At 53.5% G+C, this 60,948-nt stretch overlaps 2 protein-coding genes across 5 annotated transcripts; one reads left to right on the top strand and one right to left on the bottom strand.

Annotated features, from left to right (window-relative positions):
* The first annotated feature begins 4,791 nt into the window (after window positions 1-4,791).
* IL11RA (interleukin 11 receptor subunit alpha) lies at window positions 4,792-31,566 on the top strand. Of its 4 annotated transcripts, none has more exons than XM_053931692.1 (13): window positions 4,792-4,830; window positions 26,306-26,402; window positions 26,749-26,809; window positions 26,918-27,084; window positions 27,253-27,367; window positions 28,209-28,241; window positions 28,640-28,803; window positions 28,943-29,106; window positions 29,210-29,351; window positions 29,764-29,859; window positions 30,041-30,140; window positions 30,768-30,847; window positions 30,961-31,566. In XM_053931692.1, exons 2-13 carry the CDS (start codon window positions 26,306-26,308, stop codon window positions 30,975-30,977), a joined length of 1,236 nt encoding a protein of 411 aa, XP_053787667.1. In that variant the 5' UTR covers window positions 4,792-4,830; the 3' UTR covers window positions 30,978-31,566. The 4 variants fall into 4 exon arrangements, with proteins under 4 accessions (XP_053787667.1, XP_053787666.1, XP_053787668.1 ...); XM_053931691.1 differs by lacking the exon at window positions 4,792-4,830 and adding an exon at window positions 8,492-8,581; XM_053931690.1 differs by lacking the exon at window positions 4,792-4,830 and adding an exon at window positions 23,896-23,915.
* Window positions 31,567-49,599: 18,033 nt separating this feature from the next.
* On the bottom strand, window positions 49,600-59,642 carry CCL19 (C-C motif chemokine ligand 19). The gene is made up of 5 exons (XM_053932521.1): window positions 59,540-59,642; window positions 56,101-56,262; window positions 54,889-55,012; window positions 54,439-54,535; window positions 49,600-49,668 (listed from the first exon to the last, which is right to left on the bottom strand). Exons 1-5 carry the CDS (start codon window positions 59,640-59,642, stop codon window positions 49,600-49,602), a joined length of 555 nt encoding a protein of 184 aa, XP_053788496.1.
* Between the last annotated feature and the right edge of the window lie 1,306 nt (window positions 59,643-60,948).

The raw sequence follows: 60,948 nt of genomic DNA, 5'->3' as shown, positions 1-60,948 counted from the left end.
AGTTCTGGTGTCCACCAGGGATATTTTCCTGGAAGAAAAGTAACCCAGACACCATCTGGAGCTTGGAAACACTGAAACCCCCCCTGTGCTTTCCTGTCTCTAATGAATGGTGTCTGCAACAAGGAATACCTGATGGATTATCAGCCATACCCTGCACAAACTTTTACCTTCTCAGCCTCCTGACTGCTGCTGGTCCCAAAAGCTTGCTGCTCCCTCTGCAGCTCACAGCCCACACGTCTTCTGCCCTGTCACCCTCCCCAGCCCCAGCCTCTTTCCCCATCCCCTGTAGGAGCAAAGATGGTCTTTGTCACACTGGAGCATTGTGGGCATCCTCTCCTCCCTCCACAGGGCTCTGAGGAAGCATGAAATTGGCAAAAACTTTCAGTCCCTGTCCCCAGTGTCATGCAGAGACATGGCCTCTTGGTGTACAGGGCAAATTCTGAGTGATCAGGGCTCTCCATGAAGATCCCAAAAAGCTGACTTTGTTTTCTCGTGTCTTTTCCCATTTTCAAGCCGATTTCCCCAGTGGATGAGCAGGATTCACATAGCCTGAGGCAGATGACATACACCTGGAGCAATGTGCACCCAGCCAGGATGGTCGCTGCACCTCACCCACCACGGAGAAATGAGATAAAATGTTTCCTCACCCAGCAGCAGCTTGCAGCAGCTCCACTCAATCTGAGCAAGCCCTGGCCTGCTGCGGGGAGGGAGCACGGGGCACGGGGCAAGGGGCAAGGTCCTAGAGGACCTGTGCAGAGAATTGCTGGCAAGCAGGAGTGCAGGCTCTGGTCTGCTCTTGCTGCTGCTGCTGCTGCTGCTGCTGCTCCTCCTCCTCCTTCTCCTACTGCTGCTCCTGCTCCTGCTCTCGGCGGTCTGTGCTGCCCTCGCACGGCTGTTCTGGGAGCGCTGCAAGGATCCTCCAAATCGAGCAAATGCACCCAACAGACCCAGGCTGCGCTCTTGGCTACCACCGGGCCTCTAGGACATCCCGAGCAGACATGGATTTACTAACAATGCCACCCTGCTGTGAGGTGTTTGCAGGGACCCTCGCCTCGGTGACACTCCCTGGCAGCTGCAGCAGGTGCTCTGCCCTGGAGCAGCTCATGCAGCCCCTCCATGAGGGACAGACACATCCCAAAAGGAGAGATGTTTCCCCCTCTCTCACATCACCCTCTCATCCTGATTCCAAGAAAGAGGCCCAGACCAGCTTCCAGCAATGACCTATATTCCAGGGACTTACTTGAGACAGTGGCTTTTGACATACTGCATAAATCCCTCTTTTCTGGTCACAGACTTCTTCATCTGCCCTACTGCTCCCCCTCCTCCCTGTGTACAGCCCTGCCTTGCTGCTCTTGCCACTCAAGTGGCACCCTCTGCTCCACAGGTGTCATTTCTCATGGGCAGCAGGTGTGAACCCATTGACACACAGGGAAACACCAGATTTTCCTAGTGTCTCACATGAATCCCCAGCCCACAGTATCTCCCCCCGGTGCAGGGGTGGCTGTTGCTCCCTTTCTTGTATGGGTGGTCTGTTCTTCATTTAGGCCATTTAGCTCAAGGGATGCTTGCTGTTAAATATTAAATTCCACTTTTTTCCTGGTGCCTCTAACCTCAAGACCCTCATCTTCTCATGACTCTGTGCCACAGAGGCAGAGGTTATGCTGTTATCTTCAGCTGTTATGTTCCTTCTCTCCCAGGTGTCCCACTCTGCTTGGAGCCACATGGAGCAGCAACAGCAGCTTGAAACAAAATGGTCAAATTGGATGCTTTTCTCTTTTTCAAGGTTCGAAAGCTGTTGCCTGAAGGAACTTCTTGGAGGATATACCAGCAAAATTAAAAATCCTGAATGAGGATGAGGTGTGACTCGGCCCTTCTCAGGAAATCTGTCTCACACACATCCTCTGTGCTGCCTACCTGTCCCTGAACCTCAGCATGTTCCTGTTCTGTCTGGGACAAGAATTACACCTGACACAGTCCACACAGCACCACTGCCCTTCCCACCGTGCTTTTCCTGATTTTTCACTTCCAAAAATTTGGCTTTTCAGAGGTTTTTTTTGGGGGTTTTTTTTTTGGTTTTTTTTTTGGGGGGGGTTGTGGTTTTTTTTGGTTTTATTTTTTTTTTTTTGGTGGGTTTTTTTTTTTTTTTTTTTTTTTTTTGGTGTGTGGTTTGGTTTTGTTTTGTTTTCTCAGAATAAAAACTCCTAACAGATGTCCCCAAAGCTCTGACTGTTTCAAGGTTCCACTGCACCCCTGAGCAGTATTGGGCCCCTGAGCACCATGGAACCAGGAGACCTGGAGCATGGCGGAGACATGTACCTGTTACCTTCTGCAGAACAAGCCATCGTGACATCACTGCCTAAAGGGAGCTTGGCTTATAAAAAGAGGGAATTTTCACAAAGGCAGATAGGGTAAGGGAGAATGATTCTAAAACTAAAATAGAGATCTATATTAGATGTCAGAAAGAAATCTTTTTTACTGTGACGGTGGTGAGGCACTGGAACAGGTTACCCAGTGAAGTTGTGCAAGTCCCACCCTTGGAAGTGTTCAAGCCCAGGTGGGATGAGCTTTGAACCCCTGGCCTAGTGAAAGGTGACCTTGCCAGGGCAGGGGGCTGCTGCAATAAAGTAATCTTTAAACTCTCTTTCACCCCAAACCATTCTGTGATTCTATGAGATCCCTGGCATTAGGTATCCCAGCGCTTTTTGTCATCAAGTATAAGGAAGAGCATTTGGCCCCTTGAAGCCTGATGCTGTCCTCTCCCCTGCCATGACTTTCTCAGCAGTAAAAGTGGGGTCACACAACGCCCAGGAAAGATCCAGTTTGATAGGTCTGAGTTGCTGGGTACTAACGGTCCTGTGGGGCAGGTAAAGGGGACAGAAGGATGCGAGCCGCCGGTCTGCAGCACTCTGGGAGCCCAGAGGAGGCGGATGCTGCCCGGGAAGTGAAGCTCAGCCCTGCTCGGCAGCCAGGAGAGGGCAGCCGCAGCCCGAGCAGTGCGGCCGGGAAGAATGCCTGCATCCGGGCCTCGCTGGGGACTGTTCTCTCTCCCCCCGCAGCCGCCCAGCCCTAGCTGAGCACACCGTGGTCCAGCTTGGGGGCGGCTGATCCCGTCGGGATGTGCACACATCAGCCCCGCGCCCGTCCCCGAGGTAAGCCGCCTCCTTCAGTGTTGATGGAGCAGGGGATCCTACATGGCAGAGGGTTTTCACCACCGAGTTCTCAGTCTCCCCCCATCTTATCCCTATTTCCCAACTCTGTTCCATGCCATAGCATCACCCCCATTCCAAAGGCGTGGATCTGGGCTTGTGGAGGGAAAAATGGGACTTTTCCTATAAAACATAAAGACCTTTCCCATCCCTTGCAAGCCACAAACCAGGAACAGCCTCCAGGGGCAGGTGCTGAAGGAGAGGCCCCATCCTGCACAGATTCACAAATGTCAGCAGGTACCAGGAACGGCTGCATCAGCAAGATCAGCAGCATCTCAGCTCTGCTGAGATTTGCTGGAGAGATGAATAGTTATTCTACCATGAGACTGAGGAGCAGGAATGTGACTGGTATACCCCTGGCTCTGAACAACCAAAAGACAGCCTGCACACAGCCACTAAGGGCTTTGGGAAGTAGCCAAGCTTCCCATGGGCAACACCCAGATGCTGAGGGCTGGCACCAGGGAGATGCTGCACAGAGCCAGGAGAGAAATCCACCCTCCAGAACATTCCCATTTTTCATTTGCAAATAAATTCTCATGTTCCACATCTCTGGCTTGGTTAGCTGGTTTTTGCTTGCTATCTCACCCTGTAAATTTAATGCCTTCAAAAAGTCATACTCAAATTTTGCCATGGTGCTTCAGTGAATATCTGCCTTGACTCTATTTTACTAATAGAGTCAAGAAATTAATATCAAGCTCTTAAAATCTTCCTTAAAAGGCAAATGTCTCTCTCCCCTTCATAGATTTAACTCTCTGTGGCTCAAAACACTGTGTCAATGATTTCAGACCAAGTGTTGAGTCTTGTTTAGCAGGCTCCAGCACCCAGCTGTCTGTTTTGGGAGAAGGGCTGCCAAGTTGTCTATGGTTTCAGGTGCTGGCTCGCTTTCCCCTGTTTATCAGCTTTCTAGCACTTTCTCCCTTTAATAGCAATGCAATCCAGCAAGCCATGTGACCCTGTGGGGACCAGGAGCCCTCTGAGGGCCGGGAGGTTTTGTTTCATGTTCCCAGGTTGCTGGCTGGTGGTTTTGGACTGCACTCTTGCCCTGCCAGCCCAGCCCTTGTTGCTGCCAGTCAGGCCCTGGCAGGAGGGCAGTCCCTGTAAACAGCCATGTGCGTAAGTCTCCTCTCTCTGCTTCACTCCTGAGCTGCAAGTTCACCCGTGTCTCTCAATATGCAGTTCTTCACATAGTGCCTCCCAGCTGCTTGCACTGCACAGTGGTGGGAGCAGCTGGGATGGCTCAAGTCCCCAGACAGGCATCTGTTCCCAACCCCACATGGAGGGATTCCCAGTCCTCAGCGGCCTCCACCCTTAAAGCAGCTAGAGTCACCACCGTGCTGTCCTCTCTAGAGTGAGGACCTGTCATGGCAGCAGGGATGGAACAGGCTGTGTGAAGCTGATGGCCACAGGCAACAAAAACCTGGGGTCCAAAGAGTGAGCCCAGGCTCTGCACACTGCAGTGGCAGCTGGGCAGTGTTCCTCACACCTCCTTTCAGGGTGAGATGGATGAAAATCCCTGGAGCAGCAGCAGTGCAGATCTAGGGCAATGTTCACTGTTGTTTTGCAGAGCAGAAGTGAAGAGCCAGAGAAGATGTAACCAGACTGGGACAACCAGGTGTTAGCACAGGTAATGACTGTGATGTGACATTGGTCTGGGTATCCATCAGCAATTTTTCCTGGTACAGTGTGGCTGGACACATCTGGGAAAAGTCACCCTACTCTTGGACGGGATGATCTTTGCACAGCACCAAGCATCCTGCCATCTCGCTCCAGGACAGGATTACTCCCAGCTCCAGAATAGCAGTGTGAATCAGAGCAGAGCAGGGCTGGTAGGGCAGGAACTGTGCTGCAGCACTTGGGGTTTTTGCTACCTTAATTTCACGGTGTGGGCAGCCCAAACTGTGACCATAATAAATAAAGTGATAGCCAGGCAGCAGAGCTCTCTGGTTTCCTGTACACCTCAGGCTGGCCAGGATAAACACACAACAAGCCTGCACTTCAGACGGGGCCATGCCCACAGCACGTCAGCCAGAGCCTGGACACGTGCCAAGCCAGCCAGAGCAAAGCCACTGAGCAGGAGGCTTCATAGGGCAAGTTCCACACAAGGCAAATAGGGTGGTGCTGAAGGGCACAGCCCCATTGCCCCAAGATGCCCTGCATCCAGCAGGCACCTGCACCTCTGGAATGATCACCTGTGTTTCTAGGATGTCAGGAACAGTCACTGGGGTTGGCTTCCAGGGCATGTGTGTGCCCCATCCTTGCCCAGGCTGCAGGGTTTTAGATCATCCTCAGACAGGCAGCTCTGAAATGGGTACTGGGAGAGGCTTCACACCATCAGCCAGGCCTGCTCATGAGGAGACACATCCTGTGGCAGTCCCCTCTGCACAGAAACCGTGAGAGGACACCACAGATTTCAGATGTACCCATCTCCAGTCCCCATAGTCCTCTTCCATCCATCTGCTCCCCTCACATCATACAGGCAGAAATCCAGCAAGTGCTAACTCAGCCAGCACGGCTGAGGACCAGCGTCCCCATCCCTCAGCATATCATCATGACAGGGCACTTGCACATCAGCATGACACAACTCACTTCAAATCTGGCCCAGCTCCAGGTCTCAAACTCATGATCCCAAACCTCTTAATCTCTTCACCTAGCCTAGCACATGGGAGCCCAGTTCAGGGATGTGACTGCTTCCTTCTGGGAAGGAAGCATCTTTGAGCACATAGCAGCAGCGAGTAAGGCAAAGCTGCGGACAGGGAGGGAGGGCAGCACACAGCTCTTATGGCCCAGTTCAGCTTGTCCTGCATGGATTTGTGGTAGTGTAATTTAACCCCCAGACATCTGCTCACATGCCCAAGCCTTGATCTGCCTGGACAAGAGCTGTCAGCTTCCTCTCTGCTCAAGAGTAAAGGGAAAGGGACCCTCTGGTCCCTAAATTTAGTCCTTTTGGGCCGCTGAGAGGGAGACCAGCTGTTGGACAGGATGCTGCAAACAGCCTGAACATGTCCTTTTGCCATAGCAGAAAGGAGAAGCTAGGAGGTGTGTGAAGCCCATGATCCTCATCTAAGCCTGAGGATGGAGCAGAGGAAGAGCTGCAATGTCAGAGCTGCCCTGTGCCAGGGATGTCCTGCCCCAAGGACCCCCCAGTGCATGCAGCCCCATTAAGTGCCCTGCTCATCCAGCAGACCCTACATCACTGTCAAACCTCTTCCTTCTTCATGCAACATTGCAAGTCTCTAGCTCTGCTCAGAGCTGGTGGCCCAACACAGTCCAGATCCCACTACATCCCTCCTCCCAGCACGCCACTGACAGTGCCAGCTCCAACCTCCTGCACAGACACCCCTCCAAATCAGGTTCTGTTCTCAGATTCCCACCCCCAAGGGTTGCCCCAGCCCTGCAGAGCTGGGGGTTTCCCCAGGTGCTGGGCTCGGTTCAGCTTTCCAGCACTGCAGCAGCGGAGAAAGCAGCGTGTGGCTCCCGGCCAGCAGTGGCGCCAAGCAGCCCAGCTCTCGGTGCACTGCGAGCACCACGAGGCATTGAGGAAAGCTCAGGGTCTGCTCCCAGGGCCAAATGCGTGCTGCAGCCTGTCCAACTCTGCTCCTTCCAGAGGAGCTGGCCAATCCTAGAAGATGCTCAGTGTCCCTAAGCTCACGTAGGCTGCAGAGAGCAGAGCAGCATCAGGAGGTGGGAAAGGGAGCTGGATGGAGGAAATTTCTCTCTGCCCAGGACCAGCCTCTCCTACATCACCAGGCTCCCAAATCCACCTGAGTCACTAACTGAGGGAAGATGTGAGCAGGCTGGTGGAACCAGACCCCATCTGCAAAGCACCTGAAAGGCCATGTGAGCTGACTCAAGCAGGAACATCCCGAGCCTTGGCACATCCCCAGCTCTTATAGTGCAGGTGAGATGGATCTGGCCACGTGTGGCTGGTGAGGCAGCAGCCTCAGCCACAAGCAGATGTGCCACATTGGGCTGTTCCTTGGGCGATGTGAGCACCAAGCCTCAACCGTGGCTGATCTCAACACTCACAGTGCAGCCAGGAGCCAGTATAGGAACTGCTCACCCCACACACAGCCTCCACCTCTCCCAAAGTCTGATATGGTGGGGTTGCATGGGAGAGCTGGGATGAAGGAAAACACTAGTTTAGTATCATATGAATACACAGGAGCTGAGATAGCTCATGGGCATGTTTTTGTGATGTTGAAGAGATAGGTTTGGACAAGAGCAGGTAATCTTTCGTTACTCTGGGTTCAGGGGTTCAGGCGTTCAGGGGTTCAAGGATATGCCTGGATATGGCAAGGATCAGTTTGTCACTGTAGGGTTGCAGAAGGCATCTATGACCCTGTTCACTCCTGCCAGCCTAGAGAGCCTTCTATTTTTGCAGGGAAAGTGCTATATGCGTGCTGCACACACCTGGAATATGTGGCCATTATCTCTGCACAGGTAGAGACAATGTGGGGAGGGAAATACTGGGTCCATCCCAGGGCTCTAGCAGTGCCAGCCTTGATGGCATCACATGGGGAAACCCCAAACCAGACCTGGCCTCAGGTGCCACCGGAGAGGAAAGTTCCCAGTGGGTCTTCACCAGCTGGTTTCCTGTTGCACACTTCCAACAAATCTTTTTCCTCTTGAGAATTTTTACTGCAATAAATGGCAAATCAAACCCATTTCCAAGGGAAAGCAGCTTGGGTGTTGGATGCGTCCTGCAAAAGAGGGATGAAAACACACATCACAAGCTGCAAGGAAGAACGAGCCTTTTCTTCAACTCAGGGACGCAAACCCCGCGGCCAGATTTCACCAGGCATGCTCCCCATCACATAAACCACCACAATAATAAACCCCAAAGAAATGGCCCGCCTAGGGGCAAGGGAAACTGAGTCACAGGCAGGACCTGCCTGCCTCCACTCCTGCAGGATGCAGGGATGCGGGCAGGCATGATTGGTGAATGCCGACCTCCGAGAGCACCGGGGAGGGTTGTGCACTCTCGGGGGGTTCCTGAGCCTCAGGGGGACACCCGCGCTGCGCAGGGCACCGCACATCCGTGCGCCACGGTGGGATCCCCATCCCAGCGCTCCAGACTGTGACGGGGAGCCCCAGGGGGACCGCGAATCCCGGGCAAGCGGTGGGCCGCGGGTTTGGATCCCTCCCGGTCCGGGGGGCGGCTCAAAGGCAGGAAGCGTCCCGGGCTGGTGGCGGCAGATTGGCAGAGCCCTGCTCCAATGGAGCGGCGGCGGCAGCCCCGGCGGCTTCGCACCGCCTGCGCTACTGGCCCCAGCCAGCCCGGTGTGGGTGCCCCGCTCCCGGCCCCGCTCCCGCTCCCGGCCCGGCTCCCGCTCCGCTAGCGCCATGGACACATAGCCGCGGCGCCACACAGGAAGGTAGGGAACAGTTCCCCGGTCCCCAGCCCGCGAGGGGAGCGAGTCGCCGCCGCCCCGACTTCGCGGTGAGGGACGCGCGGCTGCGATTAGGCAGCTCCCGGAGCTGTTTGCTGCCCGGGTGGAGAAAGTTGTGCGGGTGTGTGTGGATGTCTGTGTGTCTGTGTCCCCTCACAAAGCAGCTGCCAGGGATTTGCCCTCCCGGTCCGTCCCGGCTGCCTGTGAGCTCCCAGTGCTGCTCCCCCTTCTCCGCCCTCCGCGCCTCCGCCTTGCCCGGGGATGCTCGGGGGATTGATGTTCCTGGGCTGGTATGTTTCAGCCTCTTCCCCAGCCTCCACAGACCACCCCGTACCATTCCCGATTTGGACACCTCTACTGTCTCTGAGGGAGCTTTCTGAAGAAAGACTGGAATGTCAGGCAAAGCGCCCCCCTGGCAGGGCTCCCTCTTCTCCTGGGGGGTCCAGGGAAAAGCTGTTCCCAATTAGGAGAGGCGCTGAGAGAGGCGCTTTCCCATGTGCGGGTGCTGGCAGGGCTCTGCTTGCCTTGTCCCTCCTTGCCCCAGGATTCTGTGTCTGTCAATCCCAGCTTCTCTGTCCCGTGCCAGTCCCGATGAGTGGCCAGCCCTGGGCTGTGCTCACCACCACCCTCACAGGCTGGCTGTGTCATCCACAAGGTCCCCTCCGAGCTCTGCCTCTGGGCTGGTGAAGGCTGTCAGAGGTGTCCACAGGGCTTGAGCACAGGGCTTGGACATCGCTGTCAGCAACTGTGACCCCACTGTGATGGGGCCTGAGGGTACCTTGTGCTTGGTCCCCATGGATGGGAAGAAACCCAGCGCTGCAGCAGCTCACAGATGTGTTACCTTGCACATAAAATGGTTTTCGACTGGCTGGCATTGGTGGCATAGCCAGAGCTGAGACTTCTGGAGCTGCCTAAGTGCCTTGTGTGCCAGGAGGTGACTGCCCCATGTCTGGCTGTTGTGTTTGCAGGAGGAGGTGGCATGTTTCCACTCTACCTGTTTACAGGTGGGAGGTCTCAGCGAGGTTAATTACAGCATGTGCAGTGACAATGGTATGTTTCAGCCTCTTGCCCCAGTTGCACTGGGCAACTGGGCACAGGGAAAGGATCTTCACAGGGAGCTGGTGGAGGCCCTCCTGTGTTAGGGACAAGGATGAGATATGGCCACAATGCTCCCTCATCACCCTCTGCCCTACCAATGTGGTACTTTTTGGGCAGAAATGAAATGGGCAATATGTGCTCTCCAGAGAGCTGCAAACCGACCTTGGCAGCCAAAGTGGGACTGGAGGTGGGGCACAGAGTCAAACTGGTGACACCAGGGTTGTGCTCAGGGCTGGATGTCACCAGTAGTGGGTGAACAGGGTATGTGGGGTTCAGTAGGGTGGTGGGGAGGGCTCCCTGGAGGATGCTGCTAATGGCAGAGCCTGCAGGAAAGTGGAAGAAAAGGAGCTCTGGTCTTGTGCTTCCTATTCCAGGAAGAGGAACCTCATAGGGAGGGGAAAACTTGACTTGATTATATCTAATAAGCCATTTTTTCCCTGTCCCAGCAGCGGGGGGAGGAGGATGCTTGGCCAAGTGCAGGCCCTGTTTGTGAAGGATGAATGAATGACTCATGGCGCAGTGAGTCTCCCTGCCATTTTGATCGTGGCAGCAGCAGCAGTTCCCCTTTGCAGCTGCTGGGCTTATCAGAAGCTGTCATGCTGGGTGGGCATCAAGGTGGCCCACAGCTGCAGCCCACACATGAAGGTGTCCTGCCTCTCCTGCCCTTCTCACACAGCTCACCTGGACCTTCCTGAATGGGGAAACCCTCATGGATGGCAACAGTACATGGCATCCTCACCTGCCATGAACTAGCTGAGCACTCAGTTTAAACCATTTATTTCCACTCTGTTCTTGTTCAAAGGCAACTCCAGGCTCTTCCTGCTCACACAGGCCTCAACCTCCCTCTGGTTTCCTGTCGAATGCGTTCCTGGAGAGCTTATTCCCCTGTGGGTTTTTGCCAACATTGTGCTTTTAGTTCAAGACCTCTTCTCCCTCTCCAGTGTTTACCCTACTATATTTATAGCTTCCTTGTTAGGTTAAGGAAGCCAAAGGATTCTTGCCTCCTCTTCTCCCGCGGGTTTGGCTCTGGAGGAAAACCCCCTGCGACATGTTTCCCATGGGAGGGGCAGGTGCAGGCTTGTGTCTCTGCTTTTCTCCCTTTGGATAATTTTGGCATCTCTCACAGCTTCTTTCCCCTCCTCTTGTTTAGGCATAAAAGAGGGTGGCTCTGCCCCTGCCCAAGATGTAGTCAAGGGCAGAGCTTGGATGGTATGAGAGCTCTTCCCTATAGGCAACACACAGGATCTTCAACAGCATTTGGGATGCTGATACAATGCCAGCATAAGGGATTAGCTCTGGGATGTCTGAGTTGGCTTGCTGGGATGTTTAGAGAGTTTTTGGTTTTTCAAAGTGTTCCTGTGGTTACAACAGCATTGCATGTGTGAAAATCACCAAATCTCTCTGGCGGGGGATGCCACGACCTTATGACCTGAGTTTCTACCAGCAAATCTCTCTGCACCTCCCAGTGATGGTTTTCTTCTCCCATCCACGTTATGAAAATAGGGAAGGGCACAGATAACCTTGCAGTTGTGGTTGAGTCTTCTCCAATAGCCAGACTTTCATGGACTATTTCTGTGGAAAAAGGAAAATTCCTCTGGAGATTAGTAGCACATTTCCAGGGATCAGTGTGTAAATAGGAATTATCTCTCAAGTTTGACTGCTTCCCAGGTCTCTGAGTCACCCTGGCATGGCAGTGGGATGGGGTGAGCTTTGGGCTCTTTTGAAAGGTCACAGCACCTGCAGCCCCTGGAGCATCTGTCAAGCTCTCCAGTACAGGTGGATGGCTGGGCTGGAATGTGCAATTCCTTCTCTCTAGTGGTATTAGTCTGAGACATGGCAAAAAAAATGCTCCTTCTACTCTGGTGTTTGAGTTGGGGGCATCCAGGAAAAGAGGGACAAGAAATCTGTCAAGAACTGATTTGCCTCTGTCTTACCAGGACTGCTCACTGAGGTCACATTGGTCACATCTGATCAGCACAGCTTGGGCTTGCTGCAGCAGGCTTTGGTCATTGCTGAAAAGTCTTTTGAGGAATTTTGGAAGAGTCTGGGCAGGGGAAGATCACATCTACCTGCTCATACATGTTGTCTAAAGATGCTTTTGGAGAGGACAAAGAGGCTGGAGGGACTTCAGGAGATCTGACATAGTTCGACATGGGGCTGTCCCATGCAGGTGGCGATGGCCTGCATGCAGACAAGACTGCATTGGCCAGAAGGGAGGATGCTGAAAGCACTTTGAAAATCAGCCTGGGGCTGCTCCCCAGAGACTGCTCAGCTCTGGTCCATTCCTCTCAGTATGGAGACAGCCAAAATAGAAACTGCATAATGAAAATTGTTATGGACCTGCAGAGATTGCCATATAGGGAGAGGTGGGAAAGTTCAGGGCTCCACCATCTAATGAAATCCTTATGGTGGAAGGAAAATCATTTGGGCATCTTCTGGTTTATTTCACCTCCCAAAGTGAAAACAAGGCATTCCAACCCTTGTTGAGAAGCCAGTGCTGATGACACACTGAGGGGAAGAAGGGAAGGAAGAAGCTTACAGTTTTGGTGGACCATCATCTTTGTGGCTGTTTTGGGAGGGTCTTCTGATCCGTTGACTTTGAGGAGTGTTGTGCTCAGCTGTAGCTAAGTGTTGTCCCACCTTGGGGAGCTCCAGACAGGGCTTGGGGCTGCTGCCTGCCATCCTGCTGGCAGCCTAAGGGGTGTGGATGTCCTCACAGAAGAGCACGTGGGAGGCAGTAGGGCTGGCACAGCATCCCTGGAGCCCCCAGGCTGGTGTGGCTGTGCCTGTCCAGCTGTTTCCTTCGCCTTCCTATGCTTTCACCATCCCCTTCCTTTGGGACAGAAGGCTTTCATCCTAGCCAGACCAATAGTCCCAAAGGCACATCACCAGCCTCTTTTTGATGAAGGCTCGCATGGGTATCAGTGCCTTTTGTATTCAGTAACATCCTGAAAGGCACAGTTCAGCCCTTACCTTCCTGCAATAATAGATAGGGAAAACCAGAAAGGGCTGTCATGAAGAGTCTTCATTGTGGTCCAGCCCAGTGCCATGCCAGTGTTGCGACAGAGCTCACAACAGCTGTGCTGCAACGGCCCTGCAAAGGTCTCCAGGGATGGCCTGGCCCAGTGGCCTGGTGTGGTTTTGCAAAAGCTGCTGTCACTCAGGGTGCCCAGGCCAGCTGGCACCTCTCCAGACTTCCTTACAGGGCCAGGGCCAGCCTCCGGCTGCTGGGAGGTCTGCAGGAGTCTTTGCTTTCCATGAGTTTTGCCTGAGGCCTCAAGGCTTAGGAGGAGCTGGTGGACCCAACCAGCTATTGCTCCATCCTTGTCTTGCAAGGGCCAACACATGACCCCAGGGGTTCCTCAGTGCTTTGGCTGCTTTTGAATTTTTTTAGCTCCTGCAAGGCTCCCGCTGGGCTGTTTTATGGCCCCCTTGAGGCTGCTCCACCCCATCCTGGCTTTGAGTTTTGCAGCTTCATGACTGGAGCATGGCTGTGCCAGGGGAGGCATCCGTTTTCTCTGGCCTCCCTGATCCTGTGCCTAGCTCCATTTCCCCTCTCCAGCTGGGACTGTGCCCACAGTCCTTGCACCCCAGCATCCAAAAAACAGTGTACATAGCAAGGAAGATGAGTGCCTCCATTTCCTGTGCTGGCACAGGGAGCAGTCAGTGTGAGGGACTGGTCTCTCAGAGTATCTTGTTGACACAGCTCTTGATCTGCTGCACATCCACATTCCTCTTTCCCAACTGGAGTTTGCAGATATGCACTCGGTTCTTTGTCAGCTCCTGAAGCTGGGTGGTTTGGCCTGGAGATGCCTTGGAGAGCTCAGTTCAGCAGGGCACAGAGGCTTGGGCTTGGAGTAGTCCGGGAGGATGGTTAGGTGGAGCAGGTGGAGCAGCTGTGGTACTTACGCTGAGCCTGAGATGGATGATGGATAGATGAAGGACTTGAGCAAGGCAAGGTCTGTGGGGAAGCACCCCTGTGGTGCTGCTCTAAGAATGGGATGGTGATGGGGCAGCATGTCCTGCTGCATCCCCAAACTATGTGCCCATCGGACATGTCCCCCTCAGTAAGGTGCTTGATGGTGAGCCGTGCATGGAGAACTTTCTTCCTCCAGTGCCTAGAAAGGTCTCTGAGAGCTTTTTTCACCTATTTTCCTCACTTGTCAAGGTCAGAGGGACTGTGCAGCTGCATTTAACCCTGCAAGGATATGTGGGGGACCTCACATTGCTGCTGGCGACGAGACTGCTGCATCTCCACCAGCAGCAGCATTTCAGGGATGGCAGCAAATGCCTTTCTACCATCCCTCACCACAACCAGAGGAGGGTGGAGCAGAGCCAGAGGCAGCATTTGCTGCCAGCTCTATGAATTTCCAACTACCAGCTCGCCTTGCCACTGTGTGAGAGGATCCTGCACCTAATTTTTGGTGAAACGATCCATTTTTCTCAGTAATTTAATAGCGTGGGCAGGCTGCTCACTGTCGGACAGCCAGCAGCAAGCACCGAGGAGCCTGTGTGCTGGGCTGCTGGCCGTAACCACCTTCCCTGGGCAACGCAGGAATGCTGACCTAATAGAAAAGACATTTAAAGAGAAGTTTTGGAGAGCAGCTCAGCTCAGATTCAGCTCATGCGCATGGCTGCTGATTGTAACAGGGCCTCTCCATGCTGCAGCAGGTCCTGGGGACTGGCATGGGCAGTGGGGGCATCCCTGATGGGACCCAGGCACCAGGGCACAAGCCATGCCAGCCATCAACTGGCACAGCAGTTGCTTTATTTTTCAGGAAAAAAAGTTGCTTCGGGGGGGCCCATCACAAGTTGTGAACTGAGGCTGGGTTCAGCGCCCGGCTGCGGTTCTCCCAGGCTGGAAAAGCCGTCGCATTTTGCTCTTGACATTTTCCAAATGAAATGTTTTGATTTATTCTTTTTTTTCTTTCTTTCTTTCCAATTTATTTTATTCCCTGCCCCAAGGTAATGTTTGGAAGATAAATTTAGCTTGATTCAACTCAAACCTTTTTTAAAAAGTAAAACCACTGAAAACTAAACAAGGCCTATCATTTAGAACAAAATGTTTTGGTTTTCATTTTCCTTTTGGCATGAAAAACACAAACTTCTTTTTTTTTTTTCATTTTCCTCTTGACTTACAAACAATTTTACTATTTTCTTTTCTCCTCCTTGTTCATTCCCAAGACCACATTGTGCATTGTGGCCAGGGAGCAGGCGAGCCCTGGTGCTGTTCCCAGTGGGATGGGGGTCCCAGGGTGCATGCTTCCCTGTGGAGACCAGAGGAATCTTGCAGAATCAAGCAGAAGCTGCTCTCCCTGCTGTCAACACTGACTCAGCTGGGAGCTCCTTGTGGAAAAGGGAGGCCCCTGGTTGTGGGTCTGTTCCAGCTCTCTTAGGGGAATGTGAACCCCTGGGCAGGGCAGAGCTGTGCTGCAGGTGCTTGTACTCTGCTTTTGGGCATCCCTACTGAGAAGGGCGAGCTCTGGCATTGCCTTCTTTCCTTGTTTATTCAGGTTTAAAATTAATCTGACCTTCCCCTGCTCAGACTTGTGCAAACATGGCATGTCCGTGGGCAAGGGACATGCCCTGTTGGCCTGAGGGGAGCCCTCTCTGCACCCAGCTTGTGGTGTTACTGTCCCCTCTGGATGAGGTCCCACGAGGATCTGGGTGCTGGGGGATGGTGGGGTTTCCTCCTGGCAAAAGCAGCTCTGGCCATCCATCAGCACATGGTTAATCCTCCGGTGCGAGCTGCCAGAAGTCTGAGTGCCTGGATCAGGCGTCTCTGAGCTGGACAAGGGGTGGCTGCAATGCTTCCATCCTGGGTAGGAGCCCATGTACAAGAGCCAGCGATTGTTTCCCCAGCCTTGACCCCCCTCCACTCCCCACCAAAACAACCCTGCGTCTTCCACCTTTTGCCAAATCCCAGCTCTCCACTCTGCCCCAGCCTCACCGGGAGTCAGCCAGGCAGGGAGCAGGGAAGGGGTGATGGGGAGCAGCACCATCGCCAGACCTGGTGCAGAAGCAAGCACCCGACTCATCCACCACCTGATTTTATTTTATTCCCCTCTCAGTGCCTCGCTGCATACCACAGCCGTGTTTTTTATAGCCCCCAGCTGCAGCCTCGGCATGCTCCCAGCCAGCTCCCCGCCGCAACCCTGCTCATTCCATGCCAGCAGCCCCGGCCAGCGGGGGATGGACGACATTCCAGGGGTCCCTGTGGCGGTTTAGGGAGCGGAGAGCATGGGCTGCGGAGGAAGGCAGATAATTAAACCCTAACCCGGAGCCACGCTCCCGTGCCGGCGGAGGCACTCCCAGAGCCGCGTTAGTCACGCCCCGTCGTAGCCGACACGTGCCGTGTGACAGGTCGAGGCCGAGTGCCGGTGGCCCGTCCCTCGCTGTCCCCTTCTGGTGCTGCCCAGGGCTGGTTCCAGGCACCCCGATCCACCAGCTCCTTCCATGAGCCAGCTTGCTCTGCCGTGGCCGGGGGGCAGGGGGGGGTGTTTGTCAGCGAGAGGGGTACCTCCTCCAACCCATCCACCTCCCGATTGCCCCCCCAGCCTCTGGCGGGTTTACAGAAGTTACAGGGAGATTAGAGGTTCCTGCCCACTCCCCGGGAGCACTTTTACGAGCATCTGGGGCTCGCTGCTGCGTTTCCATATCTCACAGCCACTTCCACAGCTGGGATGCCGCTATGGGATCCGGAGTGAGGAGGAGGAGATGAGGTATGAGGCTCTGCTGCAGGCTGCATGCCTGGAGCACCCCTCTGCTGGAATGTGGGGTTTGCAGAGCGGGGGCCGCCGGCCAGCAGGCAGGGAGCAAGCATCCTCGCTGGGAAGCAGCGGGGGGGCCCCGGCGCCTCACTCCCCGGGCTTTCTCCAGACGTGATTTCACCACTGCGGGGAGGGAGCGTGGCCAAGAGACAGGCCCTGCTCACCCCGACGGCACCCGGTTCGCTTGCCGGGGTGTTAGTCATTTGGGCCGTGGCTGGGGATATGATGTGCCTCGGATCCCCGTGGGGCAGGGGGACGGGGGCTTGGAGAGCCTGTACAGGGCAAAGGGAGAGGGATGGGGGCGGGGATGGATGGGGGTGGGGGGCCTTCCAGGCTCACAGCCCAAAGTCCCCTCCTTACTAAGCTGGGAAGGGGGACAGAAGGCAGTGGTGAAGCCAGATGTGTGCTGGGCATCTCCAGCTGAGCAGGTGGGCCGGGATGGAGGCACCCTTGCTGAGTTATTGCCTGCAACTGCTTCCCAACCTCCTGCTATGACTTTCCAGAGCTGGACATAGCAGCATGGAGGCAGAGGTGATGATGTGGAGAGGCAGGATCCTGCTTCAGGGATGGATTTGGGGAGATATCCCAAGGAGAGGGCTTCTCCAGAGGTTTGTGGGGTCCCTGGGAATGGGAATCTGCCATGTCTCCCTTATTTTGCATGGGCACAGGGTGTTGGGTGCCTGTGAATAATTTGAAGCCTTGACCAAAAGACCATCCAACTTACTTTATTTTCAGCAGGGAGGCAGAGAGAGGCGAACCAGTGGAGTACCAGTGGTGTTGCCATGTGGCTGCTGCCAAGCAGCTGGAGCCTGGCAGCCTTGGCTCCATGTAGGCAGGGCAGTGAACAAGGGAAAGCAGAGAGCTGCAGGGGTGACAAGGAAGGGATGTGCAGGGGTGGGTTTTATAGAAGCACAGCTGTAATGTTGACCCAATATGGGTCGCTGTAGAGGGGGACCCTCCCAAATCTGCTCCCTTCTGGAGACACTGAGTTTCAGTCTGTGAGGAATGTGGTCTCACTGACAGTACCTCAGCCCTTGGGTGAGCTGGGGGTGGCTGGGGGGGGTGTGGGAAGGAGGAGCTGGTCTTGCTGCCGTCCAGGTGCCGAGCATGACGGGAGAAGGGAAAGCCTAGGAGACTCGTTCTGAAACAAGGCTGCCCTTTTCTTCTACTTTACGACTGCATTTTAATATCCACAAACATCCCGCCCTCCCCGGGCTGCTGCCAGCAGAGCCTGCATCGCCTGTGCTTGGCCTGCCGAGAAAACCCAGCCAAACCCTGGGCCCCAGCGCAGGGGAGAGGATTATTTTTTCCCCCTCGTTTTTTTGTGAGATATGTTTTCTATAGCTCTAATTGGACGGGCTTGAGCCCCGGCCAAGGCAAACACACCTGGGGGAGCCTCAGTTTACAGACCCCATCTGCTGTGTCGGGGACTCTGCTCCCCACACAGCCGCTGCCTGGCCCCTTTATAGGGGAGGGGGCTGCTGGGGTTGGGGGGGTAGGACTGCTCCCACACCAAACCACTGAGCAACCTCCGTGGAGGAGGAGAACCCAACGAGGCGGTGCAGGGAGATGGTGCAGAGGCAGCGGGGGCACCCGGCAGAGCCCTGTCCCACAGCAAGATTCCATCCCGGCGTGGAGCTGAGGTATCTCTCCCCTGCCAGTGCTGCTGCAGTGGCACAGGGCTCTGTGCCCACCAGGGTGGGATGCTGTGGGTGGGAGATGCAGCAGGGACCAGCAATGTTTTGCCTTCCTGGGGTGACGGCATGCTCATCAAGGGGTTGCAGTCCCCAAAATTTGCATGTTCCCCAGGAGAAGGGAGGGAGGATGTGGGGGTTCCCCAGCATGTCAGGTTGTGTTTTGGGCTACAGGACCACCTACGTGGTGAAACCCATTCAGGGGCTATTCTGGGCAGCAGACAAGGGACATCAGCATGCCAAGTCACTCCAATGGCTTGCATTGACGTCCAAATCCACGCTGGACTGAGCTTTAGGTACTTCTTCATGCAACTGTTGGCTTTTTGTGGGGCTTTTTAGCTGGGCTCTTCCCCTTCCAGTTTTGGAGGATCTACCTCCAGTGCCCCCATTACCAGCAGGTGGAGCAGTGCTGGCAGCCTTATGCCAGGGTCTCATGGGTTTCACCTCATATCTGTACACAGCCAAAGCCAAGAGAGCTGTTGGGGGTCTCTGGTTCACCTCTTCTGGGACCAGGGTGCATACCCTGACAGCACAATGTGCGCCAAGGAATAGCAGCACATTTAGGCGTCACGCAGCATTTGGCTTATCCTGGAGTACATTTTGTCCTCCCTTCCACACATCATCTAACAGGGGTGTGCAGGGTACAGTGCTGTGCCCCCACTCCATCCTCAGGGATGTACCAGCACACCATCCCTTCCTTCTCCGCCTGCCCCTGTGGCCACCCAGCAGCACTGAAGAGGCATCACTGCTGCAAAAAGCACTCCTGGTGCTCGAGGTGCCACTGACTGCTCCTGGGAGGAGCTCTGGCACCCGCTGCACCCTCTCCCCTCTGCCTGGTGCTAGGGAGATGCTGCCTGCAAAGGGTAGTACTGTATTTTCTTGGGGTGCATTGTCACACACACCCCCCAGTGCACCAAAGTACTTTGCACCAGCACTGCTGACTGGATAAGCAATAAGAACTGAAGCAGCAGCTTAAAATAGGAAAGTAGAATCCAGCCTCACCAAGGCCTGCTGTCTCACTTCAGGTGAATGGGATGAGCTGTGGGGAGTTATGCAGGCTGGAATGTGCCTCTGTTCCCCTCTGGCCAGGCCAGAGGATCTCTCTGTGCATGGGGGGAGCTTTGGGGCATAGCCAGAGCTGTGGCAGTGCACAGGGCAGCTCAAGCATTTCATGAAGAATTTTAGAGCTGTCCTGGCCTCCAGTCAGAGCAGGCTGCAACAGGAACATTTCGAAATTCTTTTGGATGAGGAAAATTCCATGGGCAGCCCCCCTCCAGAGAAAGCTTGGGATGGCTGAAATGTTTGGAGTGAGAGGCTGCTTGCTTTTGTTTATTCTGAACTATAGCATTGGAGGGGGGAATCCAAATTTAAAAAGAGAGACAATAGGAGCCTGTAAACAGAGCTGGCCTCGAGTGGGGCTAAGGCTTCTCTCCAACACTGGGGAAGGAGATGTGTCAGCACACTCACTGCATGGCCCTGCTTTCCCCCTCTTGGATACAATCACACTTAATCTTTCAGAACGTGGCTGGGTTTTTTTCCCCTAGCAAAAATGAGCTGGATGGTGTTTTTCCAACCTTCTCAACTTCGGCAAGGCTCAGTCCCCATCCCCTGGCCCTGTACTACAGCCTCCATGTTTTTCCCTTCTTTCCACTTTTTGCCATGTTTCCATCTCCTTTTGGCTTGGGCATTGACATCTGATTGACTTGGGAAGAAGTGTGGTATGGGGGTATGGGTGCTGACCCCAGTGAGGTGTTTCCCCAGCCTCTGTTCCTGCCATGTGCCTTGTAGACAGCTGCCACCCCTGAGCCGCCTCCATGTGGCATATTTGATGACCTTAGAGGTCTGTTCCAACCTTAATTATTCAATGATTCTATGAAAGCAGGTAGGGTTGACTCCAAGCTTGGAGAAGACAGGTCATGGTTATCCCATCAGGTGAAGGAGACTGGCACCATTATCCCCACATCACACATTGTTGGGGGTCTGCAATTTCCATCCCCCTGCCCCTCTCCCACAGGGACACTGCTGGTGGTATACAGGAGGTTAACAGGACATCCTTTTCTGGTGGCTTTATTAGGCCAACCCCTTGCTGATGGCTTTATATGGCTGCCCAGGTGGTCCTTAATGACTTCTGAAATCCTTCTCTTGCCCAAAAGGGATTTTGTTTTGCAAAAGGAGTGACAGCAAATTGCTAGCTGGAGGAGCATTTGTGTAAGGTGAGCTGTTTATTTTGGCCCTGCTGCGTTTTGGCTGACCCATGCGCCTTCGTGCCTCAGGGATGGAGCTGAGCCTGATGGCTCTTGGGCTCTGGCCATCTTTGGAGCAGGGGGAGGGCAGGGGGAGCATCATGTATGGGGGATGCTGTGGGGCCCTGCTCCTGATCAGAGTTCCCAGCCCCAGGCTGGAGTTCATGAGGAGCATCAAAGGGAGCTGGGTGTGCCTGGGGTGTTCACAAGTATGTACATGTGTGTCTGTCCCCTACATTTATGGATACATGCACTCTTGTATCAGCTCCAGAGCCAGCTTATGAGGGAACTTTGTTCTGGGAGGTGCAGATGGTCCCGGGGTGGGGGGGGGGGGGGCAGGCTGCAGGCTGGTACCTGCTCTGCCATACTGGGCAGGAAAAAAAGGAGCAGAAAAAGGTCCAAATCCCAAAATGTTCCTGGGACAGGAAAAGCCTTTCCCACCCTGCTGTAATCACAGGGCGGCCCAGCTCTCTGCTGGCAGGTCCCACCCCTGTCCCCAGATCCATCACTGTGCTCATCCCTGTCCTGTAACCATGTGACAAGGACAGTGGGGATGCAGCACTCCCTCCCACCAACTTCCATGCCTCCACTCTAAAAATAATCTCCAAGCTGTAAAGAAACCCACCAGCACTACAGCTACTGCACTGGTAGGTGTCTTTACAGCCGGGAGATTATTTTTAGGAATGTCTCTGGCACGTGGCTTTGGAGAGAGGAGTGTGGGGATGGGGATGGAGAGGGGGGCGCCCCTTCTCTCCTCCCTCAGAATGCAAGCGCTGCCAGCTGGCACAGTGTCAGGGCTGCTGGCTGCTAAACAGAGCCCTCGCTCTTTTGGCCCTTGCCGATGCCTGCAGTTACAGCCAGGAGCCAGAGACTTCTTCCTGCAGGATGGAGCAGAGTAGAGTGGAAATCAGGGCGTTGGGGTGAGAGTTTCCCAGCTGGGGTAGGAGCAGAGCCTGATCTCCATGGTGCTGCTGGCATGCTGGGGTGTGTAGGGGCCCCCAACCCCAGGCACCAGAAACAGCTGGCAGCTGCTGGCTCCACAGAGGAAAGAGGTTACCCTTGGGACATGGAGGGGTTTGGGCTTGGCTTTGGAGACCACTGGGGCTGTAGTCAGCTGGGTATCACCAGGGGGTTGGTCTAGTTTGGATGGAGATGTGCATTGTATCTGGCTGTGGAGATAACTGGTTCCCTGGATAATGCTGGGGTTATCACTGTGTTTGGGCTGAGCTGGAGTTAACCTTATGGCAGGGTTGCTTTTGGTTTAGCCCCACATTTGAACTGTGTAACCCCATGACTGGACTGTGCTGAAGTTAACCCTGTGTTTGAGTTGAGCTGTGGGTTAACCCCACTCCTGAGCTGTGCCGAATTTAACTCCACATTAGCATGGCATAACCACATGTTTGACCTGTGCTAGGTCCTGCCTCACATTATGGCTGAGCTGGGTTCAGCCCCACTCCTGGGCTGGGCTGAGTTTAACCACACATTTAGGCTGCACTGGATTTAATTGTCCTCCTGGGTGGAATTTAATTCTCCTTCTGGGCTGTGGGGTATAATCCAATATTTGGGTTGTCCTGAGTTAAGCCCTGCATCAGGACTATACTGGGTTTAGTCCTATGTTCAGACTGTGCACAGGTCTTACGGGACTGGACTGGCCTCACAGGGCAAGACTCCAACTGGTTTTGCTGGTTTAACTGAGGTAATTCCAGTGCACTGGGATTGCACTGTCTGCAGCTATGCATGTGTGTGTTCTGGCACAGCCCAGCATGCATGGTACACCCCCCACAGCAAGCATGGGAGCCCATGCACCCCACCAAAGTGGTGCAGAGGAAAACAGCCTTTTTTTGACATCCCCAAGGCACTGGGGTGGGGGACTGGGGACAGTGCTCAGATCATCACCCCCACAGTGCCCAAGGTGGGCAAGGTATTGCCTCAGATGCTTCCTAGTAGTCCTGGAGATTGTGCATGGCCCTGGTGGCCCTGGTGGTGGTGGGGGTCATGCTTCCCTCCAGCACCCACTGCTGGGCTTTCTCTGGACACCCAGGGAGGGTGCCAGCAGCATTTAGGGGACAGGATTGACTGTTGCAGGAGACCATCCGGCAGTGGGGTTGATGGTCCCCTCACAGGCACACGTTCATGCAGTGATGATGGAAGCCAACAGTGCTGCAGGGATGGGGTGATTCCAGGGCCCTGGGCAGATCAGCAGCCACAGGGATATACTCAGACCATGCCATGGCTCCTCAGAGCGAGGCATGGTGCTTCTGCAGGCCTGTCAGGTGCAGAGGGATTAGCAAGGCACAGCTCCAGAGGCACATTTCCCCACAGGGAAACAATTCCTGCAGTATTCTGCATTTCAGCATAGGACATTCTTCCCACAGCAATCACTGGCAGAGAGGAGAGTTTGTAGCACAGGGCCAGGGATGCTCCCCCAGGTCAGGGGATGCTCAGAGTGGTGCCATCTCTGGGACATTAGAGCCAGCTTTGGGCCTCTGCCCATTGCTTTTGTAGGTGGGTGACTCCCGTCAAGGCCTGGCACAGGGTAGGCAGAGCTGCCAAGTGCTCCTGGGTTATTTGTCATATCTCTGTTGCAGCAATGCTGCCTCCAACCACCCTAGGAAGAGGTTACGAGGCACTCCAGCTTTCTGTGCTCGGTGGGGAGCATCCCAAGTCTCCAAGCTGCCATCTGCAGCCTTGAGGCACAGTGTCATCTGCTTCTGACCCTGTCCCAGTCACCCCAGCTCTGTGTGCAGCCCATTTGCTTTGAAGACCAACTTCAAATGAAGCAAAAAAAAAAAAATCTTAAGGAAACAAAGCCCAATGTCTTTCAAAGCACTGAGCACAATGGAAAATTGGCTTCCCCCAGGAATCTGTGCTGGGCTTTGCTAGGCCATGGCAGGGCATGGCACAGATCAGCTATGCCAAGGGAACTGTCACACCCAATATAGGCATTGGTTCCAGTGCATATGGCCATGATTTTGAGGGAAGTTTTGGCTTACAGCACTTCAGTTTGCATGCAGGAAGGGGCTTATGTCAGGATTTCTCTCCACCACTGCCCAAAACCATTTGCATGAGCTCAAATGGTGCCCCAGCAGAACAGCAGGATCAGGGAGGTATGGAGAGTGAAACCTTGCATTTCTGGCTCACATCCACGGGTGCCAGAGGCTGCCCGGTCACCCTGGCCATGCCAGTGACAAGAGCATCCTGTGCTGAAGGAGCAGGGTCTAGCACTGCTGCCCTTCCCACCAGCACCACGCCCCCAGGCCGATCTGGGTTCCTCTACCCTGGCTGTGGCAACGGAATGTCACCCAGCCCCGGGCTGGCGGCAGGCGTCTCTCTGGCCAGGATTAGCATGAAGGGAGGAAGAAAAGCTCTGATTGTTCCCTCTGTCCCGGCCCGGCTCCAGGACCACTGTGCCGCAACTCTGTGTCCCCAGACTGTGTCACTGCTGGTGCAAGCATCAAGGAATGTTTTCTCTGCCTATGTGCCCATCTGTGGGGGTGAGGAGCCACCAAGGAAGGTAGGCCTGGCCACTCACACACTTGTGTTCATTTGCATGCCTGTTTGTCCCTTGGCTGGGGAGTTTGGTGGCAGAAAATAAGGGGATCCTTTCTGGGCAGGCTGTCTTATAGCACCTGGCCCCCTACCCTGCTTCTGCACCTGGGGCAGACGAGGGCTCTGGGTTTTCTCGGGTTCTGTGGCTCTTTCCCCTTTTGTTTTTGGCCTTTGGGCAGGCAAGGAAAGGCTTGCCCTGCTGCTTTTCTCTGCAGTGATTCTGTGTCCCCAGGGATAGTTTTTGGCAGTGCTCACCTGGGTCGTTTACTGAGTCAGCGTGTCTGGAGGGGCTCTGCTGCCTTCTCTGCGCTGCAGAGGTGCCCCTCTGAGGCAGGGGAGCTCTTGGGGTGCTGGGTGAGGATGGGGAGCTCTTGGAGGACCCTGGGACAAAGTGATGAAGGGTGGAAGATGAGGAATGGCTATCAGGATGAGCTGTCTTAGGGTTAGGTTTAGGGTTAGAGTTAGGGACCTCTAGGGTTAGGGTCTAGGTTAGTAGTCCCTAACCAGACTTAACCACTAGGGTCATTATGGATACCCTCTGCAGTGTTTGAATGAAAAACCAGGGTGGTCATGAGAAAAAATTATTCTATTTTAAAGCTATTTTTCTCTCTGTATATTAACACACTCTCCCTTCTTCCTGACACACACTCATACACCTACTCCCCTTCCTCTTCCCCCCAGAACTATTCCTTCACTCTAGCCCACATGATTTTTGAGTTAATTTTCGTTGCTGCTTTTAAGAAAAAATACACTCATTTTTGTCTTCTTTTTTTTTTTTTTCCCATCACCAAAATATTTTACTTTCAGGCCAAATGTTCCCAGTTACTTACCAGCATAGTTCTGGCAGAGACCTTTTGACTGGTATTTCTTGGGAACATTTCTAGGGTGGTTTGGTAGGAAAAGCTTATGACAGTCTCAGGAAATTTTTATTTTATTTTATTTACATTTGGGGCTTGTGCTTGAAGCTGCCTGGCATGCTCAGAACAGGGTTGATGTGGGGTGCCACATGCCTTCCCCCCCTGCAGCAGATTGCCTTGTAGCTCTTGCTTCCCTCGCCAGGCAGTTTAAAGGTCTGTGGCCATGGGCAGTTGGCCACAGGAGGGGAACTGGCTGCTGATCTGGGGTGAGCTGGAGCACCACTCCCTCCAGTCTCTCAGCTGTTCAACCCAGGGGGACACAGATTTATGCCTACAGATTTATGCCTGCTCTTGGGGCTGGCAGGGAGCTTACTGCCTTATGTGCCCTCAGCCCCTCCCTGCAGCTGGGAGCAGAGCCCAACAGTGTGGGTGTAAATAAGCAGGCCTGTCCAGCTGCAAGGGGTGGACAGTGGAGTCTTCTAGGGAGAAATCATTCATTTCTGACTGACACAGACCATGTGGCACACCTGGTAGGGATAGCGTGATGCTGGCCAGGACGGATGCCCTGCGGTGATGCTTGCTGGCACAGACAGATTGGGCTAGGATGGACAGGGTGACACTGGCTCATATGTCCTGCTGATGCAGGACTCTGCAGATGGTCCAGATGCTTTAGGGTAGTGCTGGCTGGCACAGAAAGAGTACTGGATTGGGAGGATATCATAGAGCACTGCTGGCTGTGATGGACAGGGTGATGGTAGTAGGGCAGGACAGGGCAATGCTGGCTTGTATTGGCCAGGATGGCACTGGCTGATGTGCCCACAGTGGTGTAGGTTGGGGTGGAAAGGGCACAGATCCCTGAGCCTGCATCCCCTGCCCCTCTCACTGGTGATCACGGAGCGTGAGGAAGGGATCTCAGCGCCGTTCTCCCACAAATGGGGACTTACCTGGACCAGCCTCACAGTGGGTGCTGGCATGGGCAGTGATGTGAGACTTGGTACAACCTGAACTATCACAGCCCTGCTCTCCCCGGCTGTGTGAGCCTGTTTAGATCTGATTACTGTCACCTGCCTTGTAAATACAGGCCAGAATTTCTCCTTGGTCCCTTCCCATCCCAGCTGCACATGCACAGGTCTCTGGACCACCCTGGGGTTGGGAGCCAGCCAAAGCTCCCAGCACAGGATTGCAATGGCAAAGAGCCCTTAATCCCACCCACCCACACAGCCCTAAGCTCCTGGTCAGTGTTTGCCCCCTGCATCCCCGCTCCAGGCATGGGGACTGCTCAGCAGCCAGGAGCCAGCTGTGACTGTGGCACAGACACTGCCAGATGTCCCAGCTGGGGTCCCAGGATTCAGTCCCTGTTCTGTCCCCAGCAGGATGGGTGAAATGAGAGGGAGATGCAGGATCCAAGGCCCTGCAGGAATACTGTGGGCTGTGGACTATATCAGCTGCCCCATTGTAGGCAATAACACTCTCTCCTCCCCTTGTCTGCCTCATCCAGATGCGCAGTTCCATCCCAGGCCTGGGTAGGGTGATGGTGTTCCTCGCAGCCCTGGCATCAGCCTCCTTTGCTATCCTTGAAGACTGGGGAGAGGAAGGTGAGACCCCCACCAAGCGCCCCCATACAGCACCCCTCCCCATGTCCCAGGCATGAGAACCCTGAGGGCACCCCATTTCCCCCAGACAGGAACAGGCCTACCAGGGCTACATGAAACACAGCCCTACATGCTACAGTGATGGCCAGCCTGTGTTTCTGCTCATTGCCCAGCCCCAACTGGGACGTGTCCTTACTAGTCCCCTATGGTGGTACCTGCATGAAGCAAGACCCCATAACCAGTGCCCACTGTGGGATATAGCCCCAGGGGCTGTATCACCTGCACCCCCAAGCCTGGCGTGGGGTGGTATGGAGTGCTAACACTCATCTGGGGATGTGTGTCCCTCCAGGCGTGCAGTATGGACAGCTGGGGACAGATGTGACCCTACCATGCCCTGGTGTCCGTGCCAGGTAAGTCTTTCCCGTGCACATCAAGGGATTTTTCCAATGGGATGGTTTACAGGGTGGGCCTGGGCATCTCTGTCCTCTCACGCAGCCTGCCTGATCTCTCCTCCTCAGCTCACCCGTGCGATGGAGACGAGCAGGGGCCACAGCGCTGCCAGAGGGCTCAGCCATCCAGGAGGGATCCCTGGTGCTGCCGAGTGCCAGCCTGGCCTTTGTGGGAGCATACAGCTGCCATGGCGAGGATGGTGGCCTCCTGCACACTGTGTCCCTGCGTCTGGGGCGTGAGTAGCATGTCTATGAGCTGGGCTCTTCTAGAGGGAGTGTGGTGCCTGCAGTCCTGCCAGGGAATTGCCGAAAGGGGGCTTGGTGTTGACACAGGCATCCCTGTGTGCTGGATGGGCTGTGGGATGGGGGACTCCTTGCTGACTGCTGTTTCTCCCGGACCCCAGACCTGCCTGGAGTTCCCTTTGTGTACTGCAGAGCATCTGACTATGAGAATTTCTCTTGCTCCTGGACCTCCAGTATGGAGACCTTCCTCCCCACCAGATACATCACCACATACAGGTGAAGTATCCTCACAGGGCATGGATTGGGCTTGTTATGGTGTGAGCTCTGGGTCACAGCCAAGGATAACCACCGAATCCATCTGGCCATCCCACACACACCCTGGGTTCACCTCCTGCCCCAAGGACCATGCTGCACCCCAGAGCAGGTCCTGTTTTGGGATGAGCAGAGCACCAAGCATTTGCTTGCTCTCAGTGGGGATCTCAGCAGCACTGGGGGTGATGGCACAGGCAGGCTCCCTCCCTGCTGACAGCTCTGCCAGCACCAGAGGGACAATAAAAGAGAAGCAGGTCATCTGCAAGCCTCCACACTCCGGCATGCTTTGGGATGAAAGGAGCCCTGACAGCATTGCTGCTTCTAATTATCCCTGCAAGCCAAATTAGCAGGCGGCTTTGAAGTCCTATGGAGCTCATAAAGCACAGCCCTGCTGAAAGCTGCAGGAGCCAAGGGCTTGGTGGAGAAGGGGCTGAGTGGAGCATCAGGGGCTCCACAGGGAGGGGGAGTGGAAGCATGGGATTTGGCAGGCTTTAGGGGGAGGGTGAAGCCAGGCTCTGGGGAGCTGCTTTTATCAGTGTCTTTGCTTCTGTGTGATGAAATCCTGGGCAGGGAAGGGTGTCCCATTTCTTTTCCCTGGGATTGCCAGTTCCTGCTGCCAGGCTGTTCACTAGAAGAGGTGGACATGGTTTTAGCTCTTTGCCCCATGCTGTCACATGTGTATGTCAGCTTGGGAGTGTGGGGCTGCTTTGCAGTGTGTCCTCTCCCTCCTCTGGGCCATGGTGGGGTTCACTTTGTGCTGCCTCCTCATCCTAATCATCTGCTTTTCCATATGTCTCCATGGCAGAAAGAAATCCCTGACAGGCGAAGAAAAGCGGAGGTAGGACTGACTCCCACCCTGCTCCCGCTCCCTAGGGACTGGCCCCATCCCAAAGGCCCTGCTTCTGTCTTCAGCAGGGACCCCAAAGCAAGAGCTGGGCTCCCATCAGGGAGCCAGCTACTTCCCAGCTACCCTGGGAGTGTGGGAGAAGGGTTTGCCTCAGGGAGGGACCTTCCCAGGCAGAGTGTGGAGCTGGGATGAGGGTCCCTTCTGTCATGCTCAGAGGGATATGCTGGACTCTGGAAGGGTGAGTGCAGCTGAGCACTCCTCCTCCAGGGTCTGCCTCCTCCACTGGGGTCTTAGCATGAGGGTCTTCCATGGCACCTCTTTGGCAGCATTTGGAATCTGTTCATGGTGGGCAGGTAGGATGTGTCACCAGCCCGCCTCCCTGTTTGCAGGAACAGGAACGGGCATGTGGGGCTGTGCCTTCAGGATCCGTCCCTCCCTGGCACCTGCACCGTCCACAGGTCAGAGTTCTGGAGCTCCTACCGCCTGAACATCACCGAGGTGAACCCCCTGGGCTTCAGCTACCGCCTTCTTGATGTCACCATGCAGGCCATCAGTGAGTCCCTATCCATCCAGCTGTCTGTCCCACTGTTTGTCCATCCCTGGCGAGTTACCTGTGGGTGACAGCGGGGAACCCTACACCCCTGTGCACAGCAGTGCGGGTTGACAAGGGCTTCCTGTCCTTTCCCACACAGTTAAGCCAGACCCTCCAGAGGGCTTGGTGGTGGAGCCCATCCCTCTGGCTCCGCGGCGACTCCATGTGAGCTGGAAGTACCCTTCCTCCTGGCCAAAGGAACCCCACTTCCAGTTAAGGTTTCGGCTCCAGTACCGACCCGTCATCCACTGTTCCTGGTCCATGGTAAGTGTGCAAGGAAAGGCAGGGCCAGCACAGGAGTGGGGTGTGCATGGGGCCAGGGAGGGGTGCCCCTGCCTGCCCCACAGCTCCCCTCTGCCTGGCACAGGTAGAGACAGTGAATCTGTCTGAGGTTATCACGGATGCCTTCGCTGGGCTGGAGCACGTGGTCCAAGTCAGTGCCAAGGATTTCCTGGATGCAGGGAATTGGAGCGAGTGGAGTGCTGAGGCCCGGGCAACACCAGTCAGAGGTGAGAGAGGGACATGCTGCAGCCCCCAGCAGCCTACCACGTTGTGACCTCCCTCCCCAAAGTCCCTCCAGAACTCTGAACCTCTTCAGTACCTTCCCCATGGCACTCATTCCCCCAAATATCAACCAGAGTCTCAACTCCAGGGCCACTTAAGGTTGGGAGGCAGAGCTGCAGGAGGACAAAACATCTCCCAGCCTATGTCAGTCTGCCGCTGTGCTGGTGCCATTTGGGAATTGACCCTCACAGACTTGGGACAGAGCAGTGCTTCCAAACTACCATTAGCACCTCAATGAAACTCTTGGGTTCATGGGACCTCTGGGGCACAAAGATACCCTTCCACACTCCTCTCTGTGGGTCCCTGGTGTGCTGCATATGCTTTTGGTGAGTGTTTCCATCCCTTCTGTCCTTTCAGACCTGGCCTCCACAGCAAGTGAAGAAACCACTACAGATGCCAGACTGGAGAGCCTGGCTAAGGAGCCCTCCCAGGTTCCCAACCCTGAGCCCATCAGTGAGTAGAGCTAGGGGTGGTGGGCAGGAGTGCCATGTGCGCTGCTGAGAGCAATGGGAAGGGTCTCTTGCCCCAAGTCCATGTTTGGCTGGGCTGTTGGAGTGTCCAGGAGCTTGCCATAGGGTCCCCCGGGTGCTGGGGACTGTGACATCCCTCAGCTGTGACAGTCTCTCTGTCCCAGATCACAGTGACCCCTTGGAGAAGATGGCTGTTCTGGTGTCCCTTGGGATCTTTGCCTTCTTCATCCTGGCTGCTGTTCTTGTCATCACTATCCTCATCTGGTAGGCTGGGTTTGGAGAAGGAGGGGCTGTATGATTGCTGTTCCCCATCCCATCCTGACCCCTCAGCATGGAGTGCCCTGTGATCCCCCAGCCCTACTCTGAGTTCCCTGCCAAAACACGCTTGATGCCCTGTAGGGTGGTTTATGCTCCCCTTGCCCCTGTGCCACACCAGTGCCTCTTCCCAGCACACCCATTACTGCCCAGCCTGCCTGGGCTCTTTCTAATGACCCCAGATCCAAGGGACCTTTTTCTGAATGTCCTCAAGATGCTGCTCCCTCTAATATCCTCTCAAAGGCTCTTGCTGGAGAGTCTCACACTCCAGAGTCAGCACAAATATCCCATCCCAGTGCCTTTGCTCCCTGGGAATCCTGTCCCCAGGTCCCCTCTCATCCCGCCACCATGGGATCTCCCTGCCATGCTCTGGCTCTGCTCTCAGTCCCTGTTCCCATCCCAATCCTGTTCTATCTGGTGACCAGTTCCTGCTGTAGCCCTGGAGCTGGTTTAGCTGAGCTGGGCACAGTTGGGAACAACTGGATGGAAACACATCAGGATCACTGGGAATCTGGGCAATCCTGATGCTCAGGAAGGCTGCTTGGGGTCTTCAGCTGCCGTTGCTCTCATCCCCAGGCTCCGGGTGAGGAAACATGGCAAGGACAAGACCAAACCCAGTTTTTTGGTTGCTGCCACCCACTTGAAGGCACTACCAAGTGAGTTGGGGTGCAGGGTGGGGAATGTGGAGCAGGGAATGCAGAGCATGGGGCAGGTCAGTGATCCCAGTGTCCCCAGTGTCCCCCTTGACCCCTTGTCTTCTCTCTCGCAGAAGCTCAGATCCTGTAGTGAGCCCTGGCCGGTCCCTGCTCCCTGCACCCGCTTGCCCACGTGTGGGACTTGATGCCACTGCTGGCCCCCAAGGACCCCACGCCCCTGGGTCACCCCACAGCTGTGGACATTGCCGGAGCCCCCAACACCCTGGGGTTGCAGGATGGATCCTAAGGAGAGAAGCTCTGCTCTCAGGAGCGTTGGACTGCCTGAGCCCACTGGGAGCCAGCTGGAGTCACTTCAGGCTCAGGGTGACAGGCCAGCTCTGCCTCTGAGCGCTGCTAAACAAATGGGGATAAGACACTGAGCCAGCCCCACTTCACTGCCTAGTGTTGACGGGGACCATGGGTGTTGGCTCCCAGGGGTGCCAGGCATCAGTGCCAGACCAAGGGGTGCTGATCCCTGCCTGTCACCCCCCACCAGCCGCCAGCAGGCAGAAGAGAACACCCCCTGCCCCTTCCCTCTGCCCCAATCCCCCATGCTGTGGCTGGACGGAGCAGAGATGCCAATAAAGGGGATATGCCAATGCTATCATTGGCACTGTCCAGGCAAAACCCCTTTGCAGATGATGCTGGGCCAAGGGAGGGGTGGGTGCCAGCTTGGGAATGGTCCTTGCAGGAGGTGCACAGGCAGCAGGACTGCCTCCCAAACTCTTCAGTCCTCTCCCCAGGTGCATGGATGCGCTGAGAGAGACCCATGCCAAAGCTAAGTGCCAGAAGAGGATGCAGACAGGCGGCTGTGTAGGACATCTCCCCTGCCCTCACCAGCATGACAGCTGAGACAGGACCCTCTGCACAGCCCCCCTTGCTCTGCATGTGGCCCCCTTGCTGCACCTCGACCCGGCCGCTCTAATGGCTTCCATGTGTTGGAACCTCCAGACCCCAGTGTTCAGTGCCAGCAGCCCAACGAGATCCAGATGGATCTGGGTGGAAATTCAGACAGCGGCAACGCATGGAGCACAGGGAGCAGAGCCAGTGCAGAGTGGGGACCCACCTGGGTCCTGGGGCTGCCCGTGAACCCACAATGCAGAGGGAGCCTGGACTGGGGCAACCACAAAGGGTCCTTGTGTGGGCTGGGTTGGAGGGAGCTGGGGCAGGCTGTGCCTTTTGCAATGTGTTGTGTGCCCACAGGCTCCCTGCTGCTCTCACTGGGTACCCTGGTTGTGGGCTCATGAGGGCTCTCCATGCTTGGCTCTCTGGGGTTGCAGCCCCTCACTGTCCCTCATGAGCACAGACATACTGAATGAGAGAGATGGAGGTCAGCCCTCTATCTGCAGTGTGCTGCTGGCATGGCACTATCCCTGGACCAGACCAGAGCTCTCCACAGGGCTGCTAAGGCAGCTCACCAACCTGGTGAGGCATAAGGAGCTAGATCTTGCCTGGACTTCCAGACTCAGCAGCCACATCACTTCTCCCAGGTGTATTCCATAGCTTGACAGCTCCAGCTATATCACACTGCCATCCTCTGTGCTCTGGTCTCCAGCACCCAACCCAACCAACACACATTCTGATGTGTCACACAGTCACCCTTGTCTTTTCATGGTCACCCTTGTCTTTTCTCGATCCCCAGCATGGCATGGGCAGCCTTTACCATTGGAAACCTCCTCTTGTCACCACCAGATCCCACTCCTCTGCCACTATGGAAGGGATCAAAGCAGTGGTTGTGCAGAGATGCCGTGGAGCAGAGGTGATGTACATCCCATAGCTGTGGCTCCAGTGTTTGCAAACAACTTAGTAATTTCCCAGCATCTGGTGATGGTTTAGAGACTGGTACCTGCTTAAGATGTAGCAGCACAGCAGCCAGAAAATGGAAGACAGTAGCTCTGGCCTCTGTATTCTGCCTGCTTTTAAACTCCAGAAAGTCCATGCATACTCCAAATAGAAGTTTGTTGCTGCTGTCTGGGGAACCCATGGATCTGTTGTCCCCATATGCCAAGCCCTGTGTCCCCTTCCTTAGCTGGGGCTTGCCTGGCCAGGCAGTAGGGACACCCAATTCTGGTGACTGGGGCAGCTTGAGGGCAAGAGAGGCACGTCTGGTTCTCATCACTGCATCCTGCTGCCCATGGCTCTGGAGGGTGACCCCTTTCCTCTCTGATGTAAGGAGCCATGACCTGCCATCCATTTGGCAGCTGGAGATACCAAGAGCAGGCAGGGGGTCTGCATGTCGCCACAAAGTCCTGCCTGCCTGTACTGCAGCTTCCTGCTGGGATGCCCCATGGCTCAGCTCCCTGCCCCAGCAGCCTGTAAATGTGACACACAGGCCTTGAGGACCCAAAGGAAGCAGCAAATTCTGTGTTTTGGGGAATAAAGATGCCTGGTGCTGGGTGCTGCTCTCCCCTTTGCCAAAGGGGAAGATACACTGGTGCTGGATGTGGGCAAACAGGGCTTTCCAGTGAACTGAGAAGATGGAAGGGAGAGCTGTGGTGAGCAGCAATCTGGAATAAAGGAGAGGGATCCAGATGCCAAAATCAACTTTGTCTTCAAGCTGTGGAGAAGAAAAACAGGAAGGGACCATGGGAGCAGTCCCAGTGCCGGCACCTCCCTGTCCCACTGTGGGGCTAGGGCACTTCCTCCAGGCTTGGGCTCTCTGGTGGCTCACACAGCTGCTGAGTGAGCAGGAGGCCTCCTGCTGCAGGCTGGAGCCCTGCCTGCATGCACCCTGCCCCAGGTAGGCAAAGGCACATCCAAACTTGCCTTTGCTGCTGTATCCCACACACCCCAGGGTGCATGCTGTGCCAAGATCGCCAGGGGAGCTGGTACAAGCCAGGCCCAGAGATGCTGAGAATGTGCCAGGTCAAAACAGTCCATGGACTGCATCCACATGAGGCAGGGATGGGTCCAGCTTCCTGGCATGGAACAGGGACCAGCCCAAGCCCAGCAGGAAAAAAAAGTGCAGGAGAACATGGCCTGGAATATACTTGCTTTGAAAAATTTCCATCAGCCAATGCTACACACCAGAGAAGGTCCCAAACACTGAGACAGAGAGATGTCCATATCCATTGTCTCCATCCAGCACAGGGTGACCAGATCATGTCTCAGGCAGGGGCTTGTTTGGGAAATCCATAGCTTTGGCAAAAACCTTTGGAGCAGGGCACTGGTTGTGGGCGGTTGTGCAGCACTGCCTGGGCTTTTTGACTGCCACCAACCCTGCCAAATTTATGAGCTAGCCCTCAGGAATAGCCTCCTCCTCTCCCTGCCTCACTGCCAGGATCAGCCCGCATTTTGCAGGGGAGGAGGCAAGTCGCACAGGACTGTGAAGCAAAACAGTCTCAACTTACCTCTCATGGCTGCTTCTGCTTCCTTCTGTGCCAAATCCTGAGCCAAGGAAAGAAGTAAAAGCAGCTTGAGCAGAACAGCCATGAAACAGACATCTATTTATATGTGTCATGAGATGATGCAGAGAGCAAAGGGTGCATACACAGTCAGTGGTTCAGAAGGGAGGGAAGGAAGATGCATGGATTGAGGGAAGGAGACATGCAGATGTATATATGGATGTGTGGATCACTTGTCAGAATGAGGAAGAGATAGATGAATTTATAGATGAATGTATGGATAGGTAGTTTGGACACTCAGTTACCATCCTAAGCATCAGCCCCGCTCTGCAGGGGCTGACCTGTGAAGAGGGATGAGAGGCCCACAGGCAGAGAGCAAAGACTGTGTTGGAGAACAAGTCTAGAGTGTGACCTATGCACCCAGTCCCCATATAAATGGCATCACAGCTGACATGATGAGACAGAGCCTGAACTGTCACCAGTTCAGGTCCTGAGAGTACTGGGGAGAATGTGGACTATCTCCAGAGGGATTGCATCCCCCTCAGGAGCCGCTTCCATCTCACACTGCCCAGACACTGAGAGAGTAGGAACAGCAAGGACTATGCTCAGAGACACAGTGAATCCAAACATGAATGCTTTAAAAATGTAGTGCTGAGCGTTCACCATAATCATGGCTTTCTTCTCACCTCCATGTGGATATCTCTGCCTGGGAACTTGCTAGAGGTACAAGATTCAACCCATTAGAGACCCCTGCAATCCCCCATACTCCCTCTTCTTCATCTGCTTCCCTTTCTAGCTGCCAGAGGCCTGAACACTCCTTGCTCTTCTTTCCCAAAACAGAAGAGGAGACATCACCTGCCAGGCCAGATGTGGAGAAGGGAGAGACCTGAACCATTTCTTGCTGCTGCATTGTCAGCTTCTCCCTCCAGAAATGGGCTGTTTCTTTTTCTGCTTGCTGCGGCTGACCCCTTCCCTGCCTCTAGGATGCTTTTGGTGTTTCACAGATGGGAAATGCCAAGCACCTGGCCACAGAAATGCTGGGAGGCAACAGCCAGCAGCACAGCTCTGCCCAAGCACTGCTGGTCATGATGCTCTTGGGAAATAGCTGCTCCCTGCTCCAATCCAAGCAAAAGTTCCCAATGTTTTATGTTCCTGCCCTGGAGTGTGGTGGTACCAGGGGACATGTGCTGTATGCTCCCCAAGCACCCATTTTTGAGGACTACACCTCCTCAGTACTGCCATGCTACTTGCTCAGAGGAGATGATCTCCCCCTTACCCCAAGGCCGGAACTCCATCTTCTCCTCCAGCTGCAGGGACTAAAACAGAGCAGGACACACTTTGGGAGCTTTCCCTGGGCAACCTCTCTACCTGCTCTCCTTCCACCAGCTGCACCTTTTCCTTCCCTATTCACTGCCACATCAGCTGCTTTGTCGGCATGGGCAGAATAAACAAGTAGAGGTTATGGACAGCATGGCCCAGACCTCTGCAGAAACTTCTGAACCAGCTGGGGCACTCCAGTGCTCCCCGTGTTTCCAGGATTCCACGGAGCAGGCACTGGGCAGACAGAGCTCTGTACAGCTGTGCTTTTGTCTGCATCCTGAATATGATGGACCCAATTAAATGTGCCTCTGGGAGTCTAGTGTGTTCTTTGCAGGGTCACATCACATTCAAGCAACTCCCAGCCTTTGTTCTCCATGTGGAGATCCACCAGATGTGGGAGCAGCTGAGCTCCACACGAATTCCAGGCACTGGCGCCAGCATAGTCCCTTCTATGCTGATGGATCTGGAGGTTGTAAGGTGCCAAAAGTGTCTGATCTGTGTGAGGTCCCCTCCTGGGATAATGGCCGATCCCCAGGATGATCTGCAGATTTTAAAGGCACTGATTCCCAGGGGAAAGCTAACCTGGAAACTACTGATCACTAGAAATATGCTGACCTGGAAGGCACTGAAGCCAGAGAGGACGCTGACTTGGAAGCTGCTGATTGCCAGTGGAGTGCTGGAGATCCCAGTCCGGAGGGCACTGATCCCCAGGAGGAGACTGACCTGGAAGAGAGATACCTGGGAGGATCCCAATCTGGAAGGCACCAATCCCCAGGGTTTTGCTGATCTGAAAGGTGCCATTTATCCAGAACATGGTGCTTTTTTCCCTACTGCAGGGCACTTCTTCCACCTCCCCACTTACACTGGGCAGCAGCTCGGCCAGGGATCCTCTCCAAGGGCTTGGGCTAGGTATCCACACTCAGGCAAGCATCTACGTCTGGCGGCAAAGAGCCTGGCGAGCTGCCCGGAGGAAGCTGAACTAATTCCAATTTCCCTCCGCCTCGGAACGCCCAGCTGGGACCTGTTGCCCAGCTATGGGCAAGGGGGCGTGTGGCTCCAGCTACTGCCAAAATAACCACAAGCTGCGTCCTTCTGCGGGCGAGATACACAGACTCTGTTTTCCCACTAGATGGCAAACATTGCCTTCAAAAAAAGCCTTCGGAGACATTGTGTCCATCCCTCTGAGAGGAAGCTGAGAAAACGCTAAGGGAAAAGCCCTGGGGGTGACAGGCCTGAGGCTTCTTCAGCGTTGGGCTGGGCGTAGCGGGGACCCCGGCATGCTCCTCATATTGCTTTTTCTGTCATTGCTGAAATGGTTTTCCTTTCCCACCTGCCTGGTTTCTCCCTGGTCCGGGAAGACCCACCCCTTGCCCTGTGCTGGTGGAACTGAGCACCCTGGGCTTGCAGGAGAGGAATCTGGTTAACCCTGGGTAGCACCTTGACCTTCCACAGCCAGAGAGTGAAGCCCAGAAGCTTTTCTGGGAATTAATTACGTTGTGGTTTGCGAACCAAATGAGTGTTCATTCCTCTCTGCAAGTGCCCAGGTCCACAAGCGAGCCATTATGCTGCGTGTAAATAAAGGAGGCAAGGATGAAGGCTGTGCATGAGGATGTGCACACTTGTCTGAGGTCTTCTACCAGCTCAGAAGTATTTCGAGGCTTGTTTAAGTTTTAATTCAGGCCCAGATTTTTTCATGGTGTCTGTATTATCCTTGTGCAGATGTTTCCTGAGTGTTTGCTGCTGGCCCTCGCATTGATGCAATATTGCTGTGTGGTTAAACACGATGTGTCATAGCTAATGAAGGAGCTAACTGTGGATGGTAAATGTTTAATATGGACAAATCAAGCCAATTAGGGAATATCAAGAAAAAAGTGTGTCATCTCAGCTGTGTCTGTCCTGTGTGGAGGAGAGGTTCTGTGGAAGGGTAAAACACCTGCCACTGCAGGATGAGCAGCTCCTAATACAAGCCAAGTGTAAAGGTGCTGGATGCAGATTTTCCTGCAGACCTCCAGTCCACCCTGTGGGTACCTTCACCTGTGGGACAAGGACATTTTTTTCAGAACAAGACTTTGTTTCTGGAATGCAGACCTCTGGTTGGCTGGAGGGGATGGCAGCCGTCTCCAGTGCCGAGCTGCCAAATGAGAAGTAGTAAATCATCTCACTTAAAACATTCCCTGCAGACCCCCAACCGGACTCTTGGCCATTCACAGCATGCTGCCTGGTTTTGTGGCAAGCCTGTGGCTCAGCAGTGCTCAGAATGGCAGCCCCACACCAAGCATTAATTAAGTAATGGCAGCAGCTGTATTCCCTTCACTAAGCACTCTGGAGCCCTGCTCCTCACAGCTTCCTCTGCCCTCCCTGCCTCAGTTTCCTCCTGGGCACATTGTTTGGTATCATTTACACTTGGCTTAGAAGGATCCTTCTGGTGTCCAGGCCACTTCCTTGAGGAAGAGATCATTGCCTATTCTTCCACGAGGGCTGGCAACTCCCTCACAAAGCTATTTATAGTCACAGAGAAAACTCTGGAAAATGAAAGCAGTAATGTGTCTGGGGAATAAAACTGAGAGAGCTGTTGGTAGCCAGTCTGCAGCCTGTGGCTCAGGACAGCAATCCAGGGATGGATCATGACGAGCCAAGCAGGTAGAAAGCCATTCTGGCCCTTTCCAGCTGGGATCCTTGCCAACCCTTGTATGTGCTGACGCCTGGGGACAACAGGGACAGCAGTGACAACATGGATGGTGTGGGCTCTGGTGCAGCACCCCTGTGGCTTGAGGATTCCCCATCCTTTTGTGAAACTCACAGCTTCTGCAGGTAGCAAAGCAGAAGGTAAGCACAGATGTGGCTGCTTCACTCCTAAAGTTGAGATTTTCAGTCCAGGAGGATTTGACCTCTTGACCCAAGGACATCAAGGAATGGACAAGTCCCCATGTCTGGGGCTGTTGTATCTTTGCCTTGATGTGTGCCTGATTCCAGCTTTCCAGTCCAGACCCTGGGAGTGGTTCTGTGCCTTCTCTGTAGGCTCAGAGTTCTGGGGGTTGTTTCCACCGAACAAATGCTTCCTGCCTCTGCATGACATCTCTAATTGGTGACAGACTGCCATGGGCAGCCACCCTCCCATCACCCAGTCTTACTTTAGGCCTCGTCTCAGATCCCTGGAGGCTGGGCCCTGTCAGGAGTGGTCTCAAGGTAATCAGCAAACCAGGGGTTGAAGCAAACTGGGAGCCATGTTCTCTCCCATCTGCAGCAGGGTGACACCATCCACATTCCTCAGCTCGTGGTGCCTGGTGAGAAAATCCTCTAAGCATGGAGCTGGCAATGCTTCAGAAAGTCTGGTAGAGCTGTGCCGAGTTACTTTAGGTAAGGACCTGCACCTCTCTCCCATGGCATGATGTTTTGGCGTGATGTGGGGCACTGGTGGCAGACTCAGAGAGGCTGCAGGGGACTGTGGAGCTGGGCCTTTTGTGCTTGTTCAGAAGCCCCAGCAGATGATAGATGAGAGGCATGAGCAAACAAGATAGCTGAAGGAGCTGGAGAAATGCTTTTGCTGTGTGCAGAGCTGAGGGATGAGCCTGTCCAGACTCACGTGGCAGGGTAAAAGCAATAAGCCACCATGGCACTTTGAGAGCCCCAGCAGAATCATCATGCAGAAACCAACATCCAGGCCCGCACAGAGAGGAGCAAGGACACTCCAGCTACATTTGCACTACGAAATCAGCTCTGCTAAGGACTGCTTTCTTGTTGGGCATGTTGCCTGCCTTTGGGGTTAGGCTAGCTGACCTGGGCCAAAACCTGCCGGAAATGATGCTCAGAGTGTTCCAGCACAAGGGGGCATTTGCTTCAGTTGCTGTCACCTGTGAAGCCAGCCCTGATGCCCTGCAGTGGGCACCACTCTGTCCTCAGGGGCACTGGGACAGTCAAGAAGGTCAAACTCCTGCCTGTAGTCTGGCCAAGGAGAACTGCTGAGTTTGGGGGCCCACTGGAAGGACAGATGGAAGGAAGCACAGTACAATTTGTGTGCCACCATTGCTGGGAGGGCAGCCTGCTGCTGCCCAGCAGGAGGGGAACCCAGCAGAAAAACCAAAGTCTCAATTGGAGGAAAGAGGAAAAAGTCAACGCTGTTGGTGTCTCAGATCCTGCAGCGGGTTAGTGGCCTTCCCTTCCTGCGGGATTTTTGCTGTTTGCTTATTCTTATTACATCAGCATAGGAGCTTGGCTCTGCTCCAGGGTCTAGTTCTGCAGAAAATAGCTTCTTTCTCTTCCTTTTTGCACCACAATCCTTTAAAAGCAGCAGGTCCTAAGCTGTGGCCTGAGGATCCCTGGTGAAGACCTGACAGGTGATCTACAGACCTGTTTCACCTCTGAGTGCTCCTTGCTTTGCGGGGCTGGAAATCTATAAAAGTGTTAGAACTGGGGTCTGGAGCCCAGAGGAAGTATACTGATGCCTGAAAGGTCATGCTTTCATTTCTTCAGGAAGCCAGTCACTTCAAAGATAAAAACCAAACAAGGATCTGCCACCTTCGCTGAACATCAGCTGCAAAGGGAAGCGCAGGTTCCCTCTGCACAGACTCCAGCACACCCCATGGTGACTGGTACTGTGATTGCCCTGGTACAATAATTCTGATACCCTTCCTCAAAGCATTTCTTGGATCCAGAAAGTAAGAAAAGCCCCAGAAAGACAAGGAGACTAGCTGTCAGGGTGATGGGCAGCAGATGAAACCTCACAAAGTATGAGAAGGGGGCACTGCCCACCCAGCTGTGGGGTCTTGCTCCTGTCACACCAAGGGAAGCCCAGCCTCTTGGTATCTCTGGGATCTGGGCTGCTGATGTCTCCTATCTCTCCTGTGCTCCTCATTTTTGCCAAGAACGGCAAGGAGACAACAAGCTCCCCACTGCTCCTCTATTCGTGGCTCAGGCTGGGAGTGACAAAGTACCTCTCCAAGACACACAATCCATCAGCAGCAAAAGACAAATTACCGTTAGCAGCACAGAAAGGGAGAGCATAAGACCAAAGTGTGGTGCTTGTAAGTGTCTCTGCAAGGAAATGAGCCTCCATTGTAGCACTGGGAGTATTTACTGAAATGTACACAGGGCTGTGTAATCTGCAAACCTGAGCAGACTGTAAAAAGGGGGAAAAGAGCCAAGTCCTCCCTTTATCATTTAGATTTACCTTCACTTCTTTTTTCTTTGAAGACAGTTACCAGGCTAAGTTTTGTATCCTGTACCCAATAAAGGTACGGAAAGCCGTTTAATCTACTGCTGTGTAATCAGCAGCTTATTTCACTGCAGACGTAAATGACACTAGCATGAGACATTAGCTGTGCACTGCTCGGAGCTCTCTAGAAAACATCCCTGATTAGCTGGGAAGTATTCACTGGCATGCACCTGGGGCAGGCTAAGCAGGCTAGCCTTACCCTATCCCTGGCTGCAAACCAGGTAGCTTTCAGTGTCCTTGCACAGGTACAGGGGGCCATGCAAAGCCTTGTGACACCATCCAAGTGCACCAGGAAGGTGCCAAGAGGGATAAACCCAGCGAATGGCAGTATGGAATGTGCCTAGGGCTCTGATGTGATGTCAGCTCTGAACTGACACTGGCTTACAGGTACCAGCATGGGAACTTTGAAAAAGAGTAGCAGAGACCCACCAGGACGGAGATTTTGTCTTCTTCCTGTGCTCACTGTGTCCTGTGCAAGCTCTTTCACCATAAGCCATGGGCATATGTGGCTGTCACCCATGCCCAGCTCCCGCTGCCTGCCCGCAGCCACTGCTGGTGCTGGTGGGAGTTCGGCAGATGACTTCTCCTTGCTCTGTGTTTGTGTGAGAAGGGAGTTATGGAGGACAAGGCTTGTGGACCCATCCCAGCACATCACAGACCCCTTGAGATGGGGTCTCTGGCAAAGACAAGCATTACATGACCAAAGCAGGGCTCCCTGGCCTGGAAGATTGTTAAGTGTTTTCCTGTGATATTAGGACAATAGGGAGGTAAAGAGAATGCTGAAGCATTTCCCCTGGCCCATGCCAGCACTCAGCACTGTGTTTTCAGTTCCTGTACATCAACAGGAGCATCAGCATTCAAGTGCAGGATGTGCCAGCCATGTGTGCCTCTGCCAAAGAACTGTTACTCTTACAGGTGCTGTCCAGAGACTGAGACCTGCACTGGACCCTAAAGCCCTCACAGTCTTATCTAAAGAGATCAGGCACACAATGAATGGAAGAGTTATCTGCCACTCCTGTACACAGGGGAGGACAGTGACTGACACACAGAGACCATGGCAGGGCTAAAGTTAAAGGATGAGCCTGTTGTCACTGAGGAGCAAAGTTCAGCAGGGTCATTCTCCCAAAACCCAGGTGTTCCTGGGCTCAGAGCTGCAGCTATGTTTGTCTGATAAGCTCTCTGACATAGACAGGGAGCAATCTGTTCTGCTAGGGCTGTTCCTCCACCTTGGGGCATGGTGGTGACAAGGGGCAATTTCCCCCAGCATCACCACAAACCCTCTTGTCCCTTCAGAAATGGTGTTTGGGATGCAGCAACAGCAGCCGCAAGAAATTTGGAGGAAGGGTAGGCATCTGTCAGAGCAGAGTCTTACTTTGTGCCCATCTCTGAGTCCTGTTATGTTCACCCCAAGCACCCCTGTCCACAGAAATCACTCTCCTTTTCAATAAAAGAAACCAAAACAACCAACAAACTGAATGAAACCAACAAACAGGAACCAAACCACAAAATCCTTGAAATATGCTGGAGTGACCCATCAGCATTTTTCAGTCAATAGTCAGCACAGATATGTTTCAGGGTGATGTTTCTCTACTGCAAGGAACAGGAAGTACCCGTCAGTAGCATTTGTGAGTTCACATAAAACCAGCCCAACCTCGTGCATCATGTCCTGAGCTCTGGATGCCCTCAGGCAAAGTTCTTTCCAGCTTTTTTATCTCTGGTGCCAGTTTCTGTGGGTCTCCAGGATGCACTGCCACACACCCACAGCCTGGGATGGCTCTGTGTGACTGCTAGCCTTGGACTTTGCCTGCCTGAACAAAGACAAGAAGAGACCCAGTGGTGCCTTCCTTCTTCCCAGCGGGTGGCTGCCTTTTTCTGCTGGCCGGGATTTTTCAGGGAGTCAGGGACATTGGATTAAGCATTGCTAGAGCAGGGCATCCCGTAGCACAGGAGGTCAAAGGACCAGCACGCTCCATCCCAAGCAGCACTCACAGCTCCTCTGTCTGCAGCCACTTCCTCAGGATGTGAGAAATGCTGGGTAGGTAAAGATCTCTTGGGGATGAAGGGCAGGGAAGAATCTCTGCTGGTACCCCTCAACCCAGCCCCCTGAAGGATGAGGAGTGTCTCAGCAAGCAGGATGCTTGGAAAGAGCAGCTGCCCCAGTACCCTGTGTGACTTGTCACAGGACACCAACAAGGAGGGTGAGAACAGGTTAATGAGCCTCTTTGATCATTCATGAGAGTTGCAGTATATACCTCTTACAAGAAAGAAAGGATGTGAAAGGCATCATGTGAAATTTTACAGTGCAAAGGGTGAAGGAAACAACCCGAGAGCAGCAGTGCTGGGTCAGGAAAGAGGCTCTCTCACACTGTCTCTCTCTTCTCTTCTTCTCTGTCTCTTCTGTCTCAGTGGTAGCTGAGACTACTACTAGGTGCATAAGAGAAATCAGCAGACAGAGAGGAATCCAGAGTCATCCTTCCCTGCCAGCACCCAGGAGTCACCAGTGCAGCAGTTTCTCCAGGTGGAGCTTGTGTGGGAACCATATGTACTACCTGTGGTCACTTGTCCAGCCCCTGGCTGTGCCCCACCAGTACCCTGTGCTGCGAGTTCAATGGATTATCAGCAGAGAGGAGTGTGAAAAGAGCACTGCTGTTGTTTTTAAACTTTGACCTGAACATTTCAGGGATGCACATGGAACAGGAGCCTTTGGGTTGACCCTGGCAATGTTGCAGTGGGCTGTGCAGAGGATGTTTCTGACCAAATTTGACTGGGGGTCCTGGGCCAGCCTCCCTGAGGAAGATGGAGGTTTTAAAAGGCCTTTAAGGATTCCAGGAGATCAGTGCACTTCTAATGTTACAGGGGTAGCTTTATGAGAAGGGAGAGGAGCTCAGGGGCTCAGCAGCTTTCAATGCTGCCCAGTTTCTGATAGCTCCTTTCCAACAGTTTAGGAGTTGGCTAACACAGTGGCTGTGCTTTCTTTTCCCATCCTTCTGACTGTTATTTTGATGACTCTTGCCTCTGTTTCCAGTAAGAAAGGATGCACAAGCAAGTCCTTCCTTAGCAGGGCATGGAGCCAGTCTGCCTTATCAGGCACAGAAGAGTCAGCCAGGGACTTCCCATTCCTTGATGCTGTGCCCCTTTAGGAATACCAGCCTAGTACATCTTACATGCTTCAGAAACTTCCCTAGCTCCCCCTGTGCACTCTCAGCAGTTCTGTCCCAGAAGGCTTTAGCTTGACTTTTTTTGATGGCTTTTTCCTGTTCCTGATAAGCTTCTGCCTGGAAATCCTTGGACAGGGGTATCCCACAGGAAAAATGGGAAGGATTATGCTGTTCTGGAGTAGTACAGCCCCTTTGCTCCACAGGGAAATTCTCAAAATCCCAGCCACTGTGGCCTTCTCCAGCAACCTTTGCAAGCAGCTGAGAAAAAGTCTCACTTTGGAATTTTGACGTTCGGCTCCTTGCCTGTGCTGTCCCTGATGGCCCAGGCAAGCATCGCATGAAGCTGCAGACTCTCTTCACAACAGAGCTGTGCCAAGACTCCATCTGGCTGTCAAAGAAAGCCCATTGTAGCAGCTCCATATCTAATCCCTGCAGAACTACCTGCCCTCCACATTGATACACACTGTCCTGAACAGGAGAGCAGAAAGAGAAGGAGAAATGCTGAGCAGATTGAGGCTGTTCAGACTGGAAAGTACTGACCCAGAAGGCTTTTGTGTAAGTACAACCACACACAGACAATGAGGGGCAAGATCTGGACCAGGAGGAATTCCTTCCCAGAGTACACTGAAGGGGTTCTGGAAAGAGAGAGGGCAATGACCCTCTTGAAGACCAGCCAGAGTTCTTGTGAAAAAGCACCTCAGGGTCACATTCACGGGGGTAAATGCCCTACTGAAAGAAGTTGTTCTGTCCCTACCTTTGCCTGCCTGCAGCACAAGAAAGGCTGCAGCCTCAAAACTAGTGCTGCAAGTGAAGCAGAGCCCTCTGGAAAGCTGGAAGGTTCTGCTCATCATGGACTTGTCCCAGCTGCCAGCACTGCCCATGATGAATGGCCCCAGCATGTTCCAGCACACCACAGCCCCCCCAGCATTTACTTTAGACAGCTGCAGCACAAGGAAGACAAATGAGATCCAGAGAAACCCAACCTTCTGTTGGCCCCCTCCGTCTCTATTTACATGTCTGTTTTCTCCTCCAAGGCCATGCATCTCCTTTGTTTAGGAGAGTGCCTGGCTTCTGATCCATCTGTTCCAGATGTTTTTTGCTTGAGTCCTTCCTTATTCTGCTAGAGCACTGAGCACAGACACTTGAAGGCCTGCTTTGATTAGAGCTCCCTTGACCCCAATGCTTCAGACTTTGCATCAACCCAAAACCATGGCCTCTGCTTGGCACTACCCTTGGGGCCAGGCAGTGCACATCTCCTGCCAGCCAAACTCTCACATCTGCCTCCCTCTCCAAATCTTGGAAACATCACAAGGGTGAGGATATACCATGAAGTGGAATGGTCTCCATCTCTCTGAGCTCTCCAGAGAGATGAAGGACCTACAAGGGCTTCCCCATCAACATGAGCCTGAGCTGTGCCCTCACTCCAAGCCGGGGCTGAGCCTCAGGGTGCTGGCCATACAGCCATCCACTCCACCAGAGTACATAGCAGCATGAGAGCTCTGTGGGGAACCCAGCCCTGCAAGGACAGGTGGTCTGGCAAGTGTTTGGCAAGATGGGAACAATGTGTTCTGCCAGCTATCTCTCCAGCTTCAAACCAGCCTTTATTTATCCCTGAGCAAGGCTGCACAGCTGTTTTCAAAAGGCGTTTGATGCTAAACTTGTTGACTTCACATTCTCCCTGAAGAGCTCTTTTCTGTTATCTCTTTGAGTTGCTTTCTTTTTTTCCTCAAGCCCAAACTCAAATTATGCTGGTGAAACAGAGCCAAGCTTGCCAAGGCCCTCATCAGGAGCACCCTAGCATGTGTCCAAGATGGTGACAACAAGAGTGCTGGTTTTCACTTCTGATGGTTCACACTCTACTATTAGCACCGCACAGCCTGCTGCACTTCAAAGGTACTTCTAATGGAAGACACACAAGATCTGTTTCTTTCAGTCTGGCGTGGCAAGCTCTCCCCATGCTCCCAAGGCACCTTCATCATTTCGGCATCAGGTCAGATCCTGGATTTGTATGCAGGAACAATGGTTTCTTGTGACCACAGGCAGCCTCACATCAAGCACCCAACAATTAAATGGGAGCTTCAGAGTGTAACTCCATCCTCCCTTCTCCACCTTTTAGAGAGATTCCCAAGGTCATGGGAAGTGAAAGATTTCATGTAGCCCTCAGAAGTGTATCATAAGGCAGAGGAAGTCTACCTCACCTAGCAGGAACCTGGTAGGACAGTTTCACAGGGGGGAAAAAAGGATTAGGAAGGACTGCCTGGAGTCATCTAACCCATCTTGTGCTGAGCCAAAGCCAGCACTTCTTCCAGTTTTCTGACAAGCTCTGGTCTCACTGTAAAAGTTTCCAGCAGTGGACATGCAGCATTTCTTCATCTGCCTCTTCCTGCTAAATGGAATTTCCCCCAAAGTCCGACCCCTGTGGTTTCTTGACTTATCAGAATTAAACTCAGTACTTCTTTTCACTTTCTCTTCGCTATGTCCCTCTGTGCACTTGGAGACCATGTCATCCATTCCTGGAAGAAAGATTAAATCAAGTTCCTTCAGCCTGTTGTTTGAGGTCACATCATTCACACCTCTGATCAAGCTCACCACTGTACTCCACAACCCTCCCAAGTGGGTGCACACCTTTCCAGAGACCAGCTGTCCCATCTGGGGATAAAAATCTGAGACTGATTTTTATAATTCATGTCCTACAGGACCATTCACGAGTGATGTCCAAAATCCTCACTAAAGAAATCTCAGAGATAAATCAAGCAGCCACCCCTGCTGAAAAGGGACAGCAGCTGGATGCAGTGACAGCAAGATGCAGGACATGTATCCCTTTTTCCTCATCCCAACACAACCCCCATTTCTCCTATTAGCGCTGCACCAGCTGCCAAGTTGGGCTGGAGACCTGAGCACCTCTTGGTGTGAGGCTGACTCACAAATGGCTCTTTGTGGTGATGTTTTGCTTCAGTCTGCAGTAACTCAGTTTTAAACACCAGCTCTACAGCACACAGGCATGGCAGGAGATGCTACTTTTTGCAACAAACCACCTGTGCTGGATTTGCTGGCAGCAGGGCTAGTGTGTAGTTTAGTTGGAATCCAGGTCAAGGTAGAGAGAGCATTCCTGTTTGTCTGTCAAGCTGCAGAATATGTCTACTGCCCCAAGTGTCTGTACTGGGATGGGGGGCAAAGCAGTGCAAACAGGACAGAGCCCGCCCACCCGAAGTGAGAAGTGTTGAGCTGAGTGACAGCAGCTCCAGGACCTGCTGCCCTCCTGAAGCCAACTGAATGCCACAGGCTCAGCAAAGATCCATTGCACAGTGCAGACACAACCTTCAGAAACAGCCGGGCTCCACACAGCAGATATCATCCCTGCTTTCACCCCAGGCAGACCTGTTGTCTCTGACAGTAGGAATTCCCTGGGGTAGCTGTCCTTGGCAGGGTCAGAGAACAATGCAGTGGCTGGGAAATGAAACCAAGCACTGTGAGAAGAGGCTGAATCTGTAGCTGTAGCGTATCCGGGACACTTCTGCTTTTGTTCTTTGCAGAACAGTGGCTGTCATCCATCACCATAAACACACACTGGTGCCTTTCCAAAAGCTGTGTCATAAATAAAAAGGTGGGAAACTATATATTGCAGGTACTTTCAAGGAAAGCACTTGATTTATTTACCAAAGACCACCTCAGCAGCTCACATTTCTGGAGAATTGTCCCTCCCACAGAGAGCAGAAAGTCACAGCTTGAAAATTTAAACAGGATTAAGGAGTGTCCATGTAAACAGAGTTGTGAGCTTGCAGTGCACATCTCAGCAGAGAAGGGGTTTTCCCAGCCATAACATCTGCAAGAAACAAAATGTTGCTTTCTGTGGGAAAGTGGGGAAGAATTAGATATCTTAGGAGCAAGAAAGAACTAAAGGCTGCAGCAGGTGAACCTCCCAAGCCAGAAAGCTTGTGACACTCCACACCTTGCAAATCTGCATTGACACAGCTGGACAGGCACAGAATAGTTATGATGCCAGTACAATACATCTAGGGCAGAAGGGTCCAAGGAAACGGGGCACACACTGGGCAGCACGGGGCCAAGCAGATAGAGTGAGACACCAGGATTAGAAGCTTGTGCTTGTTAGATCTAAAGAAAGAAGAGTCCCTGGGTCTGCCTTAGTATTAGCAATCTTCTGGCTTTTCCTTTTCATCACGGACAAGGAAAGATTTCTCATGCTCACAGGTATAATGCATCCCAGCCAGCCTCAGGCTGCACACCAATTTCACAAATCCATGAGAATGCCCAAAATCTTCTCATCTTTGTTTGGCCTATGGCTGCCCCTCTCATCCCAAACAGAGCTAACCAGATCTTTGCTAGCCCCCTCCAAGCCCATTCCTGCAATCTGAGCTGGTGGTGACCCCTCCCCTCAGTCTCTCACAGAAACAGTTATTTTTTGCCCTGTATCCAGGCCATTCTGCTGTGGTTGCAGAGCAATTGAGGAAAGAAGGGAGGATAGGTTTCCCTCAGCCTTCTGTGGCTGGGCACACAGTGTGGAGAGCAGAAGAAAGCTTTACCTAGAGGCACAGCTAAGCAGGAAAACAGGAGGGAGAGGTGGGGAGGACCACTGGAATGGCACTAAGCCTCCCATCACTGCCTGCTGCTTGTTCAGGAGGGTAATGGGTAACGGGTACTTTCCAGAGCATTCTCTCAGCAGGTTAAGTCTTCTCTTTGTTTGCCCTCCTGGTTTTGTCTTTATCTCCAGTTTTTAGTGCTTCTGTGCATAGAGAGAAGATGGGTGCATCTGAGTGCAGAGAGGATGGGTCCCCCCTCCCTTTCCACAGGGAACCCTGGGACCTGGGTAGAGCTGTGCCTGTCTCATGGTTCAGCCTCCACTACAATGAGCTGCAGTTCCTGCTACTTCTAGAAACACAAAGCTAAGTCAAGTCTGGTCTAGGCACAAGGCTCTCCATATAAGACAGCTTCTGGACTCAATTTGATTCCAGGAGCTCAGGACAGGAAAAACACCCTGGTCTCATGCTCCAGTCCTGGGGATCAGATCATGGAGGTGCAGGCTGGGCAATGCCACCAGGCAGAGTTCAGCTGCAAGACGAACATGGTGGGAATGGCACCAGCTCCTTTTTGGAACCACACAGCCTGGCTAAGGGTGCTGGCATCTGTCCACAGGACAAATCTCAGCAGAAACTGTCCAGACAAGCAGCAGTGGTGATGACATGCTGGAAATGAGGGGGGAGCAAGCAGGGGGCTGAGGATAAGAGATGCCAGTTCTGGATTCTCTCCATCATCCACACATGTTGTTTAGGCAAGAGCAAACAGTACAATGGAACAAGACTAAAGGGGCTTTTCCTCACCTGGCTTGCCACCCTTCCCAAACATCCACATGTCCCATCTCCTCATATAAACCTAGACAGGTCCCTGAGCCCCTGCCAGCTAATCTGGCGCTTGTGCCAAGGAAGAGCAGCCCCTTGCCTTGGCACCATGGGGTGGAAACCACCAGAATAGAGAACAACTGGCCCCTGCACTGGCAAATGTGCCCAGGGCATGTCCACACCTCCTGTTGACTCTTTTGCACCAGGGAGTCACATGAAGAAGCTGTGTGAGGGTTGTGAGAGGGGGAACAGCTCTTAGCCCCTGTGGTGCTGCTCACCTTACCTGTAGGTCCATGTGAGGAGGATGCAGCTGGTTCCTCCCCAGTCACTCCAGGACCAGCATGGGCAGCACATGGGGGATGCTGGTGACAGAAAAAGGCCCTGTACACCGTCTCTTTGGGAGCAAGGGACAAAAACAGTTCCAGCAAATACCCTTCCTGGAAAGGGTATGGTGGCACCAAGGGAGACCAACATAGCATTTCCCTCGGTGCCCTGCTTGCAGAGAAGCAAATGGGTGTTTTCTGCCATGGAACCTTCAATCCTACCTCCCAGCTGGGTATGTCTGTTCCAGGTCAGACCCTGAGACCGCAGCAGATTGTGCCTGCTGTGTCTGGTGCCCCTTGAACTCAATCTGGGCAGCATCCAAGACTGCTTTCACCATGCCAGGCAGACACACAAGTGCTCTCATGATCCCAGCTGTGAGTGCTGGCAGCCAGGGAGCGACCCGATGCCTGCCCAGTTTGCTTGCACAGATGCAGCCCTGTCCTTTCTCTCCTGCCTTGCTCACAGCCACCAAGAGAAGGGCTGTTTTGTTAGTTCCTTGTGAAGGCTTTGCAGTTATAGCACCTTGTTGCTCCACAACATGTGAAATACAGGTCCCCAGGTTTGAATAAAGGGCTACAGGGGATTCAGCCAATGCTCCAGAGCCAAAGAGATCTCTCCACGTAACTCCTGAGCTACTGAGGGTATGTCTGCATCATACTGCAATGGATTCTGGTCCTGCACCACCCACCCCCGAGGATGCAGTGAGGATAGGAAAAGAGTGAGGAAAACATGTCTGGAGAGATAAAAGCAGGAGGAATTTTTTACTGAAACTAGCTTTGGGCTGGGAACCGAAGTTTTTGACACAGCAGTGACTAGCTTTCCCTAAGGAAAGTGGCTGCTTCCTCCTAAAGAGATCATTGACATTTTGAATCAGAGAAACTCACTCCCATAGTTTACTAAGCACTGAACCAGTCTGGTTTTTGACAGATTTCCAAGAGGAGCTGGGCTCTGGAGTGGGGGAAGAGGCTGCTGCAGGGCTGGAGGAGGGACAGGAGCCAGAACCATGTACCTGGTCTAGGACAGTATCTCTTCTTGTCCTCCCCTGGGGGGATAAGAGCAGCCTGCTGCCAGAGCTGGGATGTGGCTCACCATCCACTTGAGAACCTCGGCAGGCAAGGACCTAGCAGGGATCTGTGGTGTGCAGCTGCATTGCTCTGAGGAGACCACATTTACTGTTCCCAGCAGAGATGAGAACCCCGGGCGTTGTAACCATGCTCTTACAGGCTGGTTGGCTAAGACATCCCTGAAACCCTCATCGAAATGGATTAACCTGCTTCCAGCATCCAAGAGATCAGTGTAAACCCCTTCTCCCTCATTTTCCCTGGTCCAGGACACTATTCTCCTTGTCCTGGCAGCCTGCAGCCAAGCATGAATCTAATCCACCCCAGGCTAAGCCCCTCTGGCAGTCCCTGGCCTTCACAGGTGAAACATAAACTTTAAGGGATTTAGAGATTTTAGAGGAGCTAAGATTTTAGTTAGAGATAAGCCTTACTAGAGTTAATTAAAATAAATGAGTAGGTCTTGATAAAGTTAAGATTTAGTAGTTAACTAATAATTGATTGCTTGTCAACACAATCTTTAGTTAGCTGGGTTTATAATGGAGAATATAGAAACTGACAAATAGCTTTTAGGAACATAAGACAATTGTGGGCCTCCTCTGTTCTGAAACCAATTGAAGACAAGGAGTAGGAGTTCTACCAAGGTCCATTTGTCATATTTGCATTGAAAAGGTAGAAAGGTCAGAATGAGGAAGACTTCATTTACTTCCTCATTTTGGGACCCCTCCCCAGGAAAGGGACCACCAGCCCATTTCAAGGAACAAACTACGCATGCTTAATAGCTTTTGAAATTATTAGCATACGAAGCGAGGAATGGGATGGACCAAATTATGAATATGTATTTGTATTTTGGGTATTCAATTCTTGTGTGGATAAAAGGACTCTGTAATCATTTGAAAGGTGCAGTGTGTATTTGGGAGCTATCCCACACACTGCCCAGCGTCGCAATAAACATACACTTTCTAACTTTAAACTGTTAGAGAGTTTTTGTCCGTCACAGTTGGATATCGGTACTAGGTCAATATCCATATTTCTTTAATAAATCACAGGGACCTGCTCCAACTGCAGCAGCTCAGCCTCAGAGCAGATCCATGCCAAGCATCCTCCCCGTCCCCAGCCACGGCCCCCTCACAGGTCACTGAGCAAGCAGCAGGAAGGCTTCTGTCCAAGCCAGCACCAGTTATCTTCATTTCCCACTCACACTGTTTATCTTGGCCCCTCTTCCCATACCAGCCTTCTTTCTCTTCCTTCTTCTGCCCAGGATTGAATTGCTGGGGCTGTCACTATAGTTAATGGTCTGGGACAGAGCTGGGGCTCTGTGAGAGTCACACTCAGAGACATCCGAGCCCGAGGCATTGTGCGTGCTCATACCAAGGAGGAGGACCCTAGAGGGGAGAACAACTGAAAGAGAAACAAGACACCAGCTGAGTGAGACAGGTGACCAGGAGAGAAGAAGGGACAGGATTAAGCTTGGATTCAAGAGGTGTCAGCACAAAGCCATCAGGTACCTGGGCACTCCCTGGCTTGGACAGCCCAGCCACTGCACCACTGTGGATGCTATCCCCTGAGGGCTGTACCCTTGCCTTCAGGAATAGTTCTGGACCGTCTCACTCCCAACCTGTGCCCAGGCATGCTGACTAGCACCAAACCCGAGTAGTTGAATGATGCAGACAGTCACACAGTAGTGCTTGGGAGGAGAGGATGGTGCCTGCCTGTTGGACACACAAATGCTTCAGCTGGACAGAACAGCTTCGTTCAAACATCACATGGTCTGGACAAAAGGGGACAAAAGGACACTTTGAGACAGCAAGACCTTATTCAGAGTGCACAGGAGACCTGAGGCTCAGGAGGAAAATGGCCATAGACTCTCAGCTTACTGTTGATGAGTGCCAGGAGCTGGGGGGCTGCCATCTGTGCCTTACCCATGGATGTGCCCAGGAGTAGGTGTCTTCAGCAGCCTCCATTGCCCCGAAAGCTTATCCTTCCACTCACCTGCACCTCAGCCACCAGCAAGTACTCACCTGCCAGAGTAATCAACCACACTGTGCCTCAATTTCCCTTTACTGCAAGGACAAACCTCCCATTCCTGCAGCACTTCTTCCATGTCCTCTGCTCCTGTGGAAGCTGAGAGCTGGGGAGCTCGGACCCAGCATCTGCATTGGCAGGACTGTAGCGTTTGGGGCTGGATGGTGCAATACTGGCATGCTCCCTCCTACCCCATCTCTGCACACCTGTAGCCTGGCTGAGCAGTGCAGAGCAGGGGGCCTGTTCTGCCACAGTGCCGAGGGATTCCCAGGAGAGACCTGCAGCCCAGCTGCTGTGTCACTCATCGCCAAGAACCATCCTTCCTTCTCCCCACACCCCAGCACAGCCCCCTTGCCATTGCAGCACAGTAGGCAATGCTGTCTGCTCACAACACACTCCATGCTGGCTTTCAGGTTCAAACATGAGGCACAATAACTACCTGCTGGCTTTTCTTTTTATTTAACAAAATCACAGCACAATAAGAAAAGACAGTAAAGAAGAGACATACACATGGAATTGTTGCAATGAAGAGATCTAGCAGCAAATAACCTGAGAGCAGCACAGCCTCCAGGCATGGGCATGGGGCAGGGCTGGACAGTGGTGTCAGGCTGAGGGACTGAGAAAGGGTGGAATATCCCAGAGAAGAGCAGGGGCTAAGGGCCACATCTCTGCCTGCTCCACATTAGTGGTTCTATTTCTACCTTTGCAAGTAAGGGCTGGAGGGAATTCAGGAGTGAGAGAGGAACCACATCAGCTACACATTTTCTGAGGGCATCTGGGTTGTGCTTAGCAAGGATCAGTACAATGTATGGCCATTGTGGAACATCTCTATCACTCCCCTCCAGCCCCACACTGCTCTATGCTGGCAGCCCTTCCCAGGGATGTAGAAGGACTCTAGGTTGGGTCTGACAATGGAAACCAAAGGATTCAGACTATAGCTGGAGATCACAACTGATGTGTTGATGGGAAGCCTGAGAGTCGACAGATCAGTCCATCAGACAACTTCTAGGCTGCAATGGTGATGGAGTCCAGCAGCCCCTGGCTCAGTCTGACAGGGTCACATTGGAGGCAGAGGGAAAAAGACAGAGCAGGCAGGGTTCTACTCAGTCCCATACACTGGCATGAGTCTCAGGGAAGGTCAGCCCTGAGGCTGGAGGTGGAAGCAGGTTGGCTCTATTAGCATCAGATTCACAGCTGGGAGATGGTCCCCTCCAGCTGTTGGGACCAGCCATTGCTTCTTCAGGACCTACTTGCCCTGTGGAAATTAAAAACCCAGCTGATACTAGTGTACTCCTTGGGGTATGAGCTTCCCCAGGGTCCCTTCCTCCGCTGGACAAGCCATGGTAATGAAGGACCTGTCAGGGCTTGTAAAGCACCCACCAAGCTCATCATAAGCCCTATCCATGAAGATACACAAGCAGCAAACTCCAAGCTTGCAGGGCAGAAGTAAAAAGGGATTTTGCTCTCTGTGCCATTTGCCATGGCACACACACCAGGCTCAGACAAGAGTCACACTGAGTAGACAAAAATTCCAGGGCTGCATTGATTTGGGGTGGAAGAGGGACTACCAAGGAGGCAGACTAGTCCCAGTTGGAGGTAGGAGGGATGGAGACCAAGACAAATTATCCATGACTCAGTAGAGCATGGCCCTGCTCTTCCCAGCAGCCCAGTCACAATGGGAAAAGCCTGTCTGGCAGTGGATAAACCCACCCCCTGGGCTGATCTCATGCCTGGCTGAGAACAGGGATGGTTCTTACCCTGTTGGCAAAGCTGGCATCCAGCTTCTCTTGGAGACGAATCACCCACGGGGAATGGAGGGGTGCACAGAGGCGCTTGCCCTTTGTGGTGATGAATCTGCCAGGCCCATGAGGGAAAAAACCAAGATGTAGTGACAGGAACTCCATGGATGCTCAAGAACAGCTCAAGCTCTCACCCACTCCCTACCTCACTGCCCTCCCCCATCTCTGCCTGTAGATGACTTTCTTCCCTGGCTTTTGTCCCATGCTCTCCCCTCTCAGCTGCTTCCCCTCTCACTGAGCCTCTGGATCTCCACGATCTCTTCTGCAGCTCTCCTTATTCCTCTGCCCTCAAATCCAGCTCAACATTCATCTGCCATCCTACTCTGCCTTCCACCCTGCCTCTGTGCAAGGTCCATCCCTTGGCCATCACGAGCCTTGTCCCTCAGCCATCAGCACTTGGGCTCTTACACGGCAGCAGGGATGTCACAGCCATCCTGCACCAGCTGAAGCCAGTAATCCTGCACAATCCGCCGCGGGATGGGCACATCACTTGTCCGCAGGCAGCAGTCAAGGACGTTGTTCCCGCCGTGCACTGGAGGAGGAACACACCATGCAGGCTGAGGCCAGCTGCACCTCTCCCAGCTTCTCCAGAGGGTGACGGGGCTGTGGCAGGATGGTGCCTGCAGGAATGCTATCACACACTGCCCTGGCGGGGCACACAGGCACCAGCTTTATTGCGCTCACACCCCAGTGCTGAGAGCCCTTTGCCTCCTTCTGACAGAAAGAAAAAGAGATGGGGAAGAGTAAACAGGCAGAAGGCAACCCTCCTGCATCCCAGCTAGCAAGGCAGGACACAGGGATCTTTATTTACCCCGCTTCAGGGTGCTGCAATACAGACATGCCTTTCCAAGGGGCTGGGGATGACTTCAGCTTTATTTACTGAAGCAATCACAGGTTTGGCAGCTACCCCACCACCAGCCCACCCCACACAGATCATTCCTGTGACAGCTGAAGGACATAGCTGTCTGTGCTTCTTTGCAGGGAAGGAGATCCAGAGTCACCTGCCCAGCAAATCCTGTATTCACTGCTAACACATGACAAGACTGGCAGCACCCACAGATGTCTGTACCCTCAGCAGCAAGGTGTGGTGCAACACTACAAGGCGTCTGGACGTCCCAGCTCCCCACCACATATAGAGGCTCTGATGTCACCCACCCAGACAGCTGTGACCTGTGCAAACACCATATCCAACACCAACAGCCCCTCAAACATCAGCCCTGCCCTAACAGACACCTTCCCTCTGGCTCCCAGCCCTGCCACTGGTCTTCAGGCTGCCCTACACCACAGGGTGACAGGAACGTCACCTTGGTGGTGTCCTGGGGAGAATTGGGACCAAGACAATCCCAGCCCAATGTGTGCAAGCTGGGCTAGGGCACTGGGAGGCAAGATTGCTCCATGGCCTTTCCCAAATACACCTTCCTTGCCCCAGAGCCCTGCAGACTTCTGTCTGAATTTTGGGCAGGACAGAGTCCCTGTGGGCAGGTTACAAGAAGACACAGGAGGGCTGTGAGGAAGCAGCAGCCATGTGTCCCTCTAAAAGTCTGCTGGAAATGCAAAAGAGAGAAGAAGCAGAATCCTCTCACTCCCCCAGGAAAGGCAGCCTGAGAGATCCCATCTTACCATCCAGGATACGTCCCAGCAACAGGAGACTGAAGCAGAGAAGATGCACCTGCGACATTTTGCCACTAAGTCTGGGAGAGGATGGGCTGGAGGCAATGGAGCTCCAGGCAGGAGAGGTGAGCTCTGCACAGCTTCCCTGTGCCCTGCTGCTGCTGCTCCCCACTGCTTATATAGCCTTCCAGCCCGTGGCTTTCAGTTTCTTTTGGAGGCTGGGAGGTTGTAAAAAGAATTACAACAGGCTGGATTTTAATCTTTGAGCAGTTCCCGAATATCCCAGCAGCTGTTTCCCTGCAGCCAGCTGATCTGTGGTCCCATAGCCAAACACTCTCTTGCCCTCTCTGCCAGCACTCAGGCCATAGGTGTTGCTGTTCAGGACCAGGCAGCTCCAGGGTCCCTTTTACCTTGTGAAAGCACCCCAGGGCCCTGGGATAGCACTTGGGGGGCTCTCACCCCACACATTTCCCAGTCTCTTCTCTGAGACATCTCTGGGATATTCACAATAAATATCACATAGTCTCAACCCTCTGATGCTGTGGGGGGTAGAACTTGCCTCAACCCTATTTTTAGAGTGTATGTTGGTACTGGGGTGATGTTTGTCTCCCTTCCCAGAGTCTCCCTGGCTGGTTGCTGAAGCCTGGCTTTCCCCCCATGCCTTTCTGAGTGCCTGCATGGGGGCACATCTGAAGCTGGCAGAGAGAGGAGAGCCCAGTCAGAGCAGTCCACTCCAGGGCCAAGATCTCACAGGCCAAAAGACAACCTGATTTCCAGGTGTCCCAGAAAATGGGTTCTTGGCCAAAGGCAGCTACAGAATTTCCTGTAAACAGGTTTTCTCCATGGAAGAGCAGAAATCCCCCACGGAGGCTGTGTGCACAGCGCAGGGTGCCAGCAGCTTACCTGCTGAGTGGGCACTGCCGAGACCGAGGACCAGCACTCTCGCTTTGAATCTTCACAGGAGCACAGGGACAGGGGTTGTTTCTACTTGGTATGGTGACTCACCACCGTGCCAGTGCCAGTGCCACCTGCAGCGATGTCCCTTAAACCAGGCTGCTTCAGTCCCTTGTGGGAAGCAGAGAGCACCACGGTTGTGCAGCACAGGGAAAGAATGATGGACGGCTCACTGCTGTCAGCATCTGCCTTGTAGAGAGTTGGAGATGCCAGAGTCAGGGTCTTCTCTGCAGGGCCCAGGGTTAGGACAAATATAAAGGCATCAGATGCACCCAGATAAATCCCCACTGACAAAAGGAGAAATATTTTGCAACAGGGGTGAACAAACCCTGCAGCAGAGTCTCTATGCCTGCACTTTTACCCTTGCTCCAGCTTCATACTGTCCTTGCACCTAAAGTGAAGAGAAGTGTACAGACCCCTTCTGTGTGGACAAATATCCACCCGGGCACAAGGCACACAGCTGGGACCCAGGAACCTCAGTGAGTTTCTCTGCTCCTCTCAACAGCAGGAGAAGCTCTGCTCCTTCCCCACTCCATGCTAAGAAGCAAAAGGAGACTCCAGTCATGCCACCAGACATGGTGCTGCATCTTGACACTGCAAGCCTCATGTGTGTGGTGATCTCCTCCATCAGGAAAGCATTGCCTCTGGCTGCTCCTGTGCCCCAGCAAGCCAGCACTGTGGAGAAGGAATCAGGCGGGGGCTGGTGGGCAGGAGGAGTAGCACAAACAGGATGTGCCAGCTTAACTTCAGTCAGCACCTGCTGATACTCCCAAGCCAGCAAAAGTCGAGTTTAGGTGGTGGAGGATTAGTGTCCGTCATCAGCCCCGGGCTCCCCACAGGTTTGGGGATGTAGGCTAATTCTGCAACCTGGTCTCTACTTAATCTCCTCAGGACACTGCCAGAGAGATGTCACAGCAGGGAGGATGACAGCTCCTGGTTGCTGGTGGCCAGAACTGCTGCCAGCCCAGAGCCAGCTCCTCGCTGAGAGAATGATGACCCACTCACAAGGGGTGCTGAGTGGGCTGCCCAGCAACAAACTCTCACCTCCTTGCATGTTCAGTGTGTTTGATAGATCTTGGAGCACAACCAAGGGCTGGCAAGGAGTGCTCAGAGTCCTGTGCTGTGGGACTCCATTCCAGGCAGTGCTGGGTCCTGCATCCCATCCCAAGCAGGTGTGTCCCCAGCCACCGCTTCCCTGGCACAAGGTTCTCCCACCCGCTGCTGCCTCCCAATTGGCTTTACACCAAAAGGAGCATGCTGAGTTGTGAATATATCCCTCTGGGACTAAACCTCTTAGCCACGTCTGGCTGCAGGGGACCCCCACCCCTTGAGCTGCCCACAGCCCCTGCCAACAACATGGACAGGAAAGGGAAGGTTGTTCTTCCTCATGACAGTTGCCAGGGAGCCTTGTGGGTCAAAGCACAGCAGCTTCACACGCCTCTGCTCCCCAGGAAGAACACCAGAGTGAGGAAAGGGGCTTTCCAGTTGCATTGTGAAAGGGGAATGTGGTGGGTTTCCACCCCCTCTTTCTGGGGTCAGTAAGATTTCTAAGAAAAGTGTGGTCATCTCTGAAGTGCATCCCTGTGACATTCAGGAAGGTCACCCATCCCCCTTGCAGGACTGAGCCTCAGGGACCAGAAGAGGTGGTGCAGATGGGGAAGACAGGGATCTTCAGGGTCCCAGGTCCCTAAAGGCACAAACAGGCAGGGGATTTGGTGGGGATGAGGAAAGAGCATTGTTCACACTGACTCATTTAAGCCTCTTCGCGAGCAATTAGGAGGCACTGGTGCTCCAGCGCCGAGGACATCACAGGATACAGGATGAAGCATCCATGAGTACTCACTCCTGCAGAAACCTCGATAATGAAGTTGTGAATTAAAGTGGAAATCAGAAGGGACTAATGATCCCTGTGGGAAATCCAACCATCAAAATGTAAATGGACCACGTGGGTATCATCTTCACCCCTGGGCTCTCCTCAGGGAGCACTGACCATTCTGTTGCCTTCCTGGAGACCTGACAGCCACACAAGCTGCCAGGACAGCTACTCCCCAGGCTGTCTGGTGATGGTCTGCCTTCCACCTCTGAGCTATGGACCTGGAAAGGGCAAAGGGGGAATTTCAGCAAATTCCAGCTACAGCCAGTCCCTGGGGGTGGGATCTGGGCTGGCTGCATTCATTTCATTGGGAAATACTGGGAAAGCACGGCAGCTGCTTCAATTCTGCTTGCAACACCCAGCTCCTGGCAGCCTCACAAAGCTCCCATCACATTCCCAGTCCTGGTGCAGCACAAGGACTGATGCCACAGCAACCTATGGGGCTCAGGGCCCCACTGGATCTCCTCTAGCTGAGTGAACACAGCCAAACTGATTTAAATGGAGACAAGGGGGGGAAAATAGCAAGTCACAGTTTTGCCCAGAAGTAGCAAAGATGAACCTGAGGATCTGGTCCAGAAGGACTCAAAAGGTTCCAATTCCTGCTCTTTCTCTAATACTCACTGGCTTCAGTGTCACTGATGTTGAGGTCACCATGAGTGATGAGCAGCAGATCCAAAAACATCTTCAGCTGTGTCTTGCTGTACACACCTAGGCAAGCAACCATCTCCCAGAGTCCCTGCAACACTCATGTCCCTCAGCATCACCTTTGGGTTGCAGTTTCCCAGCCAGATGCTTCCTGTAAATAGCACCAAGATGGCAGTGGCCAGGTGGGATGCCCCCACTGCAGCCCTGACTCCCTGCCATCATTCTGCCTTTCCTCTCTGCAGCCCCTATAGGGATTTCAGAGGGGATGGCTGGGGCAGCTCAAAGACCTGTACAAAAAGCAGCCAATCAGAAATCTCCTTCACACACCCTGCATTGCTTGGCAGAGAAAGGTGCCCAGTGAGGCTGCACACCCAGTGCGCCTGTGGACAGATCTACAAGAATATGGGATAGAACAAACCCCTGGGGGCTGTCTCACTGCTCTATTGGCTCTCTGACAACGGGTGGGGAAGACTGTGAAGTTCTTGGTTTGTGGCAGCTCTGGGGTAGGGCTCACACTGGCCCCAACACAGGATATCCTCAGAGTAGAGCAGATGCTTTTTCACAGCTGAGGAGCAGGTCTGAAATAGGGAGACAAGGATGGGAGACAAGCTGAGGGACCTTGGGTTCTGGGGAAATGGAAGGAGGAATAACAGCATGAGACGCCCCAAAGCCAAGGGTCTTCCGACAGCAAAACAGAAGGTGGGAGAAGGGGGACACTTGGGAGTTACATGTAGGCAACAAAAGGGTTGAAAGGAAGCACTGGGTTGTTCCCTCTAGGACAGCATGAATGCCAGGGGATGGCCAGGCCCGGGAAATACCTTGGGGCAGGAAAGGTGAGAGCCCCTGTTGCCCACCAGCCATTTTCCCACATCCTGTCTGCTCTCAAGATCATAGCAGACCTCAGGAGAGCAAAGTTGGTGGAGACAACACAAAAAAACACCTTGAAGCTTTGCTTGGAATCCAAAGCCCCTCTAACACCTGTGCAGCCCCAAAAGCAGCCCTTGGCCCCCACGACGCTGCTGCAGCACAGCCCACTCCTGCTGCTGCTGGGCAAGGACCTGGGATGGAGGGATGGAGCTGGTATGCCTATGTCCAGGTGAGCCTTGCTGGAGCTCCACCTGGCATCACAGCCCAGAGCACTCGGCTGTTGGCACAACCCTGGAGCATCGTCTGCACCAGCTAATCATTTGGCCTGGGCTCAAGACTTTCTTGGCTGCACTGAGTTTTCTATCTCACCCGGCTGGTCTCTGCTGTCACTGAAGCCTTTCTGTTCCAGAGTGGCTGAGCTTTCCTAACTCTGCTCAGCTTGACATTGTTGCAACTTGGCTTCCTTCCCTGCAGACTGATTATATGTCTAGGTTTTTATAAATCCCTTGCCCACCTAC

The sequence above is a fragment of the Vidua chalybeata genome, chromosome Z, assembly GCF_026979565.1.
Source record: "Vidua chalybeata isolate OUT-0048 chromosome Z, bVidCha1 merged haplotype, whole genome shotgun sequence".
Lineage (NCBI taxonomy): Eukaryota > Metazoa > Chordata > Aves > Passeriformes > Viduidae > Vidua > Vidua chalybeata.
The sequence above is the reverse complement of the archived record's forward strand: the minus strand, read 5'-3'. Positions and strand labels throughout refer to the sequence as shown.

Excerpts from the sequence above, each read along its gene's own strand:
- IL11RA (XM_053931692.1), top strand. The coding sequence starts at position 26,306 with ATGCGCAGTTCCATCCCAGGCCTGGGTAGGGTGATGGTGTTCCTCGCA. Across the intron at positions 28,804-28,942 it reads TGTCACCATGCAGGCCATCA|TTAAGCCAGACCCTCCAGAG; the intron begins GTGAGTCCCTAT and ends TTTCCCACACAG. Across the intron at positions 29,860-30,040 it reads TCCCAACCCTGAGCCCATCA|ATCACAGTGACCCCTTGGAG; the intron begins GTGAGTAGAGCT and ends TCTCTGTCCCAG.
- CCL19 (XM_053932521.1), bottom strand. The coding sequence starts at position 59,642 with ATGGTTGCTTGCCTAGGTGTGTACAGCAAGACACAGCTGAAGATGTTT. Across the intron at positions 56,263-59,539 it reads CATCAGTGACACTGAAGCCA|TGGGGAGCAGCAGCAGCAGG; the intron begins GTGAGTATTAGA and ends CTATATAAGCAG. Across the intron at positions 49,669-54,438 it reads ATGCCAGCTTTGCCAACAGG|AGACGGTGTACAGGGCCTTT; the intron begins GTAAGAACCATC and ends TTGCTCCCAAAG.